The sequence below is a fragment of the Nycticebus coucang genome, chromosome 9, assembly GCF_027406575.1.
Source record: "Nycticebus coucang isolate mNycCou1 chromosome 9, mNycCou1.pri, whole genome shotgun sequence".
NCBI classification, from domain to species: Eukaryota; Metazoa; Chordata; class Mammalia; order Primates; family Lorisidae; genus Nycticebus; species Nycticebus coucang.
In genome coordinates, this window is record NC_069788.1 from 124235491 (window position 1) to 124307579 (window position 72089).

The window sequence follows — 72089 nt, forward strand, 5'->3', positions numbered from 1 at the left end:
AGAAACAAGTTGAAAAACCAGACAGAGCCACTTAGCCCCACCACATCAAGTAGGTCCCCAGTGTCGCAGGCAGTAGCACTGTATAGGTCCTTTGTAAAGCTCTAGGGGAAAAAGTATAGACACCAGTCCCAGCTCTTGGGCAAAGGGCTGGTTAATCACTACTCCAGGAGCCCTCCAATCCAACTTCACCTTATCTGCTCATCTAGCCAAATGGCATAAAATAAACATTGGGGCGGAATTAGCAGAAAAACTCCGGTAACGTGAATAACAAGAGTAGATCAACTCTCCCAAGGAATGATGTGGCGGACACATCTGAAGATCCCATTCATAAACAAATGGCCGAGATGTCAGAAATCAAATTCAGAATTTGGATTGCAAATAAGATTAATAGAATGGAGGTAAAGTTGGAATTAGAAATTCAAGGAGCATTTCAAAAGTTGTTTCAAGAATTCCATGAATTCAAAGAGAAAATCACCAAAGATTTTGACACGTTGAGACAAGGATTTGCAGCCCTCAAAGATCTGAGAAATACAGTGGAATTCCTCAGTAATAGAAGGGAGCAAGCAGAAGAAAGAATTTCTGACACTGAAGACAAAGCTTTTGAATGCTCCCAAACTCTCAAAGAGGAAGAGAAATGGAGAGCAAAAATGGATCATTCTCTCAGAGAGCTCTGGGATAATTGGAAGAAAACTAATCTTCGCCTTATAGGAACCTCTGAAGGGAACAAAGTTGCTCACAAGGCACAGAGGCTCTTCATAAGATTATAAAGGAGAAGTTTCCAGATATGTCAAGAGATTCTGAAATTCACAAAGCAGACAGTTTCAGAACACCAGCATGACTCAACCTGAATAAGACATCCCCCAGGCACATCATAATTAACTTCACTAAAGTTAATATGAAGGAGAAAATTCTGCAAGCAGCCAGATGCAAGAAAACCATAACCTACAAGGGGAAGAATATTAGAATGACTGCAGATCTCTCTGCTGAAACCTTTCAAGCTAGAAGATGGTGGTCATCAACTTTTAATCTCCTAAAACAAAATAACTTTCAACACATGATCCCGTATCCAGCTAAACTGAGTTTCATTTATGATAGAAAAATTAAATACTTTAATGACATGCACGTGTTGAAGAAATTTGCCATAACTAAACAAGCTCTTTAGGATATTCTCAGACCTATCCTCCATAATGACCAGTGCAATCCTCCACCACAAAAGTAAACTCACTCAGAAACTTTTGATCAAATTCCAACTTCCACAGGGGTGAAAGGATTAAAAATTTCCACTGGACTTTTGAAAAACTTGATACCCAAAACTCTACCAGGCTTATCAATATTCTCAATTAATGAAATGTCTTAAATTGTCCTCTAAAGAGACACAGGTTGGCTGACTGGATACAAAAACTCAGGCCAGATATCTGCTGAATATAAGAATCTCATCTTACCTTAAAAGATAAATATAGACTCAGGGTTGTCCATATTTCAGGCAAATGGAAATCAGAAAAAAAAGCAGGTGTTGCAATTTTATTCGCAGATACAACAGGCTTTAAACCAACAAAAGTAAGGAAAGATAAGGACAGTCACTTCATATTTGTTAAGGGTAACACTCAACATGATAAGATTTCGATTATTAACATTTATGCACCCAACCAGATGCGCCTCAATTTATAAGAGAGACTCTAACAGACATGAGCAACTTGATTTCTCCCAGCTCCATAATAGTTGGAGATTGTTTTTTCTCTTGGGGTAGATATATTTATTCTTGGTAACATACATCCAGTGGCACTAATTACCCATTAAGTGTAAGGTAACTAACATGAAACCACAGAACTGTAACTCTGCCATAGCTGCATGGATTTGGGCCTTTCTGGCTGCTGAGCACATTTTCAAAAAACTGGATGTCCACCCTGGAACTATGCCAATGAGATCTGTTAAGGAGTAAAGCTCTGAAGTAGTGACTCACCGGAGTACCTTGCAGCTGACAGATAGGCAGAACATGTTACTTATGAAGTAGTTACAGCCTAATTCACAAAAGTTACCAACTGTTTCTCTTTCTAGAAAGAAGCAAGATGTTATTAAGAAATTCCTTGAATTAGCGCCTGGTGTGTCAGGTGGGAGTGCAGAAGAGGGGTGTTAGAGCAATGTCAGAAAGACCCTGATGGGCCAGACAAATTGGACGTCATTAATAATCATGGTTGGCTTCTAAATACTGGTAGCAAGATGACTTTTGATTTGTAATCTTAGGTAAATTATAGATAAATGAAAAAGGCCAGTAATCATACTCTAAGATTAATAAACAGCACTTCAAAATTAACTGCTTAAGGGCTGTGCTTGCAGCAAGTTTTCACAAGACAAGGCACCCAGATTTTTTCTTCCCACATCTGGCTTGCAGAGCAGCTCTTGTAGCCATTTCAAAAACCTTCCTCCCTCCATCTTTGGTCTTTGCTGAACACTCCATGTACCCAAAAGCACCAATCCTGTTTGCCATATCTCTGCTTCTTCAGGTTATACTGGCTCCTGCTTGCCACCCACCTCAATATCTGCCACGTAGTTCTCAAACACTGTAGGCACATACACCTCTTGGAACTGGTCCTTGTTGAAGACTATGAGCAAGCATGTCTTCTCACAAGCTCCATCACCAACAATCACCAGTTTCTTCCTGATAGCAGCCACCACTTACAAATGCCTTGTATGATGCATGGCCTGTGTAGAACAAGTTGTACCAAGTAGCTAGAATTTCTGAGATGAAAGGCTCAAACGACAACTCTGACACCAGCCTCTTCCTGCCAAGTACTCTCGTCTGCCAGTCCCAAGCTCGAAAACGAGATCTGGTAGCTGAAGGGGCAACCTCAGACTAACAAGAGAATCAATGGAGGACCGCGGACAATGGGTGGGGAGTGAGAGTGAGCGAGGGCAGGCAGTGGCAGGAGAGCGGGGAGCCACGTGCATGCCCCCAAGCGCCCAGTGGGCTCGAGCCAGCCACAGTCTCGGCCCTAATAGTTGGAGATTTTAACACCCCTTTGGCAGTATTGGATAGATCCTCCAATAAGAAACTAAGCAAAGAAAATTTAGACTTAACCATTCAACATTTGGATTTAACAGACATCTACAGAACATTTCATCCTAACAATACTGAATACAAATTCTTCTCATCAGCCCATGGAACATACTCCAAAATTGATCACATCTTAGGTCACAAGTCTAATCTCAGAAAATTTAAAAGAATATAAATTATTCCTTGCATCTTCTCAGACCATCATGGAATAAAAGTTGAAATCAGTAACAACAGGAATATTTATACTCGTACAAAACATGGAAGCTAAATAACCTTATGCTGAATGATAGCTGGTCATAGGGTCATAGACAAGATTAAAAAGGAAATTACCAAATTTTTGGAACAAAACGATAATGAAGACACAAATTATCAGAACCTCTGCGATACAGCAAAGGCAATCTTAGGAGGGAAATTTACAGCACTGTAAGCCTTCCTCAAGAGAATAAAAAGAAAGGAAGTTAACAACTTGATGGGACATCTCAAGCACCTGGAAAAGGAAGAACACTCCAATGCCAAACCGAGCAGAAGAAAAGAAATAACCAAAATTAAAGCAGAATTAAATGAAATTGAAAACAAAAGTATTATACAACAGATCAATAAATCAAAAAGTTGTTTTTTGAAAAGGTCAATAAAATAGATAAACCGTTGCCTAACCTAACTAGGAAAAAAAGAATAAATATGATTCATCACATAAACAAATTTAAAAACAAAGACCATATGATTCTCTCAATTGATGCAGAAAAAGCTTTTGATAATGTCCAGCATCCATTCATGATCAGAACACTTAAGAAAATTGGTATAGAAGGGACATTTCTTAAACTGATAGAGGCCATCTACAGCAAACCCACAGCCAATATCATATTGAATGGAGTTATTGAAATCATTTCCACTCAGATCAGGAACCAGGCAAGGTTGCCCATTGTCTCCACTGCTTTTTAACATTGTAATGAAAGTTTTAGCCACTGCAATTTGGGAAGAAAAGGCAATCAAGGGTATCCATATAGTGTCAGAAGAGATCAAACTTTCACTCTTTGCAGATGATATGATTGTATATCTGGAAAACACCAGGGACTCTACTACAAATCTCTTAGATGTGATCAAGGAATACAGCAGCATCTCAGTTTACAAAATCAACACTCATAAATCTGTAGCTTTCATATATACCGACAATAGTCAAGTTGAAAAAACAGTCATGGACTCTATTCCATTCACAGTAGTGGCAAAGAAGATGAAATATTTGGGAGTTTACCTAACAAAGGACATGAAAGATCTCTATAAAGAGAACTATGAAACTCTAAGAAAAGAAATAGCTGAAGATGTTAACACCAGGGATTCTATTACAAAACTCTTAGAAGTGATCAAGGAATACAGCAGCGTCTCAGGTTACAAAAAAAATTCATAAATCAGTAGCCTTTATATATACCACAAATAGTCAAGCTGAAAAAAAGGTCAAGAACTCTATTCCGTTCACAGTAGTGCCAAAAAAGATGGAAATATTTGGGAGGTTATCTAACAAAGGACGTGAAAGATCTCTATAAAGAGAACTATGAAACTCTAAGAAAAGAAATAGCTGAAGATGTTAGTAAGTGGAAAAATATACCATACTTATGGCTGGGAAGAATCAACATTGTTAAAATGTCCATACTATCCAAAGCAATATACAATTTTAATGCAATCCCTATTAAAGCTCCACTGTCATACTTTAAAGATCTCAAAAAAATAATACTTTGTTTTATATGGAATCAGAAAAAAAACTCAAATAGCCAAGACATTACTCAGAAATAAAAACAAAGCAGGAGGAATCATGCTACCAGACCTCAGACTGTACTATAAATCGATAGTGATCAAAACAGCATGGTACTGGCACAAAAACAGAGAGATAGATGTATGAAAAAGAATAGAGAATCAAGGAATGAACCAAGCTACTTACTGTTATTTGATCTCTGATAAGCTAATTAAAAACATTCAATGGGGGAAAATATTCTCTATTTAACAAATGGTGCTGGGTGAACTGGCTGGCAACCTGTAGAAGACTGAAACAGGACCCATACCTTTCACCATTAACTAAGATTAAAGATTTAAACTTAAGACATGAAACTATAAAAATACTAGAAGAAAGTGCAAGGAAAACTCTTGAAGAAATTGGCCATATTTTATGAGGAGGACCCCCTGGGCAATTGAAGCAACATCAAAGCTACACAACTGGGACCTGATCAAACTGAAAAGCTTCTGCACAGCCAAGAACACAGTAAGTAAAGCAAGCAGAGAGCCCTCAGAATGGGAGAAGATATTTGCAGGTTATGTCTCCAACAAAGGTTTAATAACCAGAATCCACAGAGAATTCAAATGTATTAGTAAGAAAAGAACAAGTGATCCCATCGCAGGGTGGGCAAGGGACTTGAAGAGAAACTTCTCTGAAGAAGATAGGCTCACGGCCTACAGACATATGAAAAAATGGTCATCATCCTTAATCATCAGAGAAATGCAAATCAAAACTACCCTGTTTCCCCAAAAATAAGACAGTGTCTTATTTTAAGGTATGCTCCCAAAGATGTGCTAGGTCTTATTTTCAGGGGACGTCTTATCTTTCCTGTAAGTAGGTCTTATTTTTGGAGGATGTCTTATTTTCAGGGAAACAGGGTAGGTGTAGAATATAAATGTCTTAACACAATAACTAAGAAAATGCCATGAAGGCTATGTTAACCGGTTTGATGAAAATTTCAAATTGTATATAAAATCAGCACATTGTACCTCATATTGCATTAATGTACACAGCTATGATTTAATGAAAAAAGGGGGAGGAGTTACAGTCTTCCTTGAAGTTTCACAGAAAAAAAAAGTGATCATTGCATGTGAAGGATGACAGTAATCTTTTGACTCACTTGATTATTGTCTAAAATGTTGCTGTAAGGACACTGTCCTGGGGGTGGTATGTTCTTCCATCTCTCCTCAGAGGAGGGGCAGAGCAGGGGGAATAGGGCTGCAGCGAAGTCGGGGTGCACAAAGCAGGGTGTTGTGCCTCCTTGACCAGGGAGTGACTTTGGATCAGTTCTTCAGTCACTTTCAGGTCGTCTTCTCCCATGTACAAAATCCAACTGTCAGAAACCACAGTATGTGGCAGTGAGAGCTTTGAGACACATAGATATTGGGGATTAATACATATTCTCAAGAATTATGTGATAAAGTGAGCAAAAACATACATCCCATTAAGCCCTCCAGGCTCCATGCATGTGTTCTTTCGATGTGGTAAAACCCCAAATCTTTTTTATTAAGCCCTAGTATGTGGTAGGTTGTTTATAGTTATATCTCATTTATTATTTAAAGCAATCTGATGAATAAATTGTATTTTCATTTTTCAGATAAGGAGCCTGAGCCTTCAGTTGTAAAGCTGCATTCAAGTTCACTCGGTCAGTGAGAAGCAGAGGAGGGGCTCAGAGTCAGATCTGTTGCAAGCAGGCCCTCTGTGTTGTTTTATTGCTGTCCACTATTCCTCAGAGCGCTCCCTTTCCCTGAAATGGTGACTGGCTGTCCTGTCAGCCTGCACCCCTGCATGGATTATTCCTGCATGGCTTGGTTAGCGGAGTACCCGGCCCGCCCCAGGTGGCCTGTGGTGGGGAGTGTGAAGTCAGCCTCCGAGGCTCTCAGTCATTATGGTTTGGGGTTTCTTTGTTACTTCAATGTAGCCTGGCAGCTCTTGAACTCCAAGAGTTAGTCATCTCTATACAGATCTACTGCTTTTGAAAAAGGACAGAAAATCCAGAATCCAGAAAAACAAAGTGCTGAATTCTGTGTTCTCAGCCCTGCTGACAATTTGGCAAAACAAGCAAGCAAAACTACCACATATGCACAAAACAGAAAGAAAAACGATGTTTAAGGAGTTGTTCTGTAGCCAAACAGTCATAAGACTCAATTTCTTAATTTTCACATCTTTTCAAAGGTCTCTTCACCCCCATTTCTCTTGGTGCTGTATCTATGGGGCCAGGACATGGTTTGTGCCTTTGAGAGTGATTGGATTTCTTTCTGTCTGAGCCCATTGCTATCTGTCATCCAATTATCATCAATAGATATTTAAATACCAGGCCAGAAGCCCAGGGTATTAGGCCCTGGGAGTCCCAGCTGATCGTTATTAATCCGATGAATGTAGTTGTGCATTGGCTAAAATACAAAACGGAAGCAATTACAAGTGTTCCTGTCAATTTGGGCTCACTCCACTGAAAGACGTTTTAGATTTGCTTTTGCCTCATTCCAAGAAAATATGACAGGCATTTTGCTTCAAACTAAATGCTCCTTTAGTTTCTTGCTCAAATATTTAACAAGAATAAGGCAGGGCAGAAGAGCAGTCTTTGGGATGTATTGTTCTGAATGACTTGGAGGTTCGCAGGGTCACTTTTTTGAGCTAATGTGAATTAGCAGGCCCAATGCTTTCCACTAAGATGAAGTATGTGCTCAGGGTTACCTGGCTTTTTTTTTTCTTTTTCTTTTTAAATCTGAGTTAGAGAAGTCAGAGTAGATAAAAATGAAATAACCCATTATCAAATAATCAATGAAAGAGCTGGACTCCTGCAATATTTCTGGATCAATATACAAGTTACTTTTCAGATAGATGAATTATTCCTGTGTGGCTCAGAGCAGAACAAAGTGCACTTCCAGCTAGATTCCCCAGAGGCACAGTGTGTGAAAATAGAAAAGGAGACAGAAAGGTGGGGTGCTGTCTGTATCACAACCCTTCCCAGGCAGGACCTGATGAGAAGCTTCTTGGAATGTGGGTTGGTGAGCCCTGAGCTAGAGGCACAGGGGGTGAAGTCTGAGTGAGTGCTGTGGAAGAGGGTCGGGAGAGGGCATGTTTGTACACCAAGGGCTGGGGTATAAATCAGGGAGAACTTTCTGAAGATAAATCGCTGTACTCTTTGACCTAGCAGCAATTTTAAGAACTTACCCTGTGAACATAGTTACACATGTACACCAAGATGTTTATGTTAAGGTGTTTCTTGTTTGTGATGGTAAAAAACATAAATGCACCTTGAAAATGTCCACCAAAAAGGGAACGTAAAGTAAATCGCATCAGTACTGTCGGATACGATGAATCATCACAGAAGATGCAGTAGAATGTCTGTGCTCACATATGACCTTGGGGAGCCATCCACGCTCTCATTCCTTATGCCTTTTGTAAAGCAAGGATAATAATAGTATTTAGAATGTATTAGTTGAGTGACAGACTAAATGTGTGTATGTATGTACACACACAAATACATATATACTTTTTACTTTTGGAAAGATTAAACTCCAAAAAAGTAAGTGGAACACATTGTAGATAGGGCTAAGCTTACAATCCCAAGACCCTCATCTGGGTGCAGGGGTGTGTGGGAGGTGGGAAGACAGAAGAGAAGAGAAAGTGGCCTTCACAGAGCACAGATGCTGCTGTGTGCAGAGCTCTCTGCTGTCTGCTCCCCAGTCTCACTCAGTTCTCACAGTCATCTGAAGCGTCACCACCCTCACTTTACAGATGAGAATAATGAGGCTCTAAGTGACTTGCCAAGATCATGCCGCTGGACTAGCAGAGCTCAGAGGCGTCCCTTCCAGGCCTATGTTAAAGGCCACACTTCCTACCACTCCCCCATTGGAAACGGTCCAGCTCAGGGCCTGACTCCATAAGGCTTTTTACATTTAATTAAATATTTGCTAACAAAAATAGAGGACACTGACATAGAGTTCTCTGACATGTGGGAATAATTATTACTGTATTTTCTTTAATGTTTACTTTTTAATATTTATTTTATCCCATCTGTATCAGAGAGCATAGGGTAAGGCATGCTGCAGTGATAAACCACGGCAAGCACCTCAGTGAATTACTGTCTGTTACATGTACTTGTGGGTTGACTGACACTCTGCCTCCATCTGTCCTTCATTTTGAGGCCCAGGCTGAAGAGATACTGTGGGTGTCATGGAGAGAAGAGAGATGCAGGAACCATGTGACAACTTGTCAAGTTTGGTGTGTCACTTCCACTCACTTCATTGGCCACAGCAAGTCAGACAGACAAACACAAGCACATGGGAGTGGGAGGAGTGTGATCGCCCTGTGGGGAGGGTCCGCAGAGAGCACCCAGGGAGGAGGGCCAGGCTGGAGGGAGTGGACCCCACCACCCTCCTACAACATGAATTGGAAGCATCTCAAAGCAATCAGCTTTCTACTTCCATTCAGCTTATTATCTAGGATGGAACTTTTACTTTTGTTTTTTTTTTTAAATTTATTTATTTTTATTGTTAAATCATAGCTGTGTACATTAGTGCAATCAAGGGGTACAATGTGCGGGTTTCATATACAATCTGAAATATTCTCATCAAACTGTTCAATGTAGCCTTCATGGCATTTTCTTAGTTACTGTATGTAGGCATTTGTATTCTGTGTTTAGTAAGTTTCACCTGTACCCATTCTAAGATGCACCGTATATGTGGCCCCACCAGTTACCCTCCCTCCAACAAAACGTCCCCCCTCCCTTTGCCTTCCTTGGCCCTTTCCCCATAGTCTTGTGCTATAGTTGGGTTATGGCCTTCATGTGAAAGCTATAAATTAGCTTCATAGTAGGGCTGAGTACATTGGATACTTTTTCTTCTACTCCTGAGATACTTTGCTAAGAAGAATATGGTCCAGCTTCATCCATGTAAACATGAAAGAGGTAAAGTCTCCATCTTTCTTTAAGGCTGCATAATATTCCATGGTATACATGTACCACAATTTGCTAGTCCATTCGTGGGTCGATGGGCACTTGGGCTTCTTCCACGACCTAGCGATTATGAATTGGGCTGCAATAAACATTCTCGTACATGTCTTTGTTATATTATGACTTTTGGTCTTCTGGGTATAAACCTAGTAAAGGAATTATAGGATAAAATGGCAGGTCTATTTTTAGGTCTCTAAGTATTCTCCAAACATCCTTTCAGAAGGAACGTATTAGTGTGCATTCCCACCAGCAGTGAAGAAGTGTGCCCTTTTCTCCACATCCACGCCAACATCTCTGGTTTTGGGATTTTGTTATGTGGGCTACTCTTACTGGGGTTAGGTGGTATCTCAAAGTAGTTTTGATTTGCATTTCTCTGATGATTAAGGATGATGATCTTTTTTTCATGTGTTTGTAGATTGTGCGTCTGTCTTCTTTAGAAAGTTTCTCTTCAACTCCCTTGCCCACCCTGAGATGGGATCACGTGTTCTTTTCTTGCTAATACATTTGAGTTCTCTGTGGATTCTGGTTATTAGACCTTTATCGGAGGTATAACCTGCAAATATTTTCTCCCATTCTGAGGGCTGTCTGCTTGCTTTACTTACTATGTTCTTGGCTGTGCAGAAGCTTTTTAGTTTGATCAGGTCCCAGTAATGTATTTTTGAAGCTGCTTCAATTGCCTGGGGAGTCCTCCTCATAAAATATTCACCCAGGCCGATTCCTTCAAGAGTTTCCCCTGCAGTTTCTTCAAGTATTTTTATAGTTTCATGTCTTAAGTTTAGATCTTTTATCCAGTGAGAATCTATCTTAGTTAATGGTGAATGGTGTGAGTCCAGTTTCAATCTTCTACAGGTTGCCAGCCAGTTTACCCAGCACCATTTGTTAATAGGGAATCTTTTCTCCACTGAATGTTTTTAATTGGCTTGTCAAAGATCAAATAACGGTAAGTAGCTGGGTTCATCTCTTGGTTCTCTATTCTGTTTGAGACATCTACTTCTCTGCTTTTGTGCCAGTACCATGCTGTTTTGATCACTATCGATTTATAGTACAGTCTCAGGTCTGGTAGCATGATTCCTCCTGCTTTGTTTTTATTGCTGAGTAATGTTTTGGGGATTTGAGTTTTTTTCTGGTTCCATATAAAACGAAGTATTATTTTTTCAAGATCTTTAAAATATGAAAATGGAGCTTTAATAGGAATTGCATTAAAATTAGATATTGCTTTGGGTACTATGGACATTTTAACAATGTTGATTCTTCCCAGCCATGAGTATGGTATGTTTTTCCATCTGTTAACATCTTTAGCTATTTCTTTTTTTTTTTTTTATTGATTTACTTTTTTTTAATGTTATTTACAATATTATCACACTTATTTTCTTTTTTTTTTTTTTCTTTTTTTTATTGTTGGGGATTCATTGAGGGTACAATAAGCCAGTTACACTGATTACAATTGTTAGGTAAAGTCCCTCTTGCAATCATGTCTTGCCCCCATAAAGTGTGACACACACTAAGGCCCCACCCCCCTCCCTCCATCCCTCTTTCTGCTTCCCCCCCCATAACCTTAATTGTCATTAATTGTCCTCATATCAAGATTGAGTACATAGGATTCATGCTTCTCCATTCTTGTGATGCTTTACTAAGAATAATGTCTTCCACTTCCATCCAGGTTAATACAAAGGATGTAAAGTCTCCATTTTTTTTAATGGCTGAATAGTATTCCATGGTATACATATACCACAGCTTGTTAATCCATTCCTGGGTTGGTGGGCATTTAGGCTGTTATAACATTTTGGCGATTGTAAATTGAGCTGCAATAAACAGTCTAGTACAAGTGTCCTTATGATAAAAGGATTTCTTTCCTTCTGGGTAGATGCCCAGTAATGGGATTGCAGGATCGAATGGGAGATCTAGGTTGAGTGCTTTGAGGTTTCTCCATACTTCCTTCCAGAAAGGTTGTACTAGTTTGCAGTCCCACCAGCAATGTAAAAGTGTTCCCTTCTCTCCACATCCACGCCAGCATCTGCAGTTTTGAGATTTTGTGATATGGGCCATTCTCACTGGGGTTAGATGATATCTCAGGGATGTTTTGATTTGCATTTCTCTAATATATAGAGATGATGAACATTTTTTCATGTGTTTGTTAGCCATTCGTCTGTCGTCTTTAGAGAAAGTTCTATTCATGTCTCTTGCCCATTGATATAAGGGATTGTTGGCTTTTTTCATGTGGATTAATTTGAGTTCTCTATAGATCCTGGTTATCAAGCTTTTGTCTGATTGAAAATATGCAAATATCCTTTCCCATTGTGTGGGTTGTCTCTTTGCTTTGGTTATTGTCTCCTTAGCTGTACAAAAGCTTTTCAGTTTAATGAAGTCCCATTTGTTTATTTTTGTTGTTGTTGCAATTGCCATGGCAGTCCTCTTCATGAAGTCTTCCCCCAGGCCAATATCTTCCAGTGTTTTGCCTATGCTTTCTTTGAGGATTTTTATTGTTTCATGCCTTAAATTTAAGTCCTTTATCCATCTTGAATCAATTTTTGTGAGTGGGGAAAGGTGTGGGTCCAGTTTCAGTCTTTTACATGTAGACATCCAGTTCTCCCAACACCATTTATTGAATAGGGAGTTTTTCCCCCAAGGTAAGTTCTTGTTTGGTTTATCGAAGATTAGGTGGTTGTAAGATGTTAGTTTCATTTCTTGGTGTTCAATTCGATTCCAAGTGTCTATGTCTCTGTTTTTGTGCCAGTACCATGCTGTCTTGAGCACTATGGCTTTGTAGTACAGACTAAAATCTGGTATGCTGATGCCCCCAGCTTTATTTTTGTTACTAAGAACTGCCTTAGCTATACGGGGTTTTTTCTGGTTCCATACAAAACGCATAATCATTTTTTCCAAATCTTGAAAGTACGATGTAGGTACTTTGATAGGAATGGCATTGAATAGGTAGATTGCTTTGGGAAGTATAGACATTTTAACAATGTTGATTTTTCCCATCCATGAGCATGGTATGTTCTTCCATTTGTTAATATCCTCTGCTATTTCCTTTCTGAGGAGTTCATAGTTTTCTTTATAGAGGTCCTTCACCTCCTTCGTTAGGTATATTCCTAGGTATTTCATTTTCTTTGAAACTATGGTGAAGGGAGTTGTGTCCTTAATTAGCTTCTCATCTTGATTGTTATTGGTGTATACAAAGGCTACTGACTTGTGGACATTGATTTTATATCCAGAAACATTACTGTATTTTTTGATGACTTCTAGGAGTCTTGTGGTTGAGTCTTTGGGGTTCTCTAAGTATAAGATCATGTCATCAGCAAAGAGGGAGAGTTTGACCTCCTCTGCTCCCATTTGAATTCCCTTTATTTCCTTGTCTTGCCTAATTGTATTGGCTAGAACTTCCAGCACTATGTTGAATAGTAAAGGTGACAGAGGACAACCTTGTCTGGTTCCAGTTCTAAGAGGAAAAGCTTTCAGTTTAACTCCATTCAGTAAAATATTGGCTGTGGGTTTGTCATAGATAGCTTCAATCAGTTTTAGAAATGTGCCACCTATCCCTATACTCTTCAGTGTTCTAATTAGAAAAGGATGCTGGATTTTATCATATGCTTTTTCTGCATCTATTGAGAGGATCATGTGATCTTTATTTTTGCCTCTGTTAATATGGTGGATAACATTCATGGACTTGCGTATGTTAAACCAGCCTTGCATCCCTGGGATGAAGCCTACTTGATCATGATGAATGACTTTTTTGATGATAAGCTGTAATCTATTGGCTAGGATTTTGTTGAGAATTTTTGCGTCTATGTTCATGAGTGAGATTGGTCTGAAATTCTCCTTTTTGTTTGGGTCTTTTCCTGGTTTTGGTATCAGGGTGATGTTTGCTTCATAGAATGTGTTGGGGAAGATTCCTTCTTCCTCAATTTTTTGGAATAATTTCTGCAGTACAGGAATAAGCTCTTCCTTGAAGGTTTGATAGAATTCTGAAGTGAAGCCATCTGGACCAGGGCATTTTTTAGTTGGAAGCTTTTTTTTATTGTTTCTTTGATCTCAGTGCTTGAAATTGGTCTGTTCAGGAGGTCTATTTCTTCCTGGCTGAGTCTAGGGAGAGGGTGTGATTCCAAATATTGATCCATTTCCTTCACATTGTCAAATTTCTGGGCATAGAGTTTCTGGTAGTATTCAGAGATGATCTCTTGTATCTCTGTGGGATCAGTTGTTATTTCCCCTTTATCGTTTCTGATTGAGGTTACTAGAGATTTTACTTTTCTATTTCTAGTAAGTCTGGCCAATGGTTTATCTATTTTATTTATTTTTTCAAAAAACCAACTTCTTGTTTCATTAATTTTCTGAATGATTCTTTTGTTTTCAATTTCATTGATCTCTGATTTGATTTTGGATATTTCTTTTCTTCTACTGAGTTTAGGCTTAGATTGTTCTTCTTTTTCCAATTCCATAAGATCTCTTGTGAGACTGTTGATGTGCTCTCTTTCTGTTTTTCGAATTTAGGCATCTAAAGCGATGAATTTTCCTCTCAAAACTGCTTTTGCAGTATCCCACAGGTTTTGGTAGCTTGTGTCTTCATTGTTGTTATGCTCAAGGAAGTTAATGATTTCCTGTTTTATTTCTTCCTGCACCCATCTGTTATTCAACAGAAGATTGTTTAATTTCCATGCCTTTGGGTGGGGTCGAGCATTTTTGTTAGAGTTGAGTTCCACCTTTAGTGCCTTATGGTCTGAAAAGATACAAGGTAAAATTTCAATTCTTTGGATTCTGTTGATATTTGTTTTGTGTCCCAGGATATGATCAGTTTTGGAGAATGTTCCATGGGGTGATGAGAAGAATGTATATTCTTTATCTTTGGGATGGAGTGTTCTATATGCGTCTATCAAGGACAGTTGTTCTAGGGTCTCATTTAAATCTCTTATATCTTTGTTTAATTTCTGTTTAGAGGATCTGTCCAACTCTGTAAGAGGTGTGTTAAAGTCCCCTGTTATGATGGTATTATCAGATATCATATTGCTCAGACTGAGTAAGCTCTGCTTCAAGAATCTGGGAGCATTTAAATTGGGTGCATAAATATTTAGAATTTAAATGTCTTCTTGTTGTAGTTTTCCCTTGACCAATATAAAGTGACCATCTTTGTCTTTTTTGACTTTAGTTGCTTTAAATCCACATGTATCTGAAAATAAGATTGCAACTCCTCTTTTCTTCTGAATTACATTTGCCTGAAAAATTGTCTTCCATCCCTTGACTCGGAGCTTTAATTTGTCTTTTGAAGCCAGGTGTGTTTCTTGCAGACAGCAAATGGATGGCTTGTGTTTTTTAATCCAGTCAGCCAATCTATGTCTCTTCAGTGGGGAATTCAAGCCATTAACATTTATTGAGATAATTGATAAGTGTGGTAGTATTCTATTCGTCTTATTTTGTGAGAGTCCATTGCTTAGTTTTATCTTTTGCATCAGTGTGGAGGTTAGGCTCTGTCCTTTGATTTCTGAGTTCTTACTTTGCTGCTGATCCATTGTGGTGGTCAGTGTGCAGAACAGGTTGAAGTATTTCCTGTAGAGCTGGTCTTGTTGTGGCGAATTTCCTCAATGTTTGTATATCCATAAATGATTTGATTTCTCCATCAATTTTGAAGCTTAGCTTAGCAGGGTACAGAATTCTTGGCTGAAAATTGTTCTGTTTAAGTAGATTAAAGGTAGATGACCATTGTCTTCTTGCTTGGAAAGTTTCGTTAGAGAAGTCTGCGGTCACTCTGATAGATTTGCCCCTGTAGGTCAACTGGCGCTTACTCCTGGCAGCTTGCAGAATCTTTTCTTTTGTCTTGACTTTGGACAGGTTCATCACAATGTGTCTTGGAGAAGCTCAGTTAGAGTTGAGGCGACCCGGGGTCCGATATCCCTCTGAAAGCAGTGTGTCAGAATCTTTGGTGATGTTTGGGAAATTTTCTTTTATAATATTCTCTAGTATGGCTTCCATTCCTCTGGGGCATTCTTCTTCCCCTTCTGGAATTCCTATAACTCGTATGTTGGAACGCTTCATAAAGTCCCATAATTCTGACAGTGAACGTTCTGCTTTCTCTCTCTTCTTTTCTGCCTCTTTTACTATCTGAGTTATCTCAAAAACTTTGTCTTCTACCTCTGAAATTCTTTCTTCTGCATGGTCTAACCTGTTGCTGATACTTTCCATTGCATCTTTAAGTTCCCTGATTGACTGTTTCATTTCCTTCAGCTCTGCTATATCCTTTTTATATTCTTCATATCGTTCATCTCTGATTTGATTCTGTTTTTGGATTTCCTTTTGGTTATTTTCCACTTTATTAGCAGTTTCCTTCATTGTTTCCATCATTTCTTTCATTGTTTTCAACATGTGTATTCTAAATTCCCTTTCTGTCATTCCTAACATTTCTGTATAGGTGGAATCCTCTGCAGTAGCTACCTCATGGACCCTTGGCGGGGTTGTAATGGACTGGTTCTTCATGTTGCCTGGAGTTTTCTGCTGATTCTTCCTCATGGGTGATTTCTTTTATCTGTTTCCTTGCCCTAATTTTCCTTTCACTTCCTCTTGCTCTTTAAGATCTTGTGCCTGTGGACTAAGGGTTACAGGACTAGAAGGGTGAGAAGATTGAAGAGCAAAAAAGGGATGAAAGAAAGGAGGACCGAGTGATAAGAAAAAAAAAAAAAAGAAAGATAGAGAAAGGAGAGGGGGTGGGGATAAGGAATATTGACAAAAAGAAGAGAGGCACAGAAAGAGGGAGACAGGGCAATATAGGTGTACAGTAGGGTACTTTGACACAACCTTAAAAAACCCCACCTTCTTGGGGTGCCCCAGTTGGGTGGTTCCCTTGAGGTCAGCAGCTCTTTGCTAACCTGATCAGACACAGTACCCCACCTCCACCAAGTAGAGAGGAAAGACAAAAATGCTATAAATCAAACGAAAACAAGCAAACAGAAAACTTTACGGGGATACAATGGGGTGAAAAACCAAATGATAGCGGTAGGAACACTAGCAAAAATGAAGTTGTAGTTATTAAAAAAGGCAGCAATGGGAAATTATAATTAAACTAGAAAAAGTGAGAAAGAAAAAGGGATCTGTATGGAAAAGATTGAAATTAAAAAACAAAAGAACATCAACAACGTCAAAATAAACAAACAAACAAAAAAAAAAAAAAAGAAAAAAATACACAACCAAAAACAAAGCAGTTTGTATATGTTATTGAATATTGTCTGGGTAACACGTGGTCTTATGGGGTATGAGATGTTAGTCACAGTTCTGATACGACTGGAGGCAGCTGATTTCTCAAACCCCAGCAGATAGACACCCTAAATCTCTCTTCAGCCCACTTAAAAGGCACTTTGAACTTGTAAACTTGCTGAGCAGAAGCTTTCCCAGCTTTCTTGCTGGAATCACTGCTGAAGTGGCTATCCACTTACCCAGGGTGCCAAAACCGGTCTCACTCTGCCCCTGAGGGTTAGGGCTGCAAGGCGGCTCAGACCCCACCCTTAGGCTACTTGGTTGCTGGGTTACCAGCTCCCACCCGTTTCTAGCTCTGCGACCCTGAGGGCGGAGCTTGCCGGGGCAGATCACTGACAATGGATCCGTGTGACCCACCGCCAAACACTATTAGCTCCGTCTGGCTCAGCGGCTCAGACTGGGGCCCTAGACAACGGCCAAAGTTCTCCGCACTCCCGCTCAGGCCTTCCCCAAGGCAGTTCAACTCAGTGCCAAGTCCAAGGACATCAAAACAGTTCACAGGTAAGGCCTTTCTGGTTTGCAGTCTCGCTGCTACTGAACTTACAGTTGTGGGTGGGTTTAGACGGATTGAACACACGCGACCACTTGCCGGTTTTCCACTGTTTTAGTCCTCCTCTTGGGGTCCAGAAGTCTCTCGCTGACTCCCTGTAGCCTCATAGGAGTGATGATAGGCAGTTCCCACCAGCCAGAGATGCCTGGAGTCCTATCTCCCCTGACTCACGGTGCCCAGATGCAAGGAAGCTGTTACTCGGCTGCCATCTTGCTCCGCCTCCAACTATTTCTTTTCTTAAGGTTTCATAGTTGTCTTTGTATAGATCTTTCACATCCTTTGTTAGGTATACTCCCAAATATTTCATCTTCTTTGGCACTACTGTGAAAGGAATAGAGTTCTTGACTGTTTTTTCAGCTTGGTTATTGTTGGTATATATAAAGGCTACAGATTTACGGGTGTTGATTTTGTAGCCTGAGACATTGCTGTATTCCTTGCTCACTTCTAAAAGTTTTGTAGTAGAATCCCTAGTGTTTTCCAGATATACGATCATATCATCTGTGAAGAGTGAAAGTTTGATCTCTTCTGACCCTATGTGGATACCCTTGATGGCCTTTTCTTCCCTAATTGCAATGGCTAAAACTTCCATTACAATGTTAAAGAGCAATGGAGACAATGGGCAACCTTGCCTGGTTCCTGATCTAAGTGGAAATGATTCAAATTTAACTCCAATATGATATTGGCTGTGGGTTTGCTGTAGATGGCCTCTATTAGTTTAAGAAATATCCCTTCTATACCAATTTTCTTAAGTGTTCTGATCATGAAGGGATGCTGGATATTATCAAAAGCTTTTTCTGCATCAATTGAAAGAATCATATGGTCCTTATTTTTTAGTTTGTTTATGTGCTGAATTACATTTATAGATTTATGTATATTGAACCAGCCTTGAGACCCTGGGATAAATCCGACTTGGTCATGGTGTATAATTTTTTCGATGTGTTGTTGGATTCTGTTTGTTAGGATCTTATTGAGTATTTTAGCATCAATATTCATTAGTGATATTGGTCTATAATTTTCTTTTCTTGTTGGGTCTTTCCGTGGTTTGGGGATCAAGGTGATGTTTGCTTTGTAGAATGTGTTGGGTAATATTCCTTCTTTTTCTATATTTTGGAAGAGGTTTAGTAGTATAGGTACTAGTTCTTCTTTAAAGGTTTGGTAGAATTCTGACGTAAAGCCATCTGGTCCTGGGCTTTTCTTTTTCAGGAGATTTTGTATAGTTGATGCTATTTCAGAACTTGATACAGGCCTGTTCAACATTTCCACTTCGTCTGGCTAAGTTTTGGTAGGTGGCGTACTTCCAGGTACTGGTCGATTTCTTTCAGATTTTCATATTTCTGAGGGTAGAGTTTCTTGTAGTATTCATTAAGGATTTTTTGAATTTCTAGGGGTCTGTTGTTATTTCATCTTTACCATTTCTGATTGATGAAATTAGAGATTTTACTCTTTTTTTCCAGGTTAGGTTGGCCAAAGGTTTATCTATTTTATTGATCTTTTCAAAAAACCAACTTTTGGATTTATTGATCTGTTGGAGTATGTTCTGTGGGCTGATGAGAAGAATGTGTATTCAGTTTTGTTGGGATGAAATGTTCTGTAGATGTCTGTTAAGTCCAGATGTTGAATGGTTGAGTTTAAATATAAAATTTCTTTGCTTAGCTTCTTTTTGGAGGATCTATCCAGCACTGCTGAAGGGGTGTTAAAATCTCCAACTACTATGGAAGTGGAGGAAATCAAGTTGCTCATGTGTGTTAGAGCTTCTCTTATAAATTGAGGTGCATTGTGGTTGGGTGCATAAATATTAATAATAGAGATCTCATCATATTGAGTATTACCTTTAACAAATATGAAGTGTCCTTCCTTATCCTTATTTATTTTGGTTGGTTTAAAGCCTATTACGTCTGCGAACAGGATTGCAATGCCTGCTTTTTTCTGCTTTCCATTTGCCTGGAATGTAGATGACCATCCCTTCACCTTGAGTCTATATTTGTCTTTTTTTTTTTTTTTTTTGTAGAGACAGAGTCTCACTGTAGTGCCCTCGGGTAGAGTGCCGTGACATCACATGGCTCACAGCAACCTCTAACTCTTGGGCTTATGCGATTCTCTTGCCTCAGCCTCCCGAGCAGCTGGGACTACAGGCGCCTGCCACAGTGCCCGACTATTTTTTTGTTGCAGTTTGGCCGGGGCTGGGTTTGAACCCGCCACCCTCAGCATATAGGGCTGGCACCCTACTCACTGAGCCACAGGCGCTGCCCCTTAATGTAATATGTGATTCTTGTATGCAGCAGATATCTGGCTTGAGTTTTTGTATCCAGTCAGCCAACCTGTGCCTCTTTAAAGGACAGTTTAAACCATTCACATTAATTGAGAATATTGATAAGCCTTTCAAGAGTCCAGTGGACATTTTTAATCCTTTTGCGACTGTGGAAGTTGGAATTTGATCAAGATTTTCTGGGTGAGTTTACTTTTGTGGTGGAGGATTATGCTGGTCTTTATGGAGGATAGGTCTGAGAATATCCTGGAGAGCTGGTTTAGTTATGGCAAATTTCTTCAACATGTGAATGTCATTGAAGTATTTAATTTCTCCATAGATGAAACTCAGTTTAGCTGGGTACAGGATCCTGGGTTGGAAGTTATTTTGTTTTAGGAGATTAAAAGTCGATGACCATCCTCTTCTGGCTCGAAAGGTTTCTGCAGAGAGATCTGCAGTTATTCTAATATTCTTCCCCTTGTAGGTAATGGTTTTCTTTCGTGTGGCAGCTTTCAGAATTTTCTCCTTCATATTAACTTTAGTGAAATTGATTATGATGTGTCTGGGGGATGTCTTATTTGGGTTGAGTCATGCTGGAGTTCTGAAACTGCCTGCTATCTGAATTTCAGAATCTCTTGGCATGTCTGGAAAGTTCTCCTTCATAATCTCATGGAGAAGAGACTCTGTGCCTTGTGAAGCCACTTCGTCACTTTTGGGGATCCCTATAAGACGAATATTGGTTTTCTTTGAATTATCCGAGAGCTCTCTGAGAGAGTGATCTGTTTTTGCCCTCCTTTTCTCATCTTCTTTGAGAGTTTGGGAGCATTGAAAACTTTGTCTTCAGTGTCAGAAATCCTTTCTTCTGGTTGCTCCATTCTGCTACTGATGGATTCTACTGTGTTTCTCAGATCTTTGAGGGCTGCAACGTCTTGTCTCAATGTGTCTAAATCTTTGGTCTTTTGGTCTTTGAATTTTTTGAAGACTTGAGATATCTTTTGGGTTACTACTTGGAGTTCTAATTCGATCTTATTTGCCATCCAGATTCTGAATTCGATTTCTGACATCTCAGCTATTTGTTTGTGCATGGGATCTTGTGGTGTGTCTGCCCCATTGATCCTTGGGGGAGTTGATCTACTCTGATTATGCATATTGCCAGAGTTTTTCTGTTGATTTCGCCTCATGATTGTTTTTCACCATTGCCTCTGGCCGTCCTCAGAGTTGGGGAGGTGTCTCTCCAAGATTAGATCCCAGCGGGATCACTCTATTGTTGCTTGATCGTTGTAGGGAGTGACCCTGTGTAGTTCCTCTGGGGCTGCTCCAGCTAGGGAGTTCTGGTTGTGGAAGCAGCTCTGGTGTGTGACATACCCAGATCCAGCAACAGGGCAGGAGGTGGTGCACACGGTTCTGGGAGTTCCTGGCACCCAGTGACTTTGGCACTGAGAGCCAAAGGCTCCAGCAGTCTCTGGCCTGGAGAAGGGCTCTGCATAGAGGCAGGGAGGGCTCCAGAGGGCCCACAGCTACCAGTATCCATGGCCAGATGAGCGGGCCAGTGTGGAGGCTGGGAGGACAAAGGAAGGAGGACACAGGGTTGCATGGCTCCTGCAGTTCCTGGTCAGGGCATGCGGAGGCCCGGTTAGTGTGGGGTCACGGTACATATCTAATGGAGATCCGGGCAGTGCCAATCCTAAGAATTTGAGGTTGTTATGAGCTGTGACACTACAGCACTCTACCCAGGGCAACAGCACGAACCTCCACTGTGCCAAAACCGTCTTAGTCTGTTCCTAAGGGTTAAGGCTGTAAGGCAGCTCAGTCCCTGCCTTTAGGCTGCTCAGTTGATAGGTTACTAGGTCCCACCCGATCCTTGCTCTGGGACCCTGAGGGCGGAGCTTGCTGGGGCAGTTCTCTCACACAATGGCTTTCTGCAGCCCAGCTCAGTGGCTCTGTCTGGGGCCCCAGACAATGCCCAAAGTTCTCCACACTCCTGCTCAAGCTCTCCCCAAGGCAGTTCAACTGAGTGCCAAGTCCAAAAACACCGAAACAGTTCACAGGCAAGGCCTTTCCGGTTTGCAGTCTCACTGATGCTTGTATTTATGGTTGCCGGTGTGATTAGGTAGATCACGCCAGCAACAACCACTTGCCAGTTTCCCACTGTTTTTGTCCTCCTCTTGGGTTGCAGAAGTCCCTTGCTGACTCCCTGTATACTCAAAGGGATGATTGTAGGCAGATCCTACCAGCCAGAGATGTCTGGAGTCTTATCTCCCCAGACTCACAGTGCCCAGTTGTAGGGAAGCTATTACTCGGCTGCCATCTTTAATCCAATCCCAACTTTTACTTTTATAATTCTAGTGCTTTCTTCTCCAGATAGTAAACTTAAATTTTCTTTTATAGGAGTCAGTCTTATTCAACATCAGCAGTTCTCAAAATGTGTTGAGAACCCCAGTTGTCTCTGGGCCACTTTCAGCGTGTTAGTGAAGGCCAAACTGTCTCATTAACAACACTCTGAAGGCATTACTCACCTGCTCACGCGCACACGCTCGAGTGTGTGGTTGGGGGTTGAACACAGAAGCAGATGTAGAGGAGTCCACCACCTCCTTTGCAGGACTGTAGAAAAATACCTGTCTGCTTGTTAATGTTTTTGTAATAAAATACAACATACAGTTGTAATAAAATACAAGGTCAATGTATAATAGGTTTTTTTTTTTTTTTTTTTTTTTTATTGTTGGGGATTCATTGAGGGTACAATAAGCCAGTTACACTGATTGCAATTGTTAGGTAAAGTCCCTCTTGCAATCATGTCTTGCCCCCATAAAGTGTGACACACACTAAGGCCCCACCCCCCTCCCTCCATCCCTCTTTCTGCTTCCCCCCCCATAACCTTAATTGTCATTAATTGTCCTCATATCAAGATTGAGTACATAGGATTCATGCTTCTCCATTCTTGTGATGCTTTACTAAGAATAATGTCTTCCACTTCCATCCAGGTTAATACGAAGGATGTAAAGTCTCCATTTTTTTTAATGGCTGAATAGTATTCCATGGTATACATATACCACAGCTTGTTAATCCATTCCTGGGTTGGTGGGCATTTAGGCTGTTTCCACATTTTGGCGATTGTAAATTGAGCTGCAATAAACAGTCTAGTACAAGTGTCCTTATGATAAAAGGATTTTTTTCCTTCTGGGTAGATGCCCAGTAATGGGATTGCAGGATCGAATGGGAGGTCTAGGTTGAGTGCTTTGAGGCTTCTCCATACTTCCTTCCAGAAAGGTTGTACTAGTTTGCAGTCCCACCAGCAGTGTAAAAGTGTTCCCTTCTCTCCACATCCACGCCAGCATCTGCAGTTTTGAGATTTTGTGATGTGGGCCATTCTCTCTGGGGTTAGATGGTATCTCAGGGATGTTTTGATTTGCATTTCTCTAATATATAGAGATGATGAACATTTTTTCATGTGTTTGTTAGCCATTCGTCTGTCGTCTTTAGAGAAAGTTCTATTCATGTCTCTTGCCCATTGATATAAGGGATTGTTGGCTTTTTTCATGTGGATTAATTTGAGTTCTCTATAGATCCTGGTTATCAAGCTTTTGTCTGATTGAAAATATGCAAATATCCTTTCCCATTGTGTGGGTTGTCTTTTTGCTTTGGTTATCGTCACCTTAGCTGTACAGAAGCTTTTCAGTTTAATGAAGTCCCATTTGTTTATTTTTGTTGTTGTTGCAATTGCCATGGCAGTCTTCTTCATGAAGTCTTCCCCCAGGCCAATATCTTCCAGTGTTTTTCCTATGCTTTCTTTGAGGATTTTTATTGTTTCGTGCCTTAAATTTAAGTCCTTTATCCATCTTGAATCAATTTTTGTGAGTGGGGAAAGGTGTGGGTCCAGTTTCAGTCTTTTACACGCAGACATCCAGTTCTCCCAACACCATTTATTGAATAGGGAGTCTTTCCCCCAAGGATTGTTCTTGTTTGGTTTATCGAAGATTAGGTGGTTGTAAGATGTTAGTTTCATTTCTTGGTGTTCAATTCGATTCCAAGTGTCTATGTCTCTGTTTTTGTGCCAGTACCATGCTGTCTTGAGCACTATGGCTTTGTAGTACAGACTAAAATCTGGTATGCTGATGCCCCCAGCTTTATTTTTGTTACTAAGAACTGCCTTAGCTATACGGGGTTTTTTTCGGTTCCATACAAAACGCAGAATCATTTTTTCCAAATCTTGAAAGTACGATGTAGGTACTTTGATAGGAATGGCATTGAATAGGTAGATTGCTTTGGGAAGTATAGACATTTTAACAATGTTGATTCTTCCAAGCCATGAGCATGGTATGTTCTTCCATTTGTTAATATCCTCTGCTATTTCCTTTCTGAGGAGTTCATAGTTTTCTTTATAAAGTTCCTTCACCTCCTTCGTTAGGTATATTCCTAGGTATTTCATTTTCTTTGAAACTATGGTGACGGGAGTTGTGTCCTTAATTAGCTTCTCCTCTTGACTGTTATTGGTGTATACAAAGGCTACTGACTTGTGGACATTGATTTTATATCCTGAAACATTACTGTATTTTTTGATGACTTCTAGGAGTCTTGTGGTTGAGTCTTTGGGGTTCTCTAAGTATAAGATCATGTCGTCAGCAAAGAGGGAGAGTTTGACCTCCTCTGCTCCCATTTGGATTCCCTTTATTTCCTTGTCTTGCCTAATTGTATTGGCTAGAACTTCCAGCACTATGTTGAATAGTAAAGGTGACAGAGGACAACCTTGTCTGGTTCCAGTTCTAAGAGGAAAAGCTTTCAGTTTTACTCCATTCAGTAAAATATTGGCTGTGGGTTTGTCATAGATAGCTTCAATCAGTTTTAGAAATGTGCCACCTATGCCTATACTCTTCAGTGTTCTAATTAGAAAAGGATGCTGGATTTTATCAAATGCTTTTTCTGCATCTATTGAGAGGATCATGTGATCTTTATTTTTGCCTCTGTTAATATGGTGGATAACGTTTATGGACTTGCGTATGTTGAACCAGCCTTGCATCCCTGGGATGAAGCCTGCTTGATCATGATGAATGACTTTTTTGATGATAAGCTGTAATCTATTGGCTAGGATTTTGTTGAGAATTTTTCCATCTATATTCATGAGTGAGATTGGTCTGAAATTCTCCTTTTTGTTTGGGTCTTTTCCTGGTTTTGGTATCAGGGTGATGTTTGCTTCATAGAATGTGTTGGGGAAGATTCCTTCTTCCTCAATTTTTTGGAATAATTTCTGCAGTACAGGAATAAGCTCTTCCTTGAAGGTTTGATAGAATTCTGGTGTGAAGCCATCTGGACCAGGGCATTTTTTAGTTGGAAGCTTTTTTATTGTTTCTTTGATCTCAGTGCTTGAAATTGGTCTGTTCAGGAGGTCTATTTCTTCCTGGCCAAGTCTAGGGAGAGGGTGTGATTCCAAATATTGATCCATTTCCTTCACATTGTCAAATTTCTGGGCATACAGTTTCTGGTAGTATTCAGAGATGATCTCTTGTATCTCTGTGGGATCAGTTGTTATTTCCCCTTTATCATTTCTGATTGAGGTTACTAGAGATTTTACTTTTCTATTTCTAGTTAGTCTGGCCAATGGTTTATCTATTTTATTTATTTTTTCAAAAAACCAACACCTTTTTTCATTAATTTTCTGAATGATTCTTTTGTTTTCAATTTCATTGATCTCTGATTTGATTTTGGAGATTTCTTTTCTTCTACTGAGTTTAGGCTTAGATTGTTCTTCTTTTTCCAATTCCATAAGGTCTCTTGTGAGATTGTTGATGTGCTCTCTGTCTGTTTTTCGAATGTAGGCATCTAAAGCGATGAATTTTCCTCTCAAAACTGCTTTTGCAGTATCCCACAGGTTTTGGTAGCTTGTGTCTTCATTGTTGTTATGCTTAAGGAAGTTAGTGATTTCCTGTTTGATTTCTTCCTGCACCCATCTGTTATTCAACAGAAGATTGTTTAATTTCCATGCCTTTGGATGGGGTCGAGCATTTTTGTTAGAGTTGAGTTCCACCTTTAGTGCCTTATGGTCTGAAAAGATACAAGGTAAAATTTCAATTCTTTTGATTCTGTTGATATTTGTTTTGTGTCCCAGGATATGATCAATTTTGGAGAATGTTCCATGGGGTGATGAGAAGAATGTATATTCTTTATCTTTGGGGTGGAGTGTTCTATATGCGTCTATCAAGCATAATTGTTCTAGGGTCTCATTTAAATCTCTTATATCTTTGTTTAATTTCTGTTTAGAGGATCTGTCCAGCTCTGTAAGAGGTGTGTTAAAGTCCCCTGTTATGATGGTATTATCAGATATCATATTGCTCAGACTGAGTAAGGTCTGCTTCAAGAATCTGGGAGCATTTAAATTTGGTGCATAGATATTTAGAATTGAAATGTCTTCTTGTTGTAGTTTTCCCTTGACCAATATAAAGTGACCATCTTTGTCTTTTTTGACTTTAGTTGCTTTAAATCCACATGTATCTGAAAATAAGATTGCAACTCCTCTTTTCTTCTGAATTCCATTTGCCTGAAAAATTGTCTTCCAACCCTTGACTCGGAGCTTTAATTTGTCTTTTGAAGCCAGGTGTGTTTCTTGCAGACAGCAAATGGATGGCTTGTGTTTTTTAATCCAGTCAGCCAATCTATGTCTCTTCAGTGGGGAATTCAAGCCATTAACATTTATGGAGATAATTGATAAGTGTGGTAGTATTCTATTCATCTTATTTGGTGAGAGTCCATTGCTTAGTTTTATCTTTTGCATCAGTGTGGAGGTTAGGTTCTGTCCTTTGATTTCTGAGTTCTTACTTTGCTGCTGATCCATTGTGGTGGTCAGTGTGCAGAACAGGTTGAAGTATTCCCTGTAGAGCTGGTCTTGTTGTGGTGAATTTCCTCAATGTTTGTATATCCGTAAATGATTTGATTTCTCCATCAATTTTGAAGCTTAGCTTAGCAGGGTACAGAATTCTGGGCTGAAAATTGTTCTGTTTAAGTAGATTAAAGGTAGATGACCATTGTCTTCTTGCTTGGAAAGTTTCATTAGAGAAGTCTGAGGTCACTCTGATGGATTTGCCCCTGTAGGTCAACTGGCGCTTACTCCTGGCAGCTTGCAGAATCTTTTCTTTTGTCTTGACTTTGGACAGGTTCATCACAATGTGTCTTGGAGAAGCTCGGTTAGAGTTGAGGCGACCTGGGGTCCGATATCCCTCTGAAAGCAGTGTGTCAGAATCTTTGGTGATGTTTGGGAAATTTTCTTTTATAATATTCTCTAGTATGGCTTCCATTCCTCTGGGGCATTCTTCTTCCCCTTCTGGAATTCCTATAACTCGTATGTTGGAACGTTTCATAAAGTCCCATAATTCTGACAGTGAACGTTCTGCTTTCTCTCTCTTCTTTTCTGCCTCTTTTACTATCTGAGTTATCTCAAGAACTTTGTCTTCTACCTCTGAAATTCTTTCTTCTGCATGGTCTAACCTGTTGCTGATACTTTCCATTGCATCTTTAAGTTCCCTGATTGACTGCTTCATTTCCTTCAGCTCTGCTATATCCTTTTTATATTCTTCATATCGTTCATCTCTGATTTGATTCTGTTTTTGGATTTCCTTTTGGTTATTTTCCACTTTATTAGCAGTTTCCTTCATTTTTTCCATCATTTCTTTCATTGTTTTCAACATGTGTATTCTAAATTCCCTTTCTGTCATTCCTAACATTTCTGTATAGGTGGAATCCTCTGCAGTAGCTACCTCATGGTCCCTTGGCGGGGTTGTTCTGGACTGGTTCTTCATGTTGCCTGGAGTTTTCTGCTGATTCTTCCTCATGAGTGATTTCTTTTATCTGTTTCCTTGCCCTAATTTTCCTTTCAGTTCCTCTTGCTCTTTAAGTTCTCGTGCCTGTGGACTAAGGGTTACAGGACCAGAAAGGTGAGAAGGTTGAAGAGCAAAAAAGGGATGAAAGAAAGGAGGACCGAGTGATAAGAAAAAAAAGAAAGATAGAGAAAGGAGAGGGGGTAGGGATAAGGAATATTGACAAAAAGAAGAGAGGCACAGAAAGAGGGAGACAGGGCAATATAGGTGTACAGTAGGGTACTTTGACACAACCTTAAAAAACCCCACCTTCTGGGGGTTGGGTGCCCAGTTGGGTGGTTCCCTTGAGGTCAGCAGCTCTTTGCTAACCTGGTCAGACACAGTACCCCACCTCCACCAAGTAGAGAGGAAAGACAAAAATGCTATAACTCAAACCAAAACAAGCAAACAGAAAACTTTATGGCGATAAAATTGGGTGAAAAACCAAGTGATAGCGGTAGAAACACTAGCAAAAATGAAGTTGTAGTTATTAAAAAAGGCAGCAATGGGAAATTATAATTAAACTAGAAAAATTGAGAAAGAAAAAGGGATCTGTATGGAAAAGATTGAAATTAAGAAACAAAAGAACATCAACAACGTCAAAATAAACAAACAAAAAAACCCAACCAAACAAAAAAAAAAGAAAAAAAAATACACAACCAAAAACAAAGCAGTTTGTATATGTTGTTGAACATTGTCTGGGCAACACGTGGTCTTTTGGGGTATGGGATGTTAGTCACAGTTCCAATACGACTGGAGGCTGCTGATTTCTCAGACCCCAGCAGGTAGACACCCTAAATCTCTCTTCAGCCCACTTAAAAGGCACTTTGAACTTGTAAACTTGCTGAGCAGAAGCTTTCCCAGCTTTCTCGCTGGAATCGCTGCTGAAGTGGCTATCCACTTACTCAATGTGCCAAAACCGGTCTCACTCTGCCCCTGAGGGTTAGGGCTGCAAGGCGGCTCAGACCCCACCCTTAGGCTACTTGGTTGCTGGGTTACCAGCTCCCACCCGTTTCTAGCTCTGAGACCCTGAGGGCGGAGCTTGCCGGGGCAGATCACTGACAATGGATCCGTGTGACCCACCGCCAAACACTATTAGCTCCGTCTGGCTCAGCGGCTCAGACTGGGGCCCTAGACAACGGCCAAAGTTCTCCGCACTCCCACTCAGGCCTTCCCCAAGGCAGTTCAACTCAGTGCCAAGTCCAAGGACATCAAAAGAGTTCACAGGTAAGGCCTTTCTGGTTTGCAGTCTCGCTGCTACTGAACTTACAGTTGTGGGCGGGTTTAGACGGGTTGAACACACGCGACCACTTGCCGGTTTTCCACTGTTTTAGTCCTCCTCTTGGGGTCCAGAAGTCTCTCGCTGACTCCCTGTATCCTCATAGGAGTGATGATAGGCAGTTCCCACCAGCCAGAGATGCCTGGAGTCCTATCTCCCCAGACTCACGGTGCCCAGATGCAAGGAAGCTGTTACTCGGCTGCCATCTTGCTCCGCCCTTCGTTCAATAGGTTTATTTTTTAATAAGTATAACAAATACATCAAATTTTTTCAGTTTTAATTTCTAATGGCAAATATCAACACTTACAGTACATTTACATGAAAGCTCTTTTAGGTTCTTTATGAAATCTTTCCAGAGTGTAAAGGGTTTCTCAGAACAAAATGTTTGACAACTTCTGTCTTAAAATGATTGTGGCAGGCCCTACCTGTCTCAGTGAGAATGTTAGGTGAAAAGATCATTAAACACAATTAACGTTTTCTTAGCTGTACTTGGATGACATCAAGCCCATTGGGTCTTGCAGACAGTGTTACTTGTCGCGGTTGTCACCACCGCTCCGCATAATGCACTTCCTAAAGGGGAGAGGTGATTAGTTTGTTGAAGAAGATTGGTTGCATGGATTACATCCAGCCTTGCAGAAGTTCACAGCTTGATGTGGCATCAGTAATGAATAAAAAAAAAAAAATGACAGCACATCATCCTGAAAACAGAAAGCTGCTTTCTAATCAGAGGCACCGGTGATGTGATATTGTCTTGGAACTTGGTCATCACGTCTCACTAGCTGCAACGCAGAAGAATTGAAAACAAGCCACACATTTACACAGATGAATAAAAATCAGGAAGGAGACCTTGTACAGAGCCTTCATTCAGGTGTGTCCTGCTTTCTGTGCACAAACTAATTCTCTTTCACAGCTGTGACCGAGCTAGCCAGTTTTTTTAATCTCACCCTGCTTTTGTCTTTCTGCTACGTCGGTGCCCATCTCTCTAAAGAGTTATTACTTGCAGTTTAATTATGGCCACAGTCTTTGTGCTCTGTCACTGAATTTTTATCAAATAACTTTGCATGGGACTGTTCTGAGGGAGATATCTGGATGTGTGTGTGTGTCTTCTGGAATGTGATTCCAAGAAGAGCTTTGTTTCTTATAAGAAGCTGACAGTGCAGTCTCACAAGCAGGGAGAAGGAAGGGGTGTCCCAATGGTTGTACACAGGGAAAATGGGAAATTGTAGCTAAATGGACCATTATTTACAAAATATTCATGACAAAATTTTACAAAATAGTTACAAAATATTCTTTATGTGTTGGCCACCACTTTGTAGAATTTTGTAACATATATTTTGTAAATCAAGGTACATTTAGCTACAATTTCCCACTTTCCCTATGTACAACTGCCTTTGGGACACTCCATATAGTACATACGACATTTTGGTTTTTGCCTTACTTTCTAGGAAGCTCAGGACTTACATAATACTTTAATTTTGATGATTTTTATTTTTGTTTATTCTAAGTTACTTCCATTTTGGGCACACACACTAGATGGCATATTAGTAAACAACAAAAAGCCACAGCCGGGTGCAGAATGCCCTTACACTTACATGGTGGTGGGCACCACAGCATGGTCAAGGGCCCCACCAGCTCAAGGACCTCATGTGTCTCCCACTAGTGCCCAAAATTCCTTCCACTAGTGTCGAAATTCCTTCCACTAGTGTCACTCCTATCAGGTATTTTGGCTTTAGAAAGCTGCTAGCCACAAAACATGCTGCTGGGAAGAGGCAGACCTTAACCTACTGGTCCTCACTAGGGCCAGGGCAGGACTGTGGGATGTGCCCGAGAGGAGGTGGAGCTGGGTGTGGAGCAACTGCAAAGAGCAGGTTGGGTCTGGGGTAGCCACGGCATCCCCAGCAAGCAAGAAGAAACTGCGGCTGGGACATGTGGCTGTGAAACTATTCAGACTAACAGTGTGGAGAAGGAGTGAGTGTTAATATTCTTCATTTCGTGACTGTTTATTCCAAGGTCTCAGGAGGTATGAACAGAGGGTGAGCATCTGGAGGGAGGCTTGACCATCTAAGAGGTGGCTGGCATCACACTGGGTCTGTGGAGCAGCTGACTGGAGCACTGGCCTTCAGCGGTAGAGAGCTTTGTAGCTGCTCAAAGTCACATTTGTTCTTTAGTTTAATTGCATTAACCGCCAGACTATTTCTAGACAATAGCAGAGATGGCAGACAATGTTCCTTCCTGATTCTAATAGGAATATTTCTATGGTAATTCACCACTGGCTTTTTTGAGATCTGTATATTTACGTGTTTACTCTTCCTCTCATACTAACTATGTTCAATATCACCACAAATGCCTCTATCCATACCATCCCACCTCATTAGGAGTTTTAAATTTTCTTAAATTCCTTTTCAGGCATGAATTTATATGATCACATGTTTTTTTCTCCTTTGACCTATTAATGTGGGGACTCATAGATAGATTTCTTAGTATTGGATTATTTTGTAGGTTTGAAATAAAACCCGTGTAATGTGTCTCTCCTTCCCTGTGCTGCTGTGTTCCCCTTACTCAGATTTTGCCAGGTTTTGAAGTCAGTGGTATTCAGATTTTCTGAAAAGAACTGGAGGTTTACTTCTTTCTCTCTGCTCTGGAACTGGTGGATGATCAGTACTTTGAAAATTTAAAAGGCTTCCTCTATGATTCATCTAGGTTAGGTGTCTTTTTTTTTTCATTTGTAAATTTTATAATTGCTATTAAAGTTGATGAGCACTTTTTTCCTTTATCACTTCTTTGAATTTTGATAAATATTTTCTTAGAAAATTGCTCATTCTATCCAGGCATTCAGACTTATTAGAGCTACATACATATCACATTCTTTTATTCTTGTTTTGTACAACATTAATGTTATTTATTTATTTATTTTGAGACAGAGTCTCACTGTGTCGCCCTCACTGTGTGGCATCACAGCTCACAGCAACCTCAAACTCTTGGGCTTAAGCGATTCTCTTGCCTCAGCCTCCCGAGTAGTTGGGACTACAGGCGCCCGACACAACACCCAGCTATTTTTTGGTTGTAGTTGTAATTATTGTTCGACAGGCCCAGGCCAGGGTCGAACCTGCCAGCTCCTGTGTATGTGGCTGGTGCCTTACTCACTGAGCTATGGGCCCCGAGCCCCAACATTATTTTTAATGTCTGCATAATATTGCATCACATGGATATGCCATAATTCATGTGACCAGTTCTACATTTTTTTGGTAGTTTTAAGTAGTTGTCCAATCAATGAAGCCAGTTTGTTCTGCTTAAGTTCTGTTGGTAACTCTGCCGTGCGTGATCTCATGTAGAGAGCATAACAAATGGTTTTGGCTTCAGCGCTACCATTTAATAGATTGGCACTTAATAGATTAATAGATAAATTAATCTCTTTGTACCTTAGTTTTTTCTTCCAGAGAGTGGGTATAATGACAGCAATTCCTATCTCAACCAGGGTTCAGTATAAGAAATAAAATTCCTGCAGGCATGTTAGCAGAAAGGGATCTAATGGGGGGTATATGTGCTTTTGTACAGTTGTGGGAGGGCTGGGGCAGCAATGCTTCTGCGCCAGGGTTGCTGCACCTCTCAAGCCAGCACCGCGGGGAGGGGCCCAATGCCTCCGGAGCGCATGGCAGAAATGCCACGTTGACCCAGTTCTTCTTTAGTGCTGGGGAGCTGGATGAGGACAGTGCTCCTGTTGGAGAAAAGCCTCACATTTTCACACCCTCTCTGCCAGAATGAAACTTCTATAAGGGGCAAGAGGTGGCCTTGGCCTCCGTTCTACCTTCCTTAAGTTATGCAAATACTTATAGCCAATTTTCATGCAAAACCTGGGATGCCTAGGAGCCTGGGAGAGATGTGTGCATTTCCTAGCATGAGCAGAGCGGGTTGCTCCGTGGGGTGACTATAGCACCTTCTGTGGGATTGCCATGAAGGTCAAATGAAATGATTCACCGCAGTGCCCGGCATGGAGCATGATGTAATCAAGGCAATTTATTCTTGTTTGTAGGAGAAAATTGCGTGCTGGAAACTGCTAATTTACTAGGGCTGGGAGATTGATAACACTGCTTTGCTGTCCTCAAAACATTTCTGGTATAAATAGGAAGTAAATATCTGGAAAATAGTTAAATCACAACATAAAAAGTGCTGGGGGAAGGTAGGGAACAGGGTAACTTTGTTAATTTGTTAACTCATTAACTTACTCATTAAAAAGTAGATTTATTTTATAACTTATTGCTGGGAAGCAGAGGTGAGCCAGAAGGACCTGCCCTGCTCGGCAGGGTGCGCGGGTACAGACATTGGTGATAGAGATGGGGATGGAAGGAAAGGCTTCCCAGAGGAGGGGATATTTGGCCTGGATCTTTTTGGATGAAGGAAACTTTAGGCAGAGGAGGAAGAGAAGGCAAGTAAAGAATCACAAAATACCAGACTTGTAAAGGGTTTTAGGCACTGGCTTCCTGAAGGGACAGATCTGGAGTGAGTCACCATCCAGAGATACCAATGATCACAAGCACATTAAAATGTTTACAGGATTTACAGTAACTTTTAATGGATGGAGCATCTATTAGCATAGACCATACTATGTGAAACACAATCCTGAGGTGATTGGCCACTTCATTCTGTGAAGGGTAAAATGGGACACAGAGAGGATGAGGGCATCATAAACTCCCAGAAGCCAGGGACTGTGCTTTTCTCCAGCACCTTTTAAAAAAAGTTTTAAGTCTGGGAATTAACCCAGTACATGGCACATAGTAGCAATTGGATATACAAAGAATATTTGGGAAAAAATTAATGACTGAACAAGAGAGTAATCTAGACGAGAACTCGGATATCTTAATTCTCAGACTTAAACTTTTATTAACATGTGCCTCTCAGCTAATGAAAAAGCATTTCTAAAAGACACAGAGAAATTGTCCCCACAAAGGTTATGCAGAGACTTTCCCCTCTGAGGCGGGGTTGCCAGATAAAATGCAGGAAGCATGCAGGATTGGGACATTGTTATACCGAAAGGTTACTCACTGTCTATCTGAAATTCAAGTTTAATTTGGTGTTCTGTGTTTTTATTTGTGAAATCTGGCAACCCTACTCTTGGGGAAACAATATTGAAACCTTTCTACCCGTTAATGTTACTTGCTAATGTCGTGTAGTGAGTTCCACAAAGACCACGCTGCCTAACAAGCCAAATTTACAGCAGAGTCCTTTTATCGAAGAGCCAGCTGGTGACTGCCTCAGTGTCCCAGCATGGGGTTTCTGAGAGCAGCCCCGAGTGCTTAAGGAGTCAGGTTTTTAAGGCTTGGTCTGCATCCTGGTTGGCACGCAGGCTGGCCAGGTGCATCTGGGTGGAGTAGCAAGCCAGCATTGTACAGAAGCAGAATTTTGAGGTTAGTTAGCCATACGTCAGGCATTCTTTGTTTTAATATTTTCCCAAACATCTTAGTTCCAGTACTTTTCCTCCACACATCTTTGTCTCAGTATTCTCTCCGTCTGGCATTTTTTAAAGGTTAATCTGGGGAGAGACAGTTCATTTCCCAGGCCCAGGAGTTAGCCAAGCAAGAAGTCAGTGAGCACTTTCCCATCTATCTTGGGAGTGAACCAGACTTACTCCATTTTGTTGAGGGCTTGCAGCCCAGAAATTTGCCAGGAGTTAACTAGCGTTTTCCATCATAGCCTAGGCCTAACGCTAATCGCCTTGAAAAGTGGTTTATAAACAGACTTTAATATTTTACTTTCCAATATATAATTGGGTTGTTCTTTTTAAGTGGGTCTGAAAAGATACACTGTTATGTATGATTTACTTTCTTTCAAGTCCCTGCTGAGAAGGACAGTTTGTGTGAACAGGGAAGTGACAATATATTTGCTTCTTCGACCTGGACCCAGTACCTGCGAGTGCTTGGTGAATTCTTCCAGCCAGGGCAGCTGGTTGGCGCTCACCTGGAGGAGACGCTCCAGCAGGTAGGTACGGGCAACACAAATCGCTAAGCAGTGTGGCTGCTCTGACTTTCAGAGGGAGGACGCCTGTTATTATACCCCAAGCCAGGTCTGTGTTTCCAAAGGGTGATGCTTTTAGGCACACAGCTCGTGTGGCTTGGATTGGGCCAGGTGATGTTTTCATTTTCTGTAGTGCAGACCCGGGTAGAGACAACAACTTGTAAGGCTCTTAAAGTGCTCTTGTTCCTCACCCCCCACTTCTTTGCCCTGCTCCGCAAAGACTCCCAGATGCACTGAGACCTCCCACAAACTAGCCATTGTTACTTTGGCAGGAGGATCCTGACCTTTATTAGGACAATTAAACAATTTTAAAAAGATTGGTTTTTTTAAAAATCCCTCTTGTCTGCTCTCTGTATTGCTGGTCACTTAGACGGTTCTCTTTGCTTTCTCCCCAGCTCGGCTGTGAATTGTGCATGTTTTTGTAAACCCAGACTTAAAATCCAGTATGTTTTTAGAAGTGTTTTTGCACCGCATCCTTTTATGTGTGTGATTTCTCCCCCTTTCATGAGGGTGACTCGATGGCTTGTGGACAGTATGGATTGTTTGGATTTTCATTCTTTGGTCTGTTCATTTTACAAACATAAGAAAGATTCACACCATCTGCCCGGAACTATGTACAAGGCGCAGATGTAACAGATATAAGTAAAGCCCAGTCCATGTGCATAAGGAGTGGAAAGGTTATCCGAAAACCCACAAGTTAGTAGTGGTGGCATCTGTATAGAGGTGCTGCAAAGGGAGCAGAGGGAACAGCTCCCCTGTGACAGGTGGACAGGAGGACAGAGCTGCACAGGAGATTTATGAGCCAGATCACAAGGCATAAATAGGCATTTTCTTTTCTTTTGTTTTTGAGACAGAGCCACATTTTGTTGCCCTCCATAAAGTGCTGTGGCATCACAGCTCACAGCAACCTCAAACTCTTGAGCTCAAGCAAGTCTCTTGCCTCAGTTTTTCCATTTTTTTCAGTAGAGATGGAGTCTTGCTTTTTACTCAGGCTGGTCTCGAGTCCCTGAGCTCAGGCTATCCACCCACCTTTGCTTCCCAGAGTGCTGGAATTACAGGCATGAGCACCGTGCCGGCCCTAAATATGCATTTTCTAAGGGTGCAGATTACAGATGGTAATGTCACGTAAAGGCAAGGAAATGCGAGAGTATCATCTGTTATTCGATGAGACACCTCCACAGGCTGCCCTCCTGACCCTCACATGCTACTCACAGGGCAAAGACAACCCTTTGGGATCTAGACTGAACACAGCATAACTTCTTTCCTACATTTATTTTATTTAAAAAGTAAACTTTACTAATATTTGGTATGTGATATACAGTTGGGCATATTTAATGTATCAGTACGTATATATGTTTGGCAGGTTGCATGCTCCAAAATACTTTACCAGGAGGGGGCGGTCATGATCAAACTATTATAATTTGGTGCCTATGAGAGGGTAGAATTAGGGATTCAATTCTGGGCTGCAACAATCCAACAGGAGTTTAGGAAATTGTTTTTTTTTTTTTTTTAGTCCAGGGTATCCCAAAGTATGGTTCATGTATGTAAGATGGTACAATGCTTGTTTTAAAAAAGCTAATTCTCAGGATTTATTCCAGGTCAGTAGAATCACTGTTTCTTGGGAAGAGGGCCTAGGGACCTGTGCAGCAAGCTCACCAGGTGGTGCCTATCCTCTTGGTCTGCCCTGACCACCACAACAAAAAACCATGAACTCAGGACTTAAACAAAAGACATCAATTTTCCCACAGTTCTGGAGGCCGGAAGGCCAAGGTCAAGCTCCACAGGGCGAAGTACCTAGTTAAGGATGCTCTCTTGACCCTCACATGCTGCCGGCCTGGCCCTCAAATACTACCCTCCTGGCCTACACATGCTGCCCTCCTGACCTGCACATGCTGCCCTCCTGGCCCTCACATGCTGCCCTCCAGATGCTCACATGCTGCCCTCGTGACCCACATATTGTGCCCACCTGACCTGCACAAGCTGCTCTCCTGACCACACATACTGCGCTTTGGACCATGACATGCTACCCTCATGACCCTCACATGCTGCCCTTCCTGCCCACATGGGCTGCCCTCCTGACCCGCATAAGGTACCCTCCTGACTGGCACATGCTGCCCTCCTGAGCCCCACATGCTGGTCTCCTGACCTGCAAATGCTTCCCTCCTGACCCTCACATGATCCAATCCTGGCCCACACATGCTGCCCTCCTGACTGCACATACTGCCCTCCTGACCCCACATGCTGGTCTCCTGACCTGCAAATGCTTCCCTCCTGACTCTCACATGAGCCCATCCTGGCCCACACATGCTGCCCTCCTGACCTTCACATGCTGTCCTCCTGACCCGCACGTGCTGCCCTCCTGGCTCTCACATGCTGCCCTCCTGGCCCTCACATGCTGCCCTCCTGACCCACACTGCTGCCCTCCTGACCCTCACATGCTGCCCTCCTGACCCGTGCATGCTGCCCTCCTGGCCCACATGCTGCCCTCCTGGCCCTCACATGCTGCCCTCCTGACTGCACATGCTGCCCTCCTGACCCTCACATGCTGCCCTCCTGACCCTCACGTGCTGCCCTCCTGACCCTCACGTGCTGCCCTCCTGATCCTCACATGCTGCCCTCCTGACCCTCACGTGCTGCCCTCCTGACCCTCACGTGCTGCCCTCCTGACCCGCACATGCTGCCCTCCTGACCCACATATTGTGCCCACCTGACCTGCACAAGCTGCTCTCCTGACCACACATGCTGCGCTTTGGACCATGACATGCTGCCCTCATGACCCTCACATGCTGCTCTTTCTGCCCACATGGGCTGCCCTCCTGACCCGCATAAGGTACCCTCCTGACTGGCACATGCTGCCCTCCTGACCCCACATGCTGGTCTCCTGACCTGCAAATGCTTCCCTTCTGACCCTCACATGTTCCAATCCTGGCCCACACATGCTGCCCTCCTGACTGCACATGCTGCCTTCCTGACCTGTAAATACTGCCCTCCTGGCCCTCACACGATGCCCTCCTGAGCCCCACATGCTGGTCTCCTGATGTGTAAATGCTGCCCTCCTGGACCTCATATGTCCCAATCCTGGCACTCACATGCTGCCCTTCTGACCCTCACATGCTGCCCTCCTGGCCCGCACATGCTGCCCTCCTGACCCTCACATGCTGCCCTCCTGGCCCTCACATGCTGCCCTCCTGGCCCTCACATGCTGCCCTCCTGATCCACACGTGCTGCCCTCCTGACCCTCACGTGCTGCCCTCCTGACCCGCACATGCTGCCCTCATGACCCACATATTGTGCCCAGCTGACCTGCACAAGCTGCTCTCCTGACTGCACATGCTGCGCTCCGGACCATGACATGCTGCCCTCATGACCCTCACATGCTGCCCTTCCTGCCCACATGGGCTGCCCTCCTGACCCCCACATGCTAGTCTCCTGACCTGCAAATGCTTCCCTCCTGACCCTCACATGATCCAATCCTGGCCCACACATGTTTTCCTCCTGACTGCACATGCTGCCCTCCTGACCTGTAAATACTGCCCTCCTGGCCCTCACACGATGCCCTCCTGAGCCCCACATGCTGGTTCCTGATGTGTAAATGCTGCCCTCCTGGATCTCATATGTCCCAATCATGGCACTCACATGCTGCCCTCCTGGCCCGCACATGCTGCCCTCCTGACCCTCACATGCTGCCATCCTGACCCTCACATGCTGCCCTCCTGGCCCTCACATGCTGCCCTCCTGACCCTCACATGCTGCCCTCCTGACCCTCACATGCTGCCCTCCTGACCCTCACATGTTGCCCTCCTGACCCTCACATGCTGTCCTCCTGACCTGCACATGCTGCCCTCGTGACCCGCACATGCTGCCCTCCTGACCCTCACATGCTGCCCTCCTGACCCTCACATGCTGCCCTCGTGGCCCGCATATCCTGCCCTCTCACTGTGCCCTCACATCTCGGGGTGAGAGCTCTGCTGTTTCTTCCTCTTCTTATGAGGGTACCCAATAGTTCAACTTGAATCAGGGCTGTACCCTTACAATTCATTTAAACCTAGTCACCTTAAAGGCACTATTTCAAAAACGTTGGGAGTTAGGGGAGGAGGTCTCAGGCTTCAACATATGAATTTTGGGAGATACTATTCAGTTTGTAGCACTTGCATTCACTGAAGTTTGGAATCACTGTTCTACCCTAACCAACAAAGAAACTGTGGAGTCAGCAATGACTTCTGATGGCCCTTTGTTCAGAATCTGAACTGAGAGAAAGAGTCAGAGCAATGTGAGATTTTCAGCAATCAATCCCCCACCTATACTTTACAAATTAGCCCTATTCGCTAGAAATGTAATCGCCAATAATGCAAACCACATATGTAATTTAAAGTTTTATAGGCTGGCAGTGGCTCACACCTGTAATGCTAGCACTTTGGGAGTCTGAGGCTGGTGGATTGCCTGAGCTCACAAGTTTGAGCAAGAGCAAGACTCTGTTTCTACTAAAAATTGAGAAACTAGCCAGGCATTGTGGCGGGCTCCTGTAGTCACAGCTACAGGGAAGGCTGAGGCAGGAGGATTGCTTCAACCCAGGAGTTTGAGGTTGCTGTGACTAGGCTGAGGCCACGGCACTCTACCCAGGATGACAGAGTAAGACTCTGTCTCTAAACCAAATAAAAGTTTTCTAATCTCCACATGGAAAAAAAGTAAAAACAAACAGGTGAAATTACTGTTAATAAGTATTTCATTAATCCACATAAGATCAGTATACAAGATTATGAATAAGATATTTTACATTTTTTTTGGTGTGAAATCTTTGAAAGCCTTCGTGTTTCACTTCACACTGCTATTTAGCACAGATCAGTTCTAACTACATAAGCTCGGAGGACTTGTGTGGCGGGTGGTCACACATATTGGACATATTGGTCAATTCAACAGTATTCCAATCTCTACTGGGCTCCTGCAGCAGGGCAGACAAGGTGTGGAGGAAGACTTCATGACCGTGATTAGTGCTGAAAGGCTTTGTTAACATACCTCTCTGCTGACCAGCTACGGATGTCAAGTGTAAGCAGAGAACAGAATCTGACGGCGCATCCTAGCAGCTGAAGAAATTGTCACCATTGCAGTCCTGTTTACCATTTACATGAAGTCACAAGCTGCTAGAGCTGGCTGCTGAGGGGCCAGGCTGACCCAGTGATAGTTTGCCCTTAAATTAGAACTGAGTAGCCTTTGACTTATTACCATCACCTGTCACTTCTCACCTCCATGAAACCTTTCCCAAGACTGCAATGAATGTCACTTCAAAGGTTCAGAACTGGATTTCAACTGTGAAGAACAGTTGAAAATGGGCTCCTTGAAACAAAACAGAGTTGGCCATCAGTGTTGGGGCAGGAGAGGGATGGAGCAGTTCCTTGATCTTTCATATAATGGAGGAAGCATTGGGCTCACTCATGAGGGGAACTTTACCTGTATCCCCCAAGATCAAGCTCGGGGCCCTTGGGGGCCACAGCGTGTTATTGGTGCTGTGCTGTGTGTGGGACCATCTGGGGCCCAGGAGCTTCCAGGTGCTTTGTTTCATTGGCGTAGCTTGGGGGTGTTTCTCTGGGGAAAGTTTGGTGGGGAGTGTATGACAGGTCACCTGCATACAAAGGCTTTTTAGAAGCATCAGACTCATTCTGTGATGAAGTAGAACACATCTCATGATCAAGAAGAGATTTCCGATGAGATTATGATGTCAGTAATAAGATGCAAACATCAGACTGTGCTTTCCCAAGAAAATGTTTGTCTAGTAGCTAATGTGGGCCAAGCGTTGTCACTTATGTTATTTCAGCTCAATTTCATGGCATTTCCCAAGGCGGGCATTGTTACCATCTTGCCCATAGACAATGACATCAGTGCTCAAAGAGGCTCAGTACCTTCCCGCACAGGCTACTCTGTGCTGGGGGAGGGCTCCCAGTTACTGGAAGGTCATTTGGCCCTTGTGACAAGCTAGGGATTACTACTCTTTAATTGTGCTTATTCTGTGATTAAAAACATGGCAAATTTTGATTTAGGCATTAAAATGGTCTGGCCAAAGAGACAATATGTAGACTGAGTAATGGTTTTTAAACTTTGTTTGGAAGAGTTCTTTCTAATTCCCATTGGAAGCTTGGCAGCAGGAACCGCAGTAGGACAGAGAGGCTCAGCTGTTTGTCGTCACCCCCTGGAGAGTCACAGACAGTACAGTGATGTGAAATCAACCTCAAGGAAATAAAGGGAAAAATAGGATCCATAAAGCAAAAGCAAGAACTTACGAAAATGAATAGGCAGATTTGAACAAGAAATGGAAATTTTAAAAATACAAAATACAGTAATTAAAATAAAGTCAGTGGACTGGGTTAAATAGTGGTTGTCTTGATCTGTTTCTGTTGGCACAATTATGTGAGACAGGGTAATTTACAAAGAGCAAAAATTTATTTCTGTCTTATTTATTTCTGGAGTCCTAAAGTCCAAGATCCAGGTACCAGCTGGTTTGGTGTTTAGTAAGAGCTAGTCTTCCCTTCCCAGATGGTTCCTTGTTGCTGCCCCCTCCTGAAGGCAGGAATGCTGTGTCCTCACCTGGAAAAAGGACTGAAGGGCAAGACAGGCGAATTCTCTTGAAGCCTCCTTTATAAGGACACTAAACCATTCATGAAGGCAGACCTCTCCTGACTTGATCACTCCCCAAAAGGCCCTAAGTCCTTTTGTTTTTTCTTTGAGACAGAGTCCTACTCTGTTGCCCTTGGTAGAGTGCTGTGGCATCGCAGGTGACAGCAACCTCAGACTATTGGGCTGACATGATCCACTTGCCTCAGCCTGCCAAGTAGCCAGGACCACAGGTCACCCACCACAATGTCCAGCTATTTTTCTATTTTTATTAGAGATGGAGTCTCACTCTTGCTGGTCTTGAACTCCTGAGCTCAAGTGATGCTTAATACTACCACGATGGGGATTAATTTTCAACATGAATTTTGTAAGGGACACACATTCAAACCACAGCAATGGTCTGCTCAGGATCAATACACTGCAGCCTGCAGACTGATTTTGTTAATGAAGTTTTATTAGCATGCAGCTGCATCAATTTGTCAGTGTATAGTCTTGGGCTGCTCTTGGGCTATAACAATAGAGCTGAACAGTTGCCACAGAGACCCCTGTGGCCCTTAACCCTATAATAAAACATTTGACAACCTTGATCTGGACTCAATTTAAGAGAAAATTAGTGATTTGGAAGATAAAGAGATTACCCAGGACATAACTTAGCACCAAAAGAAAATGGGATGGAGAGGCTGAGAGAGGAAGCAGGTAATGAGAGGCTGCCCCTGCCTCCAGCATGTAGGCTCCTCCTTTCTGCCAGGGTGCACGTGGAGACCGCACATGGCACTGCTTGTGGTCAGGTGGGCCTCCTCATGAGTTCTGGCCTCTGGGGCTGGGCAGGAAGGAGCACGTTTCACCCCGGGGAGCCCTCTCCTGTGGCCTCCCACACGTTCTCTCCTCCCTCAGCAGATGATGTGAGTACTGGGTTCCTGAGTGACTGAAACTCGTTGACCTCATGTCACGCAGTGATTTGAACTAGAAAGAAATAACTGTTAAACCACTGACAGCTTGAGTTGTTTCTCATGGCAGTCAGCTTCCTAGTCCGTCATACACTTAACAGAGGCTGCAAAAGGAAATATACTGCCCAGTAAAGTTCAGCTTCACTGTGCACCTGACTCACCTGACATCCTGTTGAGGTGTGGGCTGTAACTGGGTAGGTGTAGGACTGGTTAGGTGTGGGACTGAGTAGATGTGGTCTTGGTAGGTGTGGGACTGAGTAGGTGTGGGACTGGGTAGGTGTGGGACTGGGTAGATGTGGGACTGGGTAGGTATGAACTGGGTAGGTGTGGTCTTGGTAGGTGTGGGACTGGGTAGGTATGAACTGGGTAGGTGTGGGACTGGGTAGGTGTGGGACTGGGTAAGTATGGACTGGGTAGGTATGAACTGGGTAGGTGTCGGACTGGGTAAGTATAGACTGGGTAGGTGTGGTCTTGGTAGGTGTGGGACTGGGTAGGTGTGGGACTAGGTAGGTGTGGTCTTGGTAGGTGCGGGACTGGGTAGGTGTGGGACTGTGTAGGTGTGGACTGGGTAGGTGTGGTCTTGGTAGGTGTGGGACTGGGTAGGTGTGGGACTGGGTAGGTATGAACTGGGTAGGTGTGGTCTTGGTGTGGGACTGGGTAGGTATGAACTGGGTAGGTGTGGGACTGGGTAGGTGTGGGACTGGGTAAGTATGGACTGGGTAGGTATGAACTGGGTAGGTGTCGGATTGGGTAAGTATAGACTGGGTGGGTGTGGGACTGGGTAGGTGTGGACTGGGTAGGTGTGGTCTTGGTAGATGTGGGACTGGGTAGTTATGAACTGGGTAGGTGAGGGACTGGGTAGGTGTGGGACTGGGTAGGTGTGGTCTTGGTAGGTGTGGGACTGGGTAGGTATGAACTGGGTAGGTGTGGGACTGGGTAGGTGTGGTCTTGGTAGGTGTGGGACTGGGTAGGTGTGGTCTTGGTAGGTGTGGGACTGGGTAGGTGTGGGATTGGGTAGGTATGGACTGGGTAGGTTTGGTCTTGGTAGGTGAGGGACTGGGTAGGTGTGGACTGGGTAGGTGTGGACTGGGTAGGTGTGGGACTGGGTAGGTATGGACTGGGTAGGTGTGGGTTTGGGTAGGTATGGGACTGGGTAGGTATGAACTGGGTAGGTATCGGACTGGGTAAGTATAGACTGGGTAGGTATGGGACTGTGTAGGTGTGGACTGGGTAGGTGCGGTCTTCGTAGGTGTGGGACTGGGTAGGTGTGGGAATGGGTACATATGGACTGGGTGGGTGTGGGATTGGGTAGGTGTGGTCTTGGTAGGTGTGGGACTGAGTAGGTGTGGGACTGGTTAGGTGTGAACTGGTTAGGTATGGACTGGGTAGGTGTGAACTTGTTAGGTGTGGGGCTTGGTAGGTGTGCGGCTGGGTAGGTGTGGGACTGGTTAGGTGTTGGGTTTGGTAGGTGTGGGGCTGGGTAGCTGTGGGACTGGGTAGGTGTGGGACTGGGTGGGTGTGGGTCTGGGTAGTGTGTGAACTCAGTAGTTGTGGGGCTCAGCAGGTATGGGGCTTTCATTGAAACAAGACTTCATATTTTCACAAATGCAGTGTTTTTCTTCTCTACGTATATTTAAAAGTTTTTGCTAGTCTTTGCAATTTGCATGTCCATTGAGCTGTGCAGTGAAGGTAAAGTTCATACCAGATGTGGAAGATGGTACGAGAAATTGAGAAAAAGAATGCAAAATATTACTTTTGTAATATTTTATATTGATTTAATGTTGAGATGATAATACTTTAGATATATTGGGATAAAGCATATTCTTATAATTAATTTGACTTCTTGCCTTTTACTTCTTAAAATGTGGCTTCTAGAAAATTTAAAATCCCATATATAGCTGCCCTTTGCCACTAGCCTTCCTACTGGAGCAGAGCTGCTTGGAGAGTTCACGCATTTCCTGTTCACACATTTCCTGTTCACACATTCAATCATTGGGAATGTCCTGGGGCCTGACAGGTGCCAATAGCAGCTGGGCCCTGAGGGTGACAAGCAGGTAGCTCCTGTGTGAAGTTGCGATGCCCTAGGCAGGTGGGTGGGAAGGGGGTGTTAAAGACCATAAGAAATAATTATGCAAGTGGTTGTTTATTCACCATCATTAAGTCCTAAAAGGGAGAGACTGCACTGAGGGCAGCTTACTCTGGGCGCCTTCAGTGAAATCCTCATTCAGCAGCTTACTGAGTGAACAGATGAATGTCAGGGACCAGAGGAGCCTTCTGGAGGGAACAACTTTCAGACAGAATTCTGAAGACTTGGGAGACAGGTGAAATACTGACAGTGTCTGCTGTGATCACAGGCCCTGCCTTGCTGGATGGTTTGGTCACCTCCCCTTTGTATCTGTGACAATTGTCTATGGCTGGGTTTCACCCACACAGCCATGCCAAGTTTGGTGGGGTAAGCTAAGGTGGGAGGAGCCGTATCCCTTCCTATGGTGAGGGGTGGGCTTTAGCCACCATGTGGGCCCGGGAGCCTGGCCTGTCTACTTCTCCCTGGAGGAGACTTCCTGATATTTCCTCCCCCTTTCCTGTTGCCCTGATAGCTTAGCCTCTGAAGCATTTCCCTTGACTGCACAAGCCATTGACAGGCTTTTATTTTGTTGTTTCTGCTCAGTGTAAATGAGATCTCCAGTAGAGAGAATGACTTTTTAAATCTTTTGTGACCCTGAAGCATAAGGCTTCCCAGTTTCTCTGCCTGAGCAGTTTCTGTTTCTGTGGCAAGTTACCAGCCAGCTCATTCTCCTCATGAGCCCTGCTACAGCTGAGGAGGGACAGGGTGGCCAGAGCTTGCTGCCCATAACTAACTCAAAGTGGGATGGAGCCAGGTACAGGGCTAGGCCTGGGGACGGAGGGCAGCTGTGAGCAGCATGGGAGGAATGTTGGGCATCTGTCCCTGGCCCTGTGCAGACCCTGGGGAATTCATCTTGGATTGGTTCCTGTACATTTTTTCAGACCTGGTCCTAGGTTGCCAAGTTACCCAGTGAGCAAGAAAACAAGAAAATCACCATAAGCCAACAGGGGGTGGGTTTGCCAGGTTCTGAGCCTGTATATCTCACCTGGACTTATTGGATTTGAACACAAAGGCTTATCCCAGGGTACGTAGCTATTTTGGCAGGGAAATCAGGCACTGTGCCCTGAACATACTGGCCCCTCATGAATATTTGTTGGATCAGTGAGTAAGTTTGTATAAGAAGGGACACCATTTGTAGTTAGTTTGCCACACACTTACTACCTGGGCAGGAAGTCAAGGCAGCAGAGCCTGTGTGTGGTTTGGTGAGTGCTGTGTACCTCTAAGAACACCCTAAAGCCCACTGGGATCCCAGCTGGGCTGGCTGTGTCGAGGTCTGTAAGATTCCGTGACTGTCTGAATGATGCCTGGTCCAGGGTGGGTTTCTGACCTGGAAGAGGGTTGTGTTGAGGCCCTGTTTCTGTCTGGTGGTGACTGATGCTTCTTAATAGCAGAGAGTCTCACTGTCAGTGCTGCTGATGTTTAGGCTGGATAGTTCTCGTGGCAGGGGCAGCCCTGTGCACCGTGGGAAGCCAGGAGCCACCCAGCCTCTGGTCTGCCCGCTGGATGCCAGTGGCACCTCCCTCCCTGACACAGTGGTGAGGAGCAAGAAGGCCTCCAGATATTGTCTAGTGTGCCCCCCTCCCCTCTGAGGGATGCAATGCGGGGTGACAAAAATGGCCCTGTCTGAGACCTACAGCTCCTCAGGACAGATGGAGACAGCCACACAGGTGGTGTGAACTCAAGGCAGCTCCTGCTGGAAGGCATCACGTGGGGCTGGGCACCCGTCCTCCGGAGAGGGCCAGCGCCACCGAACCCCCTGCTCTCTCAGCACTCACTGACTGTCTGGGGGTTAGGGTTAGAGGCTCTGGGGGTGGCACCCTGTAGCACACCCAGCTCACTGTGCTGTCCTGCTGTCCACACTGCTCTCTCCTCTATTTGTGTGTAGGGAGAGGTTCTAGGCCCTGAATGTCCACTGAACTCACTGAGGGCCTTTTACCATGAGAACGGGTAGCTAGCTCGCTTCCTTCCAGGATTCCCATGGACCTGGTGGCAGCTCGCCCCTGGGCAACTGTGTTTTTTAAAGCTTCTCAGGTGACTTCTCTTTGCTGCCAGGGCTGAGAGCTACTAGTGTGGCAATGGGCTGGGGCACTGCAGAGGGACACAAGTGTCTTTGGTCTCAGCTGGCCAGATGCCTCTGAGTTTGCACACTGAGGACACTGGCACCATAGCTCCCTCCCACACTGCAGTGACAAGAAGGTGATTTTGAAGGAAGCACTAGTGTGAGGTGCGTGATGAGTGCTCAGTGAATTCTGGCTCCAGTTGGCCTCCCTTCCCTACCATGGCCACTCCCTGCCTCCCTCTGCCCGGCCCCAGGCTCCAGCCGGAGCTCAGGTACTCTTTTGGTGTCTCCATGTTGCCCCTCTTGGCATATATGGAGCCACCTCAGTCCTCTGCACCTGGAGGGACCTGGTTCTGTAGCTTTGAGGCACCAGGTCTTAGAAGGGCCTGAGCTCTCCCAGCAGGTCCTCAGCAGAAATGACCCAGCCCCAGGGTGTGCCATCACACAGCCTGCTGTTTTCTTTGTAATGGGAGGAGAGGGCAGAGACCATGCATTTAGTGAGCCAGGGTCACAAGGTCAGAAGGTGACATGAAAAGGAGGGATTCAGTTCATTCTGCCACCCATTATCCTTTTATTTTCTTTTTAAAGGGCTCCTGGAAGTAGAACAATGGCTTGGTTAGATTGAATTAGGGTGTGATAAATACCTCTGGAAAGAATGCTCTGGTGCAGGTCTGCTGGCACTGCCTGTGAACATCTGCCTCTAGCTTGAGGTTAGAGGTTAAACCACAGGCCCCCTCACCACTATATGAAGCAGAAGTTAGTTGTAACAGAAGTGTCCGCACACAGTGGGAGTAGCTTCATAAATCACAATGCTATAAACTCACCAAATAACTTCCCTTGCTGGTTTTCTTCTTTGGAATGCGGTCCTTGTAAAACACATGAAATGAATGTTCTCCCAAGGTTTAGCAAAAGGTAATCCTGGGCAGGTGATTCTTCAAACCAGAAAATATAGGTAGATTCTGTGATTTTTGCCTAAGAAATTCATTACAGACATTACATCAGACCAGTGGTTCTAACCGAGAGAGGATTTTATCTCCCTGGGGACATTGGCAACGCCTGGAAATACTTTTGGTTATCACAGCCAGAGGAGGATGCCACTGGTGTCTCATAGCCAGCAAGACTGGTAAAGCGTACCTCGATGCACAGGATAGAATCACCCAGCCCAAAGTGTCAGTAGTGCTGAGGCTGAAAACCCCATGGTAGACAGATGTCTGTCCGTTTCTGGCAACTATGATGTGAATTCTAGGTGATTCTGTCCGACCAAACTCCTGCTTTTAGCTGCTGAAAACCTGGCCCAGTGCCCATACCAACTAACTCATGCAGACATTGACCCTTGGACCTGCCAGCAGTCCCATATGGCACAGGGTGGGAGGCACCTCAGATGGGTGGACTTGCTGCCCAAGGCCCATGTGCGTTAGCAGAGGGCCCGGTGTGTGTCCAGGTCCTCACCTCCCCACCTGGGCACAACCAGAGAGAGGGCAGCAGCTCAGCAGATGTACTCTTTGCAACTTTTTGTTCAGCGCTGCTGAAGATTTTATCTAAGAGTTGAGTTTTCCCTTCTTGGGGGAACCTGTGGTTAGATCCAGTCTTCACCTTGGTAAGTTTTTAACCCTACCTTGATTTGTTTTTCATGAATACTGATTTTGGCCCATTTCCTTTCAGAGGCAATAGCAGCATCATTTCTCTCATTTGAGTTCTCAGGGGGGCAACAGCTAGGCAAAGAGGGTGGAGGCTCCAGACGCTCCCCTGAGGTCTGTACCAGCTGTAAGGAGAGGAACCCCTGGTCCCTCTGCAGCGTGAGTGTGGTGTTTGGGAATACCCTCGAACCCCTGGGCAGCTGTGCAGAGGCCCTGGGAGCACTGGGGCACCAGGCCAGCCACATGATTCTAAGACAAGTTCCCCAAATCCGGCAGGTCTCCATTTCTATGTCTGAGAGAGAGGAGATGTACTCTTTGCAACTTTTCTCACTTTCCTGTCTCTGTAATTCTGGAACTCAAGACAGAGAGAAATTTGAGTCCTGACCTAAGGAATACAGTGGATGGAAAAACTCCAAAGAGATTTTCTTTCTTTTTTTTTTATTTTTTATTTTTGGGGATTCATTGAGGGTATAAGAAACCAGGTTACACTGATTGCATTTGTTAGGTAAAGTCTCTCTTAGAATTGTGTCTTGTCCCCAAAAGGTGTGTCACACACCGAGACCCCACCCCCTCCCTGCTTACCTTTCTCTGCTCTTCCTTTCCACCCCCTCCCTCCTTCTCTTTCTGCTCTTCATCCCCCCCTCCTTCTCTCTCTCTCTCTCTACTCTCCCCTTCCCCCCTCCCACCCTGTACTAGGTCATTAATTGTCCTCATATCAAAATTGAGTACATTGAGTACAAAATTGAATACTTCTCCATTCTTATCATGCTTTACTAAGAATAATGTCTTCCACTTCTATCCAGGTTACTACAAAGGATGAAAAGTCTCTATCATTTTTTTGTTTTTATTGTTGCAGTTTTTGTCTGGTGCTGGGTTTGAACCCACTACCTCCGATATATGGTATATGGGGCCGGCACTCTACTCCTTGAGCCACAGGCACCACCCACAAATTCTCTATCTTTTTAAATGGCTGAATAGTATTCCATGGTGCCACAGCTTGTTAATCCATTCCTGGGTTGGTGGGCATTTAGGCTGTTTCCACATTTTGGCGATTGTAAATTGAGCAACGATGAGCAGTCTAGTGCAAGTGTCCTTTTGATAAAGGATTTTGATAAAAGGATTTTTTTCCTTCTTTTGGTAGATGCCCAGTAATGGGATTGCAGGATCAAATGGGAGGTCTAGCTTGAGTTCTTTGATAGTTCTCCATACTTCCTTCCAAAAATTTTGTATTAGTTTGCAGTCCCACCAGCAGTGTAAAAGTGTTCCCTTCTCTCCACATCCACGCCAGCATCTGCAGTTTTGAGATTTTGTGATGTGGGCCATTCTTGCTGGGGTTAGATGGTATCTCAGGGTGGTTTTGATTTGCATTTCTGTAATAATTAGGAATGATGACCATTTTTTCATGTTTGCTAGCCATTCGTCTGTCTTCTTTAGAGAAGGTTCTATTCATATCTCTTGCCCATTGATATATGGAATTGTTGGCTTTTTTCATGTGGATTAATTTGAGTTCTCTATAAATCCTAGTTATCAAGCTTTTGTCTGATTCAAAATATGCAAATATACTTTCCCCTTGGGTAGGTTGTCTCTTTGCTTTGGTTGTTGTCTCCTTAGCTGTACAGAAGATTTTCAGTTTAAGTCCCTTTTGTTTATTTTTGTTGTTGCAATTGCCATGGAAGTCTTCTTCATAAAGTCTTTCCCCAGGCCAATATCTTGCAGTGTTTTTCCTATGCTTTCTTTGAGAATTTTTATCATTTCATGCCTTAAATTTAAGTCCTTTATCCATCTTGAATCAATTTTTGTGAGTGGAGAAAGGTGTGGGTCCAGTTTCAGTCTTTTACATGTGGATATCCAGTTCTCCCAGCACCAATTCTATTGACTAGGGAGTCTTTCTCACAGTGTATGTTCTTGTTTGATTTATTAAAAATTGGGTGGTTGTAAGATGTTAGTTTCATTTCCTGGTTTTCTTTTTGATTCCGAATAGAAATTTATGCCAGTACCATGCTGTCTTGACCACTATGACCTAAAATCTGGTATGCTGTTGCCCCTGACTTTGTTTTTATTAGTAAGAACTGCCTTAGCTATATGGAGTTTTTTCTGGTTCCATACAAAATGCAGAATCATTTTTTCCAAGTCTTGAAAGTATGATGTTGGTATTTTTATAGGGATGGCATTGAATTGGTAGATTGCTTTGAGAAGTGTAGACATTTTAACAATATTGATTCTTCCCAGCTATGAGCATGGTATGTTCTCCCATTTGTTAATATCCTCTGCTGTTTCATTTCTTAGGGTTTCATAATTTTCTTTATAGTGGTCCTTCACCTCTTTTGTTAGGTATATTCCTAGGTATTTCATTCTTTGAAGCTGTGGTGAAGGGAGTTGTGTTCTTAATTAGCCTCTCATGTTGGCCGTTATTGGTGTATACAAAGGCTACTGACTTGTGGACATTGATTTTATATCCTGAGGCATTTCCATATTTTTAATGACTTCCAAAAGTCTTGTGGTTGAGTCTTTGGGATTCTCTAAGTATAGATAATATCGTCAGCAAAAAGGGAGAGTTTGACCCCCTTTGCTCCCGTTTGGATGCCCTTTATTTTCTTCTCTTGCTTAATTGTATTGGCTAGAACTTCCAGCATTATATTGAATAGTAATGGTGGCAGAGGACAACCTTGTCTGGTTCCAGTTCTAAGAGGAAAAGCTTTCAGTTTTACTCCATTCAGTAAAATATTAGCTGTGGGTTTGTCATAGATAGCTGTGATCAGTTTAAGAAATGTGCCACCTATGCCCATATTCTTCAGTGTTCTAATTAGAAAAGGATGCTGGACTTTATCAAATGCTTTTTCTGCATCTATTGAGAGGATCATATGGTCTTTGTTTTTGCTTCTGTTGATATGGTGAATAACGTTTATGGATTTACATATATTAAAACGGCCTTGCATCCTTGGTATGAAATCTACTCGATCATGATGTATGACTTTTTTAATGATAAACTGTAATCTATTGGCTAGGATTTTGTTGAGAAGTTTTGCATTTATATTCATTAGTGAAATTGTTCTGAAGTTCTTCTTTTTATTTGGGTCTTTTCCTGGTTTTGGTATCAGGGTGATGTTTGCTTCGTAGGATGTGTTGGGGGAAGATTTCTTCCTCCTCAATTTTTTTGAATAATTTCTGCAGAATAGGAATAAGTTCTTCCTTGCAGGTTTGATAGAATTCTTATATGAAACCATCCGGACCAGGACATTTTATGTTGGGAGATTTGTTATTGTTTCTTTCATCTCAGTGCTTGAAATTGGTCTGTTCAGGAGATCTGTTTCTACCTGGCTAAGTCTAGAAAGAGGGTGTGGTTCCAAATATTGATCCATTTCCTTCACATTATTAAATTTCTTGGCATAGAGTTTCTTGTAGTATTCAGAGATAATCTCTTGTATCTCTGTGGCATCAGTTGTTATTTCCCCTTTATCATTTCTGATTGAGGTTTTGCTTAGAGATTTTGCTTTTCATATTTCTAGTTAATCTCACCAAAGGTTTATCTATATTATTTATTTTTTCAAAAAACCAACTCCTGTTTCATTAATTTTCTGAATGATTCTTTGGTTTTCAATTTCATTAATCTCTGATTTATTTTTGGATATTTCTTTTCTTCTGCTGGGTTTAGGCTTAGACTGTTCTTCTTTTTCCAATTCTGTTTCCGAAGAGATTGGCCACAGCTGAAGGGAGGCAGAATCTTTAGCCCAGAGCTCCCATGGTTAGAATTTAGGAAGCTTTGTGGCCTTTGCAAATTCCTATCTTTGTTATTTTATTTTCTCTTTTATTGGTTAGCAGTAAAACCTAGAAAATGGGCATGAACAAGGAGGAAGAAGGTGGATTGATGCCAGGACCCTCAAAAACATCATCCCTTAGAATCTACAGCTTAGCTTTAACTCACATTCACACTTGTCAGAGTCTCTCTCCTAGAAAAGGCCTGGGGAAATCTCTCCCATTCCTCTGGCTAAGGCCCCCTGCGTAAGTGCTCAGCCCCTCTGTCTTTTCCTCCCCCACACACACTTTGGCCAGCTTTCCTCTCCCCTTGCCAATTCTCCATACTCAGGGAGTGAGACCAGCCCAGCCGTGGACCCGAGAGCTGTGTTGATCAGATTCCCTCTCTGGGGATGTCTGAGTTAGGAGTCCCAGGAAGTTGCTGGTGAACAGAGAACTGTAAGGCTCAGAGGGTGAGCTGGTGTCAGGCCAGGCTGAGCAGAAGCTAGGGGACAAATGACCCTGAGGCCCCAAGAGAAGAGATGGACTGTGGAATCTCAGGTTTGCTGGCCCAGATAGCACTTGATCTGCGTTCAGTGTAATCCCAGGGTCTTCTTGGGCCCTTCTGGGGAAGGCCAGCATAGGTTGGAGGGACCTGAAGTGGGAAACTATAGCTCTCCTCAGTGAGAGTCCTCAGGGCAGTGTCCCCTCTGTCCCCTGAGGACTGCTCGTCTCCTGAAGGAGCAGGCGCTGCTCACCCAGGCACAAAGTGTGCTGGCCAACAGTCCACTGCCAGGTGAGGAGCTTGAAAGTGAAAGGTATTCACGGAGGGTTAGGATGTGCACTGTGACAGGACCTGGGGGAGTGTGGCCAGCCCTCCCTGCCTGGTCACCAGCTGCACTGGCTGCTGCCTGGTGTAGGAAGAGGCGCTATGAGGGGAGGCTTGGACAGGATTTGTTTTCTGACTTGCTTGTCACTGAAAAGTCTCTTGGGACAAGGGGGAATTTGGATGCCATGAGGCATGGTGCAAGTGTGAGGTTTGTTCCTTGAAGCCTGGCTTGGAGCAGGTTCTAGGCTCCGTTCCACCAGGCCTCTTCCTCCGGTCTCTCCTTACTTCCTCATCCTTCCCCTATTCCCTAGCTCCACAGCCACCTTTTCCCTTTACAAAAGGAAAAAACAACTAAGGCGATATTACATCTGCTTCTAGAGAATTCTACCTTTTAAGGACAAATAGCCTTAAATCAAAAAAGAGTTGCAATTTTAGAAAGAACAGCCCACTACAGTAAACATAGTTAGCATTTATTCAGCACCATTCATGTACCCAGCTGCTGTGGTCGCTGCTGGTCCTCATTGGCAGCTGTTCCAGGTCAACCCCCATTCTCCCTGCCCAACCCCATGTCTGTGTGGCCTCACTCCCTCTGTGTTACAGACAGGAGACTGAGTCCCAGTGTTAGCAGGTACCTGTGGCCTGGGACTAATCCAGTCACGCTGCCTGGATTCCTGTTGCCAGGAATTATATCAGCTGGGAATGTAATGTTGATCTGCCAATGAGATGGAGAGGGCTTCTGGGAAGGGCTTTTCTCCTTGAAATCAGCAGTTTCCGGGGCAGAGGACACTGTCCTCTCGCTCTTCTGCTGTTTGGACTGGAAGACACAGGAGAGATGGCACAGGAGAACCGCAGAGTATCTGAATTCTCGAGGATATTAAAAGGAACTGCTCCACAGCCCTGGGACTTCTTGTGATGTGAGATAATAATTCCATAAATGTACATATATGAAATGATACTTTTGGTTGAGTCTCCCATTAGAGCCAAAGGCTTCTTAATGAACACCATGCTCCATGCTTTATGTAGATAATCCAACTTGGTATGGATGAGGAAATGGGAGCTTAGAGGACTTAAATAACTTTCTCAGAAATCACACAAGCAACAAGTGGGGTCTTAAACCCAGACATCTACCTTCAAGTGCCTGCTGTCACCATGTGGGCACAAGTCTGGCTCTTGCCTCTATGTCCCTCCACACCTGTAAGTCAGCCTCTTCCCCTTGCTGAGCCTCAAGTTTTCTCACCTGTGATGAAAAGGACTGTCTTAGGTGAACTTGAGTGTTCTTTTCAACTTTAAAGCTCGTGTGATCAAATTCCAACACTAGCATTTTTGGTCCCATAGGGACCATTGTGTAAGAGTGGAGGTTTGCATTTAGTTGATTTCTTTGATGTAGATAAAATAATCTGAGTATCATAAACAGAAAGAAAAATTTTGTTGTATCAAGGGGATCAGTTATAGCCATGCCCAGGGATGTCCTGGTGAGGGAGCCAGAGTCTGCCTGGCAGGGCTGCCACAGGCGCTCTGCAGCTGATGCTGGTGGCCATGAAATGAATGCTGTGCTGTCCTTAATTCTGTACTTGCTCTAGGGTAAAAATCTCAGGTGGAAGTGTTTTGACCATATGTACTTAAGTTGCAGGTTTCCAGAGACTGGGAGGTTAAGTCAAGATTGGGTTTCCCCAGAAGCAACCTTGAAAACAAGGATTTGGGTGTGAGAAGCTTATTTGAGAGGTAATTCAAGGAAACGTTAGTAGAGGCCCGGGAAAGGCAGATGGGAAGTCATACAGTATTTATCTTTTTGCATCTAGCTTATTTCACTTAACATTATGTCCTCCAGATTCATCCATGTTGTTGCCAATGACAGAATTCCCTACTTTTTAAAGGCTGAGTAGTATTCTATTGTGTACATGTACCACATTCTAAAAATGTGTGCATCTGTTGATGGACACTTCCGTTGTGTTTATATCTTGGCTACTGTGAATAATGCCTCAGTAAGCATGGGAGTGCAGCTGTCCATTCAGCATACTGACTACATTTCCCAAAGGAATAATTTTTAAATGTGTGTTTATCTTGTTTTGCCTTCTGAAGAAACAGATGATAACTCTTATTCATCTGCATGATTTACCTTCAAGTAAGGAAAGTGAGTCATCACTCCTAAGTCAGTGTTTCACAGAGTGTCTTCTGAAAACACTACTCTCTGGGCAGCACCAGGGACCAGTTTCATGGAAGATAATTTTTCCACGAACTGGGATGGGGAGGGTGGTTTTGGGATGATTCAAGCACTTTACATTTATCATGTACTTTATTTCTTTTATTATGACATTGTAATATATAATGAAATAATTACACAATTCACCATAATGCAGACTCAGTGGAGCCCTGAGCTTGTTTCCTGAAACTTGACAGTCCTGGCATTAGCATCACCATCTTGGCTCCATCTTAGATCATCAGACATCAAATTCTCATAAGGAGCAACACAGCCTAGATCCCTCATGTGCTCAGTTTACAGTAGGGTTCCTGCTCCTATAAGAATCTAATGCCACCTCTGCTCTGACAGGAGGCGGAGCTCAGGAGGTGATGTGAGTGATGGGGAGCTGCTGTAAATACAGATGAAGCTTTGCTGGCTCATGGATGCTCACCACCGGCTGTGTGGCCCAGTTCCTAACAGGCGACAAATGTAATAAGCCATGGTCACCAGTCCATGGCCCAGGGGTTGGGGACTGAGATTTAGAGGACAAGAGTCACAATGCCCATTCTTACACTGAGGGCTCTGAGAAGTCCTGCAATCAATTGGCTCCCAAACTAACTTGAGGAATGTGACATCTTTTAATATTCCTACAATTCCCTGGCACAGATTTTGATGTGTTTGCCCTCGTTTCAGCAAGGTGCTTGGTATCAGCCACGGATACTACAGATACTGAAAATATGTGCCTTATTTTTATAGAAATAGGATTTAATAAACTTTTTTAACTTAATTTTTTTCTAACTCTTCCTTTTACTCTTTTAAGGACATTTTTCAATGTCTGCACAATTGGAAAGATGCAGGAAGGGGAGGCAAGAAGCCTGCTCTCCCCTCTTCCTGCCCCCACCTGACCCCACCCCACAGCTGGAGGTCAGGGAAGAAGTCCTCCTGGTCGCCTTTCCCCCCTCTGCCTTGGAGAGTTGTTTTCCTACTGTTGTGAGCATAAAAACTAAAAGCCAAAAAGGAAGGTGTGTTTTCATCAGAACCTTCTCTTCAATGTCTTTCCAATGGAGAAGAAGAATATCTGCTCAGTTCATGAAAGGAGTAACAGGGCTCCTCACCGACTGGGCCTCTGGCATCTGTGATCGGAATGACAAGAGCTCCTCCTTGCTGTCTGTCCCCAACAGAGGCTCTCTTTTCACAGCAGGCTGTGCCCTGAGATCTGAGGGACAGTGCTGGGAGAGGTGAGGATCGCTGCAAGCAAACTTGGAGGTTGCAGGCCCAAACTTTCCATTTCATAAAGGGACCAGCTGCAGCCCAGAGAGGTTAAGTGCTTTGACTCAAACCACAGAGCTGAGCCAGCTTCTTCACTGCTCTCAGGATACCTTTCTTGGCTTGCTTTCTTCTCTTTCATGTAAGGGTTTAAGGAGTGGATGAATTCAGAAATCTGATTTTTACCATTTTTTACCTTCCTTGCAGCCAAGGAAGACCTTGTTTTGCATAAGATCTCTTTAACTCATCAATAAATATTTATTAAGTGCTTGCTGGGTGTCAGGCATTGTGCTAGGGCATTCTTTCACTGCTTCTGTTAAGAAAATATGATTTATTTCCCTCTGAAGCTGGTAGAATGAGACCCTAGGCTAGTTGCTGTGTGCACAAAAAATACCACTCTGTGTGTTCTGGTTCCTGGCACAAGACACACTGTACCCAGTTACCAAAGATGCCCACTGGTTTCTGTTGAGCTAAGGCAGTGTAAGTCTTATGTTAGGAGATGGGGAAAGGAATGGAAGATACATGTTCTGACCTGAAGTACTGAAACTTAAATTCAGTGAATATTCACTAAGCACCTTCTATACATAGTCACAGTTCTAGGTACTTGTTTTGAACAAAACAGGCAAAGATGTCTGTCCTGTGGACTATACATAAGCACCTTCCTGTGGGCTGAAGGCAACTCAGGCCACAGAAGGACAGGACACAAGACAAAGGATGAGGCCTAGGACAGGTTCTGAGTCCGTGCCCAGGATGGAGTGAGGAGACGATGAGAGCTTTGGAGGGAATGAAGGTCACCCCACTCCGGTGTTTTGGGCCCTGCTGCACTGCCCTCGTCTTCTCTCAGAGTTCAGAACCCCAATCTGGTGCTCCCAAAGCCATGGACAGCAACGGCTGTGGGACACCAGTCTCCTTCTTGCAGAGGAGGTGGGGCCACTTTGGTGACTGGGCCAATATGCCCAACAGATTTCCGTCATTGATATGGTGAAAAGAGCCTAGGATGATGCCCTTATGACATTCTAGGATTCGGAAATATCGAAAACCACCTTTCCCTGCAAATCAAGCTGGTAGACAGAAGCAGATATCCCATTACAGCCAAGAGTTTCAAAGAATGGTCTTTGTGAATTTTTTTTTGTTTTTGTTTTGTGTTTTGTGTTTGAGGAAAAGGAAAAAGATGTTTATTACTTTGCCAGCAAAGGAAGAAAATGGCAGACAATGATCTCAAAATTCAAAATCTGCATCTAAGCAGAAGCACAGAGCTTTTAAAGGTTCTGATCCCATAATCTCATCTTGGGCCAAGTCTGTCTTGTGGCCTCCCCCTGGATTAATCCATCTTTGGCTAAGAGGATCTCCTGAACTCCACCCAGATTATTCCCTTGAGTTCACTCCTGTGGCACAAGAATGAGAGACATTGTGTCTCTGCCCCACCAACCACTGGCCCAAGGCAGGGATGCAAGGTTCAGTTTCTAAAAAGTTGGAGAAACAGAAAATATTTTGCCATGTTTTTTCAGGCCATTCCCTCTGTAACATATCCCCCACTGTCAATCTTCCCATCCACATTTAATGGAGGAGGGGCAATGTAGTACTTCTCTTGTGGGGCTAGGAAGGCTTTCTCATGATTGATTTCTTAGGGGCTGAACTTAAGCCTGCTTGTAAAGGGCTGTCCTCACCCATAAAGCAAGTGGCAATACTTTATCCCACTTCTTGTGGGTTCCATGTAATTTTCACTCTGGACATAGGGCTTTGCTTCCTTGCTTCATTGCCTCTGCTACAAAGGAGGGGGTCCATTATCAGTGAAGCTCCTGGACGACCACAGGATGCTGTGTGGCATTATCAAGGGCAGATGGCTGGAAGCGTGGCTTCGCCTGAGGGTACCTACCATGGAGCAGCCAGACAAAGCTGCCTGTCCTCTGTATCTACCACCAGCATATCATTTCCCACTTGATTGGCCTCTTTTTATGGACTGCTGATGCCTGAATCCTGACACCCCATGATCCTTTGAGAATTGTTCATGCTCCATGTTGGCGTATATGCACAGGGACTCAGCAAAGGCCTTGTCCTGGGACAGCAGCTCCTGGTAGGAGCCTGTCTTGCAATTCAGACACTCTCTCCATTCAGGTAGGAGAAGCACTACCCAGCCTGAGAGGATAGCCACTAACGCGGAATGAAACTGCCAATCCTCAGAAGGGCCTCAGGCTGGGCTCCCTGTGCAGGAGCTTACCTCCCTGTCTTGGGATATTTCAAATACACAGCTTGCTGCAAACAGGGTCTTCCCAAATGAGATACCCCAAATCCATTAAGGCATCCCTCTCCTAACTTTCATGTAGGTGCCTCACAAGAGGCCTAATCACAGCTTCAGGTAGGAGAGCAAGTCCGTAAGAAGTCTGTCTCCATTCAGCTGTTCCGTCCCAAATGTCAGAGCCCCAGCCTTTAGTTTTTAAAGGGGATCTTGGCACCAATTGAATCCTCACTGTCAATTTGCATCTGGGGCTTTGGTGGGGAGGCATGGAGTCTTGGGCCCCTGAATCAGGTCCCCACTGTCAATTTGCATGTGTGGCTTCTATGGGGATATTTGGGTTGGAGCTCTAGTGAGGCAAGGGGCCCCTGGTCCTGCTCCTTCATTGTCTTGAGTCCTTTCCTCTGTCTCAAAGGATCCTAGGCTGGTGGAGCTGACAGAATGTGCAGTGTTCAGTTTATTTTAAAGGCCATATAACCAGCTGTGAAGCTGTGCTACTTCCCTTGCCCTGGATGTGGGTACCCTGTGGCCAAATTGGGCTGCCAGTTGGGTAAGAAAAGAGTATTCCTGACCACAAGCCACAACCTGGGTGACTTGGGGTATAGGGTTGGGGTGTGGGGTTGAAGAATTGGTTCAGGCGACAGCCCCCTCCCCCCCCATGGTGCCCATATGGTGGCTGCTGCAGGCATTCCCCCCACCAGGCCATTCTACCCAGTGGTGATCACATGCCCTGGTCCTCCTTCTCACTGCCCACTCCTGGGCTGTGAATCCTCCTGACATCCTCCCCTAGGCTGTGCTGCCCAGTGGTGACTGTGTGCCCTGGTCCTCCTTCTCACTACTGGCTCCTAGGCTATGGCTCCTCCTGGCTCCCTCCCTCGGGCCATGCTGCTGGGTGGCAACTGCGTGCACTGGTTCTCTTTCTCTGCCTGCGCCTGGGCTGTGGCTCTCTGCCATCCCTCCCTTGGGCCATGCTGCCCAGTGGTGACTGTGTGCACTGGTCCTTCTCATGGGCTGCTCCTGGACTTTGGCTGCTTCTGGCATCTCACCCCATTGGCTGCAGAGTTACAGTGGGGCTGGAGGACCTTATTTATCAAAAATCTTACATACACACATCATTTCATATACCATAAACAATGAGTTTGTTTCAAGTGGAGAGGTTAAGACTCAGCATTTTAACTCTGTAGTGGCAGTTTGACCATATGAGCTCTGCATTTTCTTTGATATAATTTGCCCCTTAGTAAAAACTTGTGTGTAGGAATTGACCATCATAGAAAATGTGACATGCCTTTGAACCTTATATAAATACTTATGGTTTGTACCATAAACCAACCAGGTACCAAAAGGGTGTCATTCTCCTTGTCTTTATTTAGTCCTTAAAACATTTATTTCCCATTCTTTTTGAAAGCTCCTGTACCTACAAATGAGACAGTTCAGTTCCGCTTTTACAAAGGCACAGAAAAGCCAAATGAGATTAACTTAGGGAGGAAGAGGCAAGGGAGAAGGGCCATTAGTAAAACCCACAAATCAACAATCTAATGAATTGTGTGGAAGAATTCAAAAAGAGCAAAGCAGTCCCAAACCCAATAGAAGAAAAGAAACAACCCAAGATCAGAACTGAACTAACAGAAATCAGTAATCAAAGAACTATGTAGAAGATTCATGAAACAAAAAGGTGGCTCAGAATACAAGATCAGTGCACACAAATCAAAAGTATCCCCTACTCTAGCAGGCAAGCTGAGAAGCAGACCAAAGACTCAGTCTTCATAACAGCAACAAAGAAAACAGAATACCCAGGAATATAGCCAACCAGGAAGGTAAAAGACCTCCACAGGGAGGACCAGGAGACACCAGAGAGGAAACTGCAGAGGATGCTAAAAAATGGAAGAGCAGATCATGCTCAAGGACCAGTGGAATCAACACCGTCAAAATGCCCACACTACCCAAAGTGGTCCACAGACCCAGTGCAGTCCCCACCAAAACATTAATGTCATTCTTGCAGATCTAGACAAAAATAATTCCACATTTCACACAGAAACAGAAAAGAGCTAAAACAGTTAAAGCACCTGTAAGCAAAAAGGACAAATTGGGGGACAGCACCCTACCAGGCCCCAGGCCACACCACAGGGCCACAGCAGTCAAACAACCCAGCACCGGCATAAGACCAGAGATGCAGACCAAGGGCCCAGAACAGAAAAATCCAGACCCCAAACCATCCTCATGTTGCCATCTGATCTTTGACAAAGCAGACAACAGCACACACTGGGAAGAACTCTGTTCAACAAATGGTGCTGGGAGAAAGAGGCAGCCATGTGTGGAAGATTGAAATGGAGTCCGTGGGCTTGGTGCCCATAGCTCAGTGGTTAGGGCACTGGCCACATATACCGGGGCTGCCGGGTTCAAACCCAGCCCAGGCCTGCTAGACAACAATGACAGCTGCAACAAAAATTTGCTGGGTGTTGTGGCCGGCACCTGGAGCTACCAGTGAGGCTAAGGCAAGAGAATCACTTAAGCCCAAGAGTTTGAGGTTGCTGTGAGCTGTGACACCACGGTACTCTACCGAGGGTGAAATAGTGAGACTCTGGTTCACAAAAATAATAAATAAAAAGAAGAAACAGGGTCTGCACCTGTCACCCACAACAAAATCAATTCACAATGGACAGGAGACTCCAAACAAAGCATGAGCCATAAGAATTCTAGAAGAAAATGCTGGAAAAACTCCCACAAACATTGATCTAGGCAAATAATCTGCAAGAAGATGCCACAGGACATCACAGCAACAATGAACAACAACAAATGGGACCAGATCAACCCAGAAGCCCCGCATAGCCAAGGAAACAACTAACAGACAACCCACACCATGGGAGAAACGTCCACATGCCACACACCCACAAAGGCTGAATCCACAAAGAAGTACAAGAAAAAGAAGTCAACCCCACAAAAAAGTGGGCAAAAGGGTAGCACCTGTGGCTCAAAGGAGTGGGGTGCTGGCCCCATATAGTGAAGAGGTGGTGGGTTCAAACCCGGCCCTGGCCAAAAACTGCAAAAAAAAAAAAAAAAACTGGGCAAAAGACATGAGCAGAAGCTTTCTAGAAGAAGACAAAAAGCTGACCGCCAGACACAGAATGCACCTCCAAATCAATATTCGCAACCACCACTTTCCTCACACTCCATACAAACGATATCACAACACAAAAACTAGCAAGCAAGTGGTGCAAAAATTGGCAAACAAACGAAAACAATATAGGGAATTCCCAACACAAATGATCTAAAATGCCATGACCTAACACAAATCTCTTTCCAAAGTTTTTCCCCAAGGGACTTTGAGATGATGCCTTCTCATCAATAAAACTCACAAATAACAGACAAAATAGGGGACAAATGTCATCCAAGTGGTAACTCACATGATGCCCAAATGCTCTACAGGGCTGGAAGGTTCACAGAACCCTCCCCAAATGGTAGCAACAAAATTCCCAAGCAACAGACAAACAGTACAGGGGCTGCTCAACACACAGATGCCAGGGCCCATCAGACAACTGGAAATCCAGGAAGGATAAGTGCTACCTAAATGCACCTTAGAGGGTGCCCCAAATTCCCAAAAGGCTGGAAGTTTCATGAAAAAACCTTTGCAAGTGGTAGCCTAGTCCCTAGGAATCTCAAATGAGCTCCAATTCAAAGTTGCTTTCCTAGTTCCACTCAGCCTCATGTCTACCATCCCCAAAGGTGTCTGAACTTCCTGCATGTGTGTGGAGTCAGAGTCTTGTGCACACCAGAGAACTCACCCAACAAAAGGCCTGGTATCCAGACACTTTCCAAGTCCGTTTCCTTCTCCTCACCTCAGTTCCAGTTGCAGGAGCTGTGTCCATTTCAGGGACATAGAGGCAGGAGTTCCCCAACTTAAAGAGGCTCCAGCAGCTGCTGGGTGCTTCTTGTCTGTCACCTGGAGAAGTCGCTCCTGCCTATGAAGACCCAGGGCTGTGACTGGGGCTGCTCCTGCCTCTCCCAGCACTTGCGGGTGCTGGTCCGATGGGCTCACCCAGGGATACCAAAATCTGTTACTGAAAGTTTGGCACTTGTCCCCTGAAGCTGCATCAGAAAAACAGGGAAAAATGGTTTGAGGAGAAAGCAAGAGAAGTTTATTACTTTGTCGGCAAAGGAGGAAAATGGCAGATAATGGTCTCAAAGTCCAAGATTCCTCCAAAGTGTGGTCTTTGGACCAGCAGCCCCAGCACTGATGGGTGTGTTATTTATATATTATTGTTTAACACATTGCCCCAAAACTTAGTGGCTCAAAACAGCAGGCATTTCTTATCTCACAGTTTCCACACCTAGGAATCCACATGCAGCTTAGCTAGGAGCCTCTGGCTCAAGATCTTTCCTGAGGCTGCTGTCAAGCTGTCGGTGGGCTGTGGTCTCCTCTGAAAGCTTGGCTCAGTTTGGGCAGGAACTCACTTCCAAGCTCACTCAGCGTGCTGTCATCAGGCTTCAGTGATTGTCTTCATGGGGTGGAGGGTAAATGACTCAGCAGCTGGCCTCCCTGAGGGCGAGCAGTGCACCGGAGCAGGAAGCCCCAGTCTTTACGTAACCCAGGCTTGGAATTGACATCGTATTAGTTCTGCTGTGTTCTCTGTGTTAGAAAGGAATCGATTTGGAGGGAGGCAGAGCAAGATGGCAGCCGAGTAACAGCTTCCTTGCATCTGGGCACCGTGAGTCTGGGGAGATAGAACTCCAGGCATGTCTGGCTGGTGGGATCTGCCTATCATCACCCCTGAGAGGATACAGGCAGTCAGCGAGAGACTTCTGGACCCCAAGAGGAGGACTAAAACAGTGGAAAACCGACAAGTGGTCGTGTGTGTTCAACCTGTCTAAACCCGCCCGCAACTGTAAGTTCAGTAGCAGCGAGACTGCAAACCAGAAAGGCCTTACCTGTGAACTGTTTTGGTGTCTTTGGACTTGGCACTCAGCTGAACTGCCCTGGGGAGAGCCTGAGCGGGAGTGCGGAGAACTTTGGCCTTTGTCTAGGGCCCAAGTCTGAGCTGCTGAGCCTGACGGAGCTAATAGTGTTTGGCTCTGGGTCACAGGCAGCCATTGTGAGCAATCTGCCCCGGCAAGCTCCACCCTCAGGGTCGCAGAGCTAGAATTGGGTGGGAGCTGGTAACCCAGCGACCAAGTAGCCTAAGGGCGGGGTCTGAGCCGCCTTGCAGCCCTAACCCTCGGGGGCAGAGGGAGACCAGTTTTGGCACACAGGGTAAGTGGATAGCCACTTCAGCAGTGATTCCAGCGACAAGCACTTCCCTGGGAAAGCTTCTGCTCAGCAAATTTACAAGTTCAAAGTGCCTTTTAAGTGGGCTGAAGAGAAATTTAGGGTGTCTACCTGCTGGGGTTTGAGAAACTAGCAGCCTCCAGTCGTATCAGAACTGTGATTAACATCTCATACCCCAGAAGACCACGTATTGCCCAGACAATATTCAATAACATATACATACTGCTTTGTTTTTGGTTGTGTTTTTTCTTTTGGATTGGTTTTTTTTTTTTTTTTTTTGTTTATTTTGATATTGTTGATTATTGTTTTGTTTTTTTGGTTCAACCTTTTCCATACAGATCCTTTTTCTTTCTCAATTTTTCTAGTTTAATTATAATTTCCCATTGCTGCTTATTTCAATAATTAGAACTTCATTTTTGTTAGTGTTTCTACCGCTATTATTTGTTTTTTTCCAGCCAATTTTATCCCGTAAAGTTTTCTGTTTGCTTGTTTTGGTTTGATTTATAGCATTTTTGTCTTTCCTCTCTACTTGGTGGAGGTGGGGTACTGTGTCTGATCAGGTTAGCAAAGAGCTGCTGACCTCAAGGGAACCACCCAACTGGGCACCCCCAGAAGGTGGTTTCTTTTTTTTTTAAGGTTGTATCAAAGTACCCTACTGTACACCTATATTGCTCTGTCTCCCTCTTTCTGTGCCTCTCTTCTTTTTGTCAATATTCCTTTTACCCACCCCCTCTCCTTTCTCTATTTTTTTTTTTCTTATCACTTGGTCCTCCTTTATTTCATCCCTTTTTTGCTCTTCAACCTTCTCACCCTTCTGGTCCTGTAACCCTTAGTCCACAGGCATGAGAACTTAAAGAGCAAGAGGAAGTGAAAGGAAAATTAGGGCAAGGAAACAGATAAAAGAAATCACTCATGAGGAAGAATCAGCAGAAAACTCCAGGCACCATGAAGAACCAGTCCAGAACAACCCCGCCAAGGGACCATGAGGTAGCTACTGCAGAGGATTCCACCTATACAGAAATGTTAGGAATGACAGAAAGGGAATTTAGAATACACATGTTGAAAACAATGAAAGAAATGATGGAAACAATGAAGGAAACTGCTAATAAAGTGGAAAATAACCAAAAGGAAATCCAAAAACAGAATCAAATCAGAGATGAACGATATGAAGAATATAAAAAGGATATAGCAGAGCTGAAGGAAATGAAACAGTCAATCAGGGAACTTAAAGATGCAATGGAAAGTATCAGCAACAGGTTAGACCATGCAGAAGAAAGAATTTCAGAGGTAGAAGACAAAGTTTTTGAGATAACTCAGATAGTAAAAGAGGCAGAAAAGAAGAGAGAGAAAGCAGAACGTTCACTGTCAGAATTATGGGACTTTATGAAGCGTTCCAACATACGAGTTATAGGAATTCCAGAAGGGGAAGAAGAATGCCCCAGAGGGATGGAAGCCATACTAGAGAATATTATAAAAGAAAATTTCCCAAATATCACCAAAGATTCTGACACACTGCTTTCAGAGGGATATCGGACCCCAGGTCGCCTCAACTCTAACCGAGCTTCTCCAAGACACATTGTGATGAACCTGTCCAAAGTCAAGACAAAAGAAAAGATTCTGCAAGCTGCCAGGAGTAAGCGCCAGTTGACCTACAGGGGCAAATCCATCAGAGTGACCGCAGACTTCTCTAATGAAACTTTCCAAGCAAGAAGACAATGGTCATCTACCTTTAATCTACTTAAACAGAACAATTTTCAGCCCAGAATTCTGTACCCTGCTAAGCTAAGCTTCAAAATTGACAGAGAAATCAAATCATTTATGGATATACAAACATTGAGGAAATTCGCCACAACAAGACCAGCTCTACAGGAAATACTTCAACCTGTTCTGCACACTGACCACCACAATGGATCAGCAGCAAAGTAAGAACTCAGAAATTAAAGGACAGAACCTAACCTCCACACTGTTGCAAAAGATAAAACTAAGCAATGGACTCTCACCAAATAAGACGAATAGAATACTACCACATTTATCAATTATCTCAATAAATGTTAATGGCTTGAATTCCCCACTGAAGAGACATAGATTGGCTGACTGGATTAAAAAACACAAGCCATCCATTTTCTGTCTGCAAGAAACACACCTGGCTTCAAAAGACAAATTAAAGCTCCGAGTCAAGGGTTGGAAGACAATTTTTCAGGCAAATGGAATTCAGAAGAAAAGAGGAGTTGCAATCTTATTTTCAGATACATGTGGATTTAAAGCAACTAAAGTCAAAAAAGACAAAGATGGTCACTTTATATTGGTCAAGGGAAAAATACAACAAGAAGACGTTTCCATTCTAAATATCTATGCACCCAATTTAAATGCTCCCAGATTCTTGAAACAGACCTTACTCAGTCTGAGCAATATGATATCTGATAATACCATAATAACAGGGGACCTTATACTCCTCTTACAGAGCTGGACAGATCCTCTAAACAGAAATTAAACAAGGATATAAGAGATTTAAATGGGACCCTAGAACAACTGTGCTTGATAGACACATATAGAACACTCCATCCCAAAGATAAAGAATATACATTCTTCTCATCACCCCATGGAACATTCTCCAAAATTGATCATATCCTGGGACACAAAACAAATATCAACAGAATCAAAAGAATTGAAATTTTACCTTGTATCTTCTCAGACCATAAGGCACTAAAGGTGGAACTCAACTCTAACAAAAATGCTCGACCCCACCCAAAGGCATGGAAATTAAACAATCTTCTGTTGAATAACAGATGGGTGCATGAAGAAATAAAACAGGAAATCATTGACTTCCTTGAGTACAACAACAATGAAGACACAAGCTACCAAAACCTGTGGGATACTGCAAAAGCAGTTTTGAGAGGAAAATTCATCACTTTAGATGCCTACATTCGAAAAACAGAAAGAGAGCACATCAACAATCTCACAAGAGATCTTATGGAATTGGAAAAAGAAGAACAATCTAAGCCTAAACTCAGTAGAAGAAAAGAAATATCCAAAATCAAATCAGAGATCAATGAAATTGAAAACAAAAGAATCATTCAGAAAATTAATGAAACAAGGAGTTGGTTTTTTGAAAAAATAAATAAAATAGATAAACCATTGGCCAGACTAACGAGGAATAGAAAAGTAAAATCTCTAGTAACCTCAATCAGAAATGATAAAGGGGAAATAACAACTGATCCCACAGAGATACAAAAGATCATCTCTGAATACTACCAGAAACTGTATGCCCAGAAATATGACAATGTGAAAGGAATGGATCAATATTTGGAATCACACCCTCTCCCTAGACTCAGCCAGGAAGAAATAGAGCTTCTGAACAGACCAATTTCAAGCACTGAGATCAAAGAAACAATAAAAAATCTTCCAACCAAAAAATGCCCTGGTCCAGATGGCTTCACTCCAGAATTCTATCAAACCTTCAAGGAAGAGCTTATTCCTGTACTGCAGAAATTATTCCAAAAAATTGAGGAAGAAGGAATCTTCCCCAACACATTCTATGAAGCAAACATCACCCTGATACCAAAACCAGGAAAAGACCCAAACAAAAAGGAGAATTTCAGACCAATCTCACTCATGAATATAGATGCAAAAATTCTCAACAAAATCCTAGCCAATAGATTACAGCTTATCATCAAAAAAGTCATTCATCATGATCAAGTAGGCTTCATCCCAGGGATGCAAGGTTGGTTTAACATACGCAAGTCTATAAACGTTATCCACCATATTAACAGAGGCAAAAATAAAGATCACATGATCCTCTCAATAGATGCAGAAAAAGCATTTGATAAAATCCAGCATCCTTTTCTAATTAGAACACTGAAGAATATAGGCATAGGTGGCACATTTCTAAAACTGATTGAAGCTATCTATGACAAACCCACAGCCAATATTTTACTGAATGGAGTAAAACTGAAAGCTTTTCCTCTTAGAACTGGAACCAGACAAGGTTGTCCTCTGTCACCTTTACTATTCAACGTAGTGCTGGAAGTTCTAGCCAATACAATTAGGCAAGACAAGGAAATAAAGGGAATCCAAATGGGAGCAGAGGAGGTCAAACTCTCCCTCTTTGCTGACGACATGATCTTATACTTAGAGAACCCCAAAGACTCAACCACAAGACTCCTAGAAGTCATCAAAAGATACAGTAATGTTTCAGGATATAAAATCAATGTCCACAAGTCAGTAGCCTTTGTGTACACCAATAACCGTCAAGGTGAGAAGCTAATTAAGGACACAACTCCCTTCACCATAGTCTCAAAGAAAATGAAATACCTAGGAGTATACCTAACGAAGGAGGTGAAGGACCTCTACAAAGAAAACTATGAAATCCTCAGAAATGAAACAGCAGAGGATATTAACAAATGGAAGAACATACCATGCTCACGGATGGGAAGAATCAACATTGTTAAAATGTCTATACTTCCCAAAGCAATCTACCTATTCAATGCCATTCCTATCAAAATACCAACATCGTACTTTCAAGATTTGGAAAAAATGATTCTGTGTTTTGTATGGAACCGGAAAAAACCCCGTATAGCTAAGGCAGTTCTCTGTAACAAAAATAAAGCTGGGGGCATCAGCATACCAGATTTTAGTCTGTACTACAAAGCCATAGTGCTCAAGACAGCATGGTACTGGCACAAAAACAGAGACATAGACACTTGGAATCGAATTGAAAACCAAGAAATGAAACTAACATTTTACAACCACCTAATCTTTGATAAACCAAACAAGAACATACCTTGGGGGAAAGACTCCCTATTCAATAAATGGTGTTGGGAGAACTGGATGTCTACATGTAAAAGACTGAAACTGGACCCACACCTTTCCCCACTCACAAAAATTGATTCAAGATGGATAAAGGACTTAAATTTAAGGCATGAAACAATAAAAATCCTCAAAGAAAGCATAGGAAAAACACTGGAAGATATTGGCCTGGGGAAAGACTTCATGAAGAAGACTGCCATGGCAATTGCAACAACAACAAAAATAAACAAATGGGACTTCATTAAACTGAAAAGCTTCTGTACAGCTAAGGAGACAATAACCAAAGTAGAGAGACAACCTACACAATGGGAAAGGATATTTGCATATTTTCAATCAGACAAAAGCTTGATAACTAGGATCTATAGACAACTCAAATTAATCCACATGAAAAAAGCCAACAATCCCTTTTATCAATGGGCAAGAGACATGAATAGAACTTTCTCTAAAGACGACAGACGAATGGCTAACAAACACATGAAAAAATGTTCGTCATCTCTATATATTAGAGAAATGCAAATCAAAACAACCCTGAGATATCATCTAACCCCAGTGAGAATGGCCCACATCACAAAATCTCAAAACTGCAGATGCTGGCGTGGATGTGGAGAGAAGGGAACACTTTTACCCTGCTGGTGGGACTGCAAACTAGTACAACCTTTCTGGAAGGAAGTATGGGGAAACCTCAAAGCACTCAAGCTAGACCTCCCATTTGATCCTGCAATCCCATTACTGGGCATCTACCTAGAAGGAAAGAAATCCTTTTATCATAAGGACATTTATACTAGACTGTTTATTGCAGCTCAATTTACAATCGCCAAAATGTGGAAACAGCCTAAATGCCCACTGACCCAGGAATGGATTAACAAGCTGTGGTATATGTATACCATGGAATACTATTCAGCCATTAAAAAAATGGAGACTTTACATCCTTCATATTAACCTGGATGGACGTGGAAGACATTATTCTTAGTAAAGCATCACAAGAATGGAGAAGCATGAATCCTATGTACTCAATTTTGATATGAGGTCAATTAATGACAATTATGGTTATGGGGGGGGGAACAGAAAGAGGGAAGGAGGGAGGGGAGTGGGGCCTTGGTGTGTGTCACACTTTATGGAGGCAAGACATGAATGCAAGAGGGACTTTACCCAACAATTGCAATCAATGTAACCTGGCTTATTGTACCCTCAATGAATCCCCAACAATAAAAAAAAAAGATAAAAGAAAAAAATAAAGTGATGGTTAGAGGAAAAGAAAAAAAAAAAAAAAGAAAGGAATCGATTTAGTCCCATCTACACACAGGGGAGGGTGTTGTACGGGGTGTGAATACTAGGAGGTGGGATGATGGCACATCATCTTAGAGGCTGTGTACCACAACTGAAAACTAGTTAGAAATGCAAACTGTTGGGTCCAATTCCAGACCTGCTGCATCCAAAACTCTGCGAGTGGGGCTTGGGCTCTTGTTTGAATACACCTTCCATGTGGTTCTGCAGGCTGAAGTCCGATGACTGTTGTCTCAGAGGAAGGGCTGGTGAGCTTCATTTTAGGTGTCGTGGGCTCTGCTCTCTACATCTCCTCTACTCCACCCTGCTGTGCAGGGAAGAAGTCAAAGACAGTACGGGAATAAGGGGGCATGGCTGTGCTCCCACACACCTGACCGCAGACTCAGGCTCAGTTCACCCCTACACCTCAGAGTAGCAGGCATCTGAGGTGGTCAGACTGGCCGGATTACCTTCATGTTTCTTTTTTATCAGACAAAGATGTTTTTTCTCTTTTCCTTCCAGGCTAGTCTGAGTTAATACCGACTCCCAGCTCCCAAGACACAGAAAATAAAGGATTGTGTGTATTCCTGAGTTTTCTGATGCTGTTTTTTCGTGGCTTTCCAAAAATCATAAGCTCTTTGAGATGGTATAAGATAAAGGCTAGGACCTCTGGAGTCACACAGATGTTCTATCAGCACTGTCAACACTGTAAATTTGCCTGTGGGCTGGGCTAGGCTGAGGGTCACCTATGGGCTGGCCTGGGCTATGGTCATCTGGTCACCTGTGGGCTGATCTGGGCCATGGTCACCTGTGGGCTGGTCTGGGTCCTGATCACCTGTGGGCTGGCCTGGGCTGCATCCAAGTCACTCCTTTGTCATTCATGGGGCTGCCGGTGGGTGCTGGTGGTCATCAGAGCACCTCAGGTCTCTCCCACATGGCCTTTCTGTGTGGTGTGGTATTTTCCTAACACAGCAAGTGTTCCAAAAGGGGATATTTCAAGTGCACACAAGCTTTGGGAGCTGCACAGCATCATTTCTGCAGCAAGTCAGGGAAACAGCTCAGATTCCAGAGCAAAAAATTTTCAGCCATCTTTAAGCCACGCTAGGAGTAAATGAAAGTTATCACAAACAGGGCTGTCATGACACTGGGCAGAGAGTTGTAAGTACTTCTATCAGGAAGCAGCAGCTCTCTTGCCCAGCCTTTTCATCCTGCCCATGAGGACTCCTCCCACTGCCCACCAATAAACAAATATTTCTGAAGACAGTAGGATCCCCTCCTCCTCTCTCTCATGCCATCAGTGAGTTTCCTACACTTGTTCTTGCAACTCTGGCTTCCCCCAGCTCTTCAACCCAGAGTGCTCTACTCAGAAGCTGTCTGGTGCCTTTCAGCAGGCCCAGGGGTAGAAGGGGAGTACACTCTGAGGGGGTCTGATTGGTTGAAGGTTTTGACCCCTCTCAGCTGTCAAGATACGGATTCTCAGCATAGAAAAGAACCCAGACTGTGGGTGGACAGAGTCAAAGGGGATGTCAGAGAGAGGCAATCCTCTCGTGTTAATTCTCCTTTTTTTTGAGAGCCCTATGAAATCTGCCCTTTTATTAGGAGCCAGTGGGGAGGGGCACAGGCAGTGCTATTTAATTCCTACTCAGACACAGCTTTTCAAGAATAAAAAGCTTCCCAATTTCCCAGCATAGGAAAATGAAGATTATATTTGGAAAGTTGATTTCAACTGGGGGTGGAGGCTTATCTCAACCTAGAAAAAGTAATTGTTGCAAAACAAGAGGCGGTAGGAGTGATGTGAGTTAAATGGCAGATTGTGATCAGCAGGACTAGTGAGGGTCAGAGGAAAACAGAGAGTGAAGACCTATTACAGGCGTCGGCCCCAGGTATCTGCACCTGTTCCTAGACTATCACATTTTTAAAGAAAAGTCTGCAATCTAGACTTCTAATTGAAATTTTCTGTTTATGAAATGTTGGCTAATAATTTAAAAGCTATGTTGGCCCATTAAACACACACACGTGCGTGCGTGTGTGCACCCCCTCATGGTGGTGCAGGTGAGCTACAAGATGACCGGCTGGCAGGTGAGCTACAAGCTGATCAGCAAGAGGCACAGGCAGGAGAGGGGCCCTTTTCCTGAGATTGTTCTTCTTATAGATTTAGCTTGAGGGCCACATCACAGAGAAGTACAAGGGCAGGGAGACTTTGGATGTTTATGGAA

The 72089-nt window shown here is 43.4% G+C and overlaps 1 pseudogene across 1 annotated transcript; it reads right to left on the minus strand.

The window, feature by feature from the left end:
* Positions 1-1742: 1742 nt before the first annotated feature.
* LOC128594799 (transforming protein RhoA-like) lies at positions 1743-37174 on the minus strand (annotated as a pseudogene). The gene is made up of 2 exons (XR_008382624.1): positions 36937-37174; positions 1743-2672 (listed from the first exon to the last, which is right to left on the minus strand). The product of XR_008382624.1 is annotated as a transforming protein RhoA-like (transcript).
* Positions 37175-72089: the final 34915 nt, after the last annotated feature.